We start from the raw sequence: 72089 nt of genomic DNA, 5'->3' as shown, positions 1-72089 counted from the left end.
ACGTTTCCAGCGGTTAGTATCATGGTTGCTAGGCAACCTGGGAAGCGCGACGGAGACTAGACAGTCCCATACAGACAAACTTGCCGTTTATTTTGCAAATCGAGCTCAACACTGCCCCTAGCGTCCTGGAGCACTTCCGTTGTGTTTTGGAGTTTGCAAGTGTTTTGGAGTTTGTACGTGTTTTGGAGTTTGCATGTGTTTTTTAGTTTGCAAGTGTTTTGGATTTTGCAAGTGTTTTGGAGTTTGTACGTGTTTTGGAGTTTGCATGTGTTTTTTAGTTTGCAAGTGTTTTGGATTTTGCAAGTGTTTTGGAGTTTGCAAGTGTTTTGGAGTTTGTACGTGCTTTGTCTCTAGGGGCCACCGTAAATTACACTGAACTGACTGACTGAGAAAGAGTTTTCCAGGCACACGATGGGGTTTTGAGTGCTCCAGTTTTTCTCTTTTCTACAAAGAGAACATTGCACAGTGAAAACATCTGTGTCTATTTTCTCAGTTCTGTGTGCACACACCGGTTGACTTTAAATTAAACACTATTTTAAAGAAAACCAATTCATCAATTTTCCAAGTACAGCAGGGGGTCACCAGCACGCTTCAAGCTGCACTCTTTACAACTTTAGAACTCTTTACAATTTGAGGACTTGGTGTAGTAGTTAGCATGCAAATAAGCTATTTTCCGTAAATCTGCCTGTGCAGACTAGAGATGGACCGATCCGATATTACGTATCGGTACCCAGCCAACATGTGTATATATATGGGCCCCACCTGGTTTTTGCTCGGGCTGGATGGGTACCATGTGGGCATGGGCTCAAACTGGGCTTTTTGTATGGGGCCTACTTGGGTTCTTCACATTAAACTTTAACATATTTGGCACAACCTCAGTCTATCACTTTTGCTACCCTTACGTACAGTCAGATGTTCTTTACCCTTCATTTTTGACCCTCTTAGTATTTAGCCTTGGCTAGCAAATGTACTCAAAGTCCACATTGAGACCTCAAGATGTTATGTGTTATCAGACACTACAACCCAGCTGTCAAGTGAGACTATAGGAACTTTGGTGTTTTTGAACATTCAATGTTACTCAAAACACTCTGCACACTATTCCAAATAACTGGTTTGAAACTGGTTACTTTTTAATTTTAGATTTCATTTTATGTACTTAATGTGAACTCTGCATGGTAGGCTGCATGGTGAGGCTCAGATAAGATAAAATAAGGACTTCATGATTCTTCTTAGGTAAATTCACTTGTCACAGCAGCAATAATAAGTGATTAAAATGGACACAAGAGTAGAAAAAAAGAAAAAATACGAATAAAAAACCTAAGATAAAAGTGAATTACACAGACAAAATCCAGATTTGGCATTTGCAAATTAAGGATTACTGGTAGTTCAAACAATTAAGACTATTTACTTGAGCAAACATGCAGTTGAGGATTTTTAGTAGATCAGACACACTCTACTGTATTAGAGAAAAGACAGTTAGCTACATGGAAGATGGATGTTTTGGTTAATCAGATCCAGTAAAGCTCCTGAAGTATATTACCGATCTGTTAAAATGTTACTCTTCAAACTTGTGCCCTCAAAGTATATAACCAGAAATAATTTATATTTTCTTTGAACTAGTGGAAAGGAGAGGGAATGGGGTCTTTCAAGCAGTCACACTTCAACTGTGAAACTCCCTTGTCCTTATGGTGTATTGACACTATTGAAACTTTTCAAAAGCAGTCTAATGTTAGAAGAGCTTTTAGGTAAACTGTTATTCTTCCTCTTATCATTATTATATTTTTATTAATTATATTTTTATTATGATGCTGATTTGGGTGACAATTTTTGATAAATATTATATATTACTTTTTAAAACATATTAACCATCCCTATGCTTAAAAAACTTTTAAAAATACAATTGTTCTTTTAAACTTGTGCATTGTTTGACTTTTAAAATATTTGTATCAGGTGTAAAACAACTTTTTAAATAAAGTTGTTTTTAATGTGAGCAGCTCCTATTGGCTCGTTTAAAAAGAGGGAGGAGCAGATTGCACCGCCTAGCGTCTAGTCTTTGCGGTCTTTCGTCTGTTGCGGCCTTTTCTCTCCCTGGTGTTTGAGATAGTGATGTGCGATACCAGTGATTTCCTTTTCGATCCGATACCAAGTAAAATTCAGGGTGGTATTGGCGATACCGATCCGATACCGATACTTTTTAACATTAAGTTTTTCTACATTGTATTTCAAATTTTAGCTTCAAATTGATTACAGAACATCAGACTACTTTTTTTTTACTGTTTAATAATGCAGAATTATTATATACATATAAAAAAACCTGAAGTTGTGTGCTATTTGAACACATAATTTAACATGTCATTTAACGTTTATCTTGTCTGGACATGTCAACAAAAACATTCAACATAATTTAACATGTCATTTAACGTTTATCTTGTCTGGACATGTCAATAAAGACATTCAACATAATTTAACATGTCATTTAACGTTTATCTTGTCTGGACATGTCAACAAAAATATTCAACACAATTTAACATGTCATTTAACGTTTATCTTGTCTGGACATGTCAACAAAAACATTCAACATAATTTAACATGTCATTTAACGTTTATCTTGTCTGGACATGTCAACAAAAATATTCAACACAATTTAACATGTCATTTAACGTTTATCTTGTCTGGACATGTCAATAAAGACATTCAACATAATTTAACATGTCATTTAACGTTTATCTTGTCTGGACATGTCAACAAAAACATTCAACATAATTTAACATGTCATTTAACGTTTAACTTGTCTGGACATGTCATCAAAAACATTTGACAGTAACACTTTCCCTTATTCACAGGTTTTTGTTTAGGAACAACAGCATATTTACAGTTTTCCCTCTAAGTCTGCTCCGTTTTTTGCTCACAACCTCTCCTGCTTTTGAAAAGATTCTCTCTGCAGGTACAGAAGAAGCAACAATTCCTAGGTATCTCACTACAAGTCTGCTTAGGGATGGGAAGGTTTGTTCATGTTCTTGCCACCAAACCAATGGATTCTTATCTCGGGGAATCAGTTTTTCCTCTGAGTACCGGCGTATTTCAATGAGTACATCACTGGAAGCTGACCGGTGATGTTGGCTTGACACAACCTGCATGTCAAAATCTGTCCATATCCCTCCTTTTGTTGCAGCTGGACCTGCGGGTGGAGGACTCGGGATAGACCCTGAAGTAGAAGGCCCTGAGGCAGAGCTAACAATAGGCGTTGAGCTTACAGTTAGAGTGGGAGCAGACTGTCCTGTCTGATAGACTTCTTGCATTTCAGTGTGGAGACGTTTCTTTAATACTTCAACATTGTCTTTGTCACGAAAACCAAGGTGTTTAAACCTAACATCCAGAAATGTACTTGCAGCTAGACAGTGAATGCTCTCAATACCCCTGAATCTGCGCTGGCATTGCTGTGCCAGCTGTGTGGCAAGGGAGCTGCCCTGATGTTCACAGGCTGCTACAGCCCTGTGAATGAGTGACACAAGTGGAATCACTTTGGAGACTGAAACATGTTTTTCAGATGAAACTTCCTGTGTTACTTCTTCAAACGGCCGTAGTACAACAACTGTTTCCTTGATCAGGGATAATTCTCCCGCATTTAAGCATAGTTGATTCTTCCCTAAAAGGCAGAGGGCTGTGGTCACGGCTTCATTTTGCTCACAGAGCCGCTCCAACATGTAAAAGACAGAGTTCCAGCGGGTATCTACTGACTGAATTAGCTTGTGCTCTGCCACTTTCAACTGTTGCTGAATATCCTTAAGCTTCTCAGTAGCCTTTGTGCTGTGGTGAAAAAAGGACACAATCGCACGGCATTTTTCCAGCACCTGCACCACTTCTGGGACAGCTTTTACACTGTCCTTTACAACTAAATTCAGTGTGTGCGCAAAACATGGAAAATGCCTCCATCCAGCTTTGTGCACTGCAGCAACCATATTTGCACCATTGTCTGTGACAACTGCAACCACCTTCTCAGTTATGCCCCATTCTTCTGTGATTTGCTTAAGTGCTGAGCTGATATTATCTGCTGTATGCTGCCCATGGAAAGAGTGGGTTTCCAGGACAAATTCTCTCATTTGCCAGTTTTCAATGAGATGGCATGTTACAGTCAAATATGCCTCTGTGGACACTGAGGTCCACATATCAGTGGTGAGAACAACACTGGAAGCATTTTGCAAAGATGCTCTTACTTTGTCTTTACATTCATCAAACAAATTTACAAGATGAGTCTCAGTCAGTGATTTTCTTCCTGGGAGTTTATATTTTGAGTCAAGAGCGCTCACAAATCCCTGGAAACCCTGGTCCTCCACTATGGACAGAGGCTGGAGGTCCTTCACAATCATCTCTACAAGGCATCTTGTGAGTGTTGCTGCTCTTGGGGAATCATCTACAAAGAAAAGAAAATACAAAGGGCAAAACAAAAGATGGGGTATACTGCACTGAATGTTTAATCTTTTTAGAGTCATGTATGCAGTCTGTTAAAATAGCCTAAGGGGAAAGGAATTGATACTTTACATATACTTGCTGTTTTACATAGAATGCTGTGTGAATGAAATTGTCAGTATAATACATAATTAAAGGAATAAATAAGTTTGTCAATACCTGCATTTTAAAATATTCAAATAACTCAGCCAAAAAAATTAAACTGAGTGAAAATAATAATAAAGCTAATAGATAATAATAGTATCTATAAAACGTTTCTCTTATCTATGAAATAATCTTCAACTGAATTTTTATGTTTTAAAGATTACAATGCCTGTTTTACTGCAAGTACTCTGTATATTTTAATGCGACCTAGCCTGTGTACCCAGCATTTTCCTCCTCTGTACCTGGATAGTGCCTGCCTGCAGCACTAAAGGACTCCGCGAGAGACGTCTGTCTCGCCCTAGCAGCACCTGTCCCTCTCCTCTCCTCCTCTTCGGTTCGCCTCAACATGACCTGATCATATTCTGTGTTATGATTAATTCTGAGGTGTTTTACGAGGTTAGTGGTGTTGCCACAACACCTCACTGTCTTGCCACATACATCACAAACCGCATCTTGGCTGTTTGTGGAGGTAAAATATGTCCACACATGACTTCGCTTGCGTTCGGCCATTGTTTTGAGTGCGCAAGTGCGCACGCCAAGGGGCTGCGAGACATTTATACAGCCGTATTTCGCACATGACTAAGAAAGGCGGAAGAGGAAGTAGTTCCTTCAAATGTAGATAATCCGAATGTTATAGTTTCTATCCACTGTGTTCCTGTTGATGATAAACTAGATATTTACCCTAAATTACTAAAATATCGATATTTTAATGGGAGAATCGATTCTAGAACATAAATGACTGGTATCGGAGGAATCGATATTTCAGGATCGATCCGCACATCACTAGTTTGAGAACGTGGAGGACAAAAGGATACCAAAGAATCGAAAACTATGACAAAGGTAAATACTTAAAGTTTGATACGTTTTCATCAATGGTTATTTTAGTAACTTTCTACAGTCGTCCTAAACGGTATAAGGGGGAGAAGCATAACATCTTTAGCTAGCAGGTAGAACTGGGTTAATTTACTGCATTGTCTTTGGCAAACATAATTTAAAGTTAATTACAAAACTCTTACTGCCTATATTCTATTCAATAAAGTTCATCTTATCTTATTCTGTTTTCATTGCACCATTCTCTCTATACAGTTTTTGAATTTACACACTATAACGTACACGGCAGTTTTTTTTTCTGTGCTTCTGCAACTGTTTCTTGGGTTTTCCTATAAGGTTTTTGTAATTAATTAAAAAAAAATTATATTATTTTTTTGGCTTTAGTGGATTCCTGCTCAGCTAACTCGGCCATTATGCACTACCCAGTAAACAAAATGGCTGTATCTTAAAGTATCTTAAATGTCTGAACATGAGCTAGTCATACCATGTTACGTAATATTCATGTGGTAATATTCATGGTTTTCTGATCTGAATACGGTAATGTTACCAGATATGCATTGTACTATAGGAAAACGGTGGTGGATCAGTGTGTAAAAAGCCCCCAAAAGAAACACACAGATTCTTTAGCTCAAACACTGTCTGATCGCTCTCTTAGATACTGTGCTGTTCCATCTAGTTATTGGTTACTGAGAAATGTTAGGTCATTAATTAATTAAGAGAGTGCAGCTGTTCAGATCAGATGGTGAAGTAGGAAAATGCAGAACATGTTATTATAGCTGAATGCTGTGTAAAATACTAGTAATAAATCTAACTCCCATTTATGGCTTTTACTACTGTGGGGCTAAATAAAAAATTACAGACATAATGAAATCTGCTACAATTACATAGCTTAAGTTTAAAACAATTAGAATATATTAAGCATTTTTTTGCTCTTTTTTTTTAAAATTCTTTTTGCTAATAATGGACTCAATTTTATTATCAACTTCAAAGACCTATTAAACTTTTAAACCATTAAATCCAGGAAATTAGATGCCCGTAAATGTACGAGACCCTCTTTATGGCTAGTATCCCCAAATATTTAATAATCCTTTCTAAAAGTACACAAATTTTGTCCTTTTCAATTAAGACCTACCATAGAACCAAGTTCGCCAGAGCTTATATTATATTTTTACATGCTGTGGAGCCATTTTTGGGAGCATTTCAAGTTGCTATACATCAATACAACCATTATAGCCCAGATTTTAATAATATGTATTCATTAAGTGCATAGTAATTACATAAATTGCAAAAAAGTGCAATAAACTACAAAAAAAATTGAAAATCGTTTTTGATTTTTTAACATATATTTGTAGTTAGAGAAATTTAAGAGTCTTATCCCTCAAAACTGTAAATACAAAAAAGTTGCACAAAATAGTTTCCTACCACAGGAAATTTATTTTGAGTGTCTTCATAGTTTTATTTTTGAAATACACCAATTTTTATACACTGCAGGAAAAACGAAAATAAATATTATACTGCAAATTTGCAAAAAAGCAGCATATGCATCAAAATAAACTATTTCCAGCAGTGCAATATGAGTCCTAAGCATCCCAGAAACGACACAGAAAGTCATAAAGTCAAAGATAACTTTTAAAAAGAGCAGTATAGGCCCTGAGGCCCTGATCGCAAAAAAGACTACATTTCCGCGAAAATGACGTCACTTCCGGTTTCGGGCAGGTAATGGCGGAAATGCAAAAGTTCGCGCTGACGTCTATTCCAACGTAGGAAGTGTTTTGAACAGCTGATCAGATCGGTAAAGCGTGTTTCTGGAATATTATGTTTTTGTTCCTGCAAGCGCTTTTTATGCAGTTTTTGCAAAGCTTTATGTGGAAGGAAACCGTGACCTAGGACAAGCTGATGGCATCAGATGTAAGTACAACTCCTCCGGTTTCATATGCAAAAAAAATTTTTGCGCTAGCTTACGTGGTTGCAGTGCTACTGGGATTTAAAAATAGTTACGCATAACAGAGCGTTCCCGCTCCGATCGGCTCTAAAGGGTTAAAGGGTTAAATAATAATAATAATGGATTGGATTTATATAGCGCTTTTCAAGGCACCCAAAGCACTTTACAATGCCACTATTCATTCACTCTCGCATTCACACACTGGTGGAGGCAAGCTACAGTTGTAGCCACAGCTGCCGTGGGGCAGACTGACAGAAGCCAGGCTGCCATATCGCGCCATCGGCCCCTCTGGCCAACACCAGTAGGCAAGTAGGGCAAAGTGTCTTGCCCAAGGACACAACGACCAGGACAGAGAGCCCAGGGATCGAACCGACGACCTTCCGGTTACAGATGCGATTCCCAACCCCCTGAGCCACGGTCGCCCATAGTGCATGTTTAATGCATTCTTGAGCAGGTAAAAATTCCACTAAATTAGTTTTTGCATATTTTTAAGTATAATCAAATTTTTATAGTTTGCGAGTACTTTTAATTTGGAGATTTTGCCACTTGATTTGAAGTTTGGATAGTGCTTTATAGTAATTTGTAAATGTTTTGAACTCATCTGGCTTCTTAATAATTTAATAAAAAATTAACAAGCCATGTAATAATTTGAAAACCACTAGGGACTACTTATAAAAAAGTAATTCCTTTTTTACTTAAAGGAATTTAGGATTTATGTCTGTCAAGTCATTTGTTCTGGCATAAGTCACCATTTTGATATATCTTCCTGTGACTTTAAAGTCTGTCAGCTAGTTAGATACATTTTTGCACTGCTAGTGTTTGCTGCTTGAATTAGTCAGTTTATCATATAAACACATGCAGTGCCTTTCAAACCTTTAATTACACTGTTCATTTTGTGCATTAGTAAGAGAATCTTTTATATTGAATTATCCTGGGAAAAAACAAAAATGTTTGTATTTTCTCATGCACTTTCTTTCATTTCCTTATCACGTTTAGATTCTTCAAGATCACAAGCACCATCTTTGACATGTAAGTAACTTTCATATTATTTGTATTCCTTATTATTATTATTATTTTTGAAAAGTGATGGTCTTTGGGGCATCCTTTTTTTTTTTTTACTGGTATTACAGTTTTTTCTGAATGCTTAAACCCTAACTGTGATTCCTGTAGCACAATCTCTAAAACTATTCAGACTTATAGCAAAACCACTCACTGAGTTTGCGAATGTGAAAACTTTTTTAGATAATTAGTTCACTTTGCAATCAGCCTAAGCACTATAATACAGGTAAGCTGTGTGTGCGGAGTACAATGGAGGGAGCAGAAAGAGTGAGAAGTAGAGGAGGCCGAGGAAGAGGACGTGGAGGTGAAGAAGTAGGATGAAGAGGACGACAAGGACAAGGAGGAGCAAGAGGAAGACGAGGAGGGGGGAGAGGAAGGGTTTTTTTGTGCTGCTGATACAACCAAATTTCCCCTTGTGGGACAATTAAAGGATTATTCTATTCTATTCTATTTTCATTGATGTCATGTCTACCCAGAAATCTCAAGTTCATCATTTTGCGCTTCCACAATTATTTGAATAAAAAATTAAAAGAGCAGGAATGTTAAAATGAATATTTATTAGATTTTCAAAACAGTTAATTATGGTACAGGGCTAGATTCTAATGAACAGTCTCTACTTTATAATAAAAAACAAACAGAATAATTATTTTATATACCTGTGTATATAAATTTACACAAAGGTCTTCATCTTAATATATACTTTATAATAAAAATAAAAGCATACACAATGGAAAATGGCAAAATTACCCTGAATTGGGCATAATGGACACCAACTAGAATTTGTAAACTGGCAAACTTTTCATTTATGTTGCTGTCACTTAAGCATTTAATAATGTGTGATTAATTAAAGATTATAAATACACAGAAAATATGAACTTCATTGTTTTTAATTTATAAAATATAACATTTTATATTTTTGAACAAACAAACAAGTAACAAACAAAGGAACAAATGAATACATTTTTTAAATTATTCACAGTGGGGTTTTTTTAATCTGCATAATTTGCTTCCCCTTAATTTGAACTTTTACCCTGACCGCTGCCTCCTCAAGTTCATTGTCAAATGGTGTCCAGAGCTCACTGTTGATGAAGAGGCTCTGCCCATCATCCAGAAGAACCTCAAGCTGGTTCGGCTCGTCACTCATGGCCACACCAACGATGAGGACCTCCTCTCTGTCCTCTACTTTTGTCTGTTGACAAAGCATAAGCACATATTTAGCCCTGCAAACATTCCCTTTTTTTTTTATCCAAAAAGAAAATCTATGGTCATCATGTGGTTTCAGTAAGTCACCAAGACATACACATTGTGTTTATACATTTATATGTATGTGTTACATTATGCATTATATGATGCATGATCAATCATGCAGGTAATTAAATCCCAAAGACGTCTTGGGATTATGTTCATCTGGACATCTATATATATGTGTGTGTGTGTGTGTATAAGATAATAAGATATATATATATATATATATATATATATATATATATATATGATTATTTCATATTTTGACCCAGACTGAAAGAATATGTAGTTACATTTCAAAACCTAGTTCTAAACATTTGTTGATAAGACAATGCTGTGAAATATTGGTACAAAGGTTTAGCTTCTTCATACCTGAACCTTCGTATAAGTAGTGCTGTGCAGCTGTGGCCCATATGCGGTGCGGTTCAGCTTCATGTGGGAGAGGTTAATCTGGTCTCCCACATTAAAGGTGTGAATTCAGACTGATATGGTATAACCATCCTGAAATCACAAATATGGCAGAAAAATATATATACTTACAGTTTTTTCTGATTGCTTAAGCACATTTTTTGTAACTATTGGCTAATTTTGCAAAACTCTTCACACAAATAAGAAAACCTGTCACCCAATAATCAAAACATTGTAGTTCTCTTGCAAAAGCAAACACAGCTAGATTAACTCTTCACACCTTCGTAAAAATGGTGTTTCCGTATCAAACAGTACACACAAGCCATCATCTACTAAGCACACAATGCGCCAACTGCACACTGATGGTATGAATACAAAACACTTCTGGCTTTTGCTTTCTCTGTGCACAAGGTAGGCTATGTCAGTTTGAGCTCATACTTCTGTCATAGATCCATAAGCATAGAGGGATCCAAACTTCAAGTACTGGTGTTTATTCAAACACATCAAAACAAACACAAGTGTTTATTTCCAAGTATAGGATTATTTGCAACCGCCATATTGACTATATGGGTTACTTGGTCTGCAGTGAACATGCTTCCTCTGCCCCCAGCATCTGGTCATCTAGCAATTCTGTAAAGTAACAATTTCAGTATTTTTACATCAATGGTATTGGCGTGTTTCTCATTGGCATATGGCAGTGCTACAAATCTTTGTGACTGTACTAACCGATTCTCATTTCAAGATGTCCTTATGGTACTTGCTACAGTGTAGCGGCTCGAGTTAGGCTGGACCCGTTGGCCAGCTACCCTCAGGGTCATTCCACGGTTGATTACATGGTCCACTATTGTAGCTCTGATGTCATCAGCAATTCTATTTCTTACTCTTCCTACCCTTCCTCTCCCCCCTCCTCGTCTTCCTCTTGCTCCTCCTTGTCGTCCTCTTCATCCTACTTCTTCACCTCCACGTCCTCTTCCTCGGCCTCCTCTACTTCTCACTCTTTCTGCTCCCTCCATTGTACTCCGCACACACAGCTTACCTGTATTATAGTGCTTAGGCTGATTGCAAAGTGAACTAATTATCTAAAAAAGTTTTCACATGTGAAAGTGTGCCAGACAGTTGGCAAATTAGTGTTAATGATAGCCATACATGTGTATACTTTTGCTAGGAGTGTGTTGGAAATTTGGTAATTGAGTGTTGTGCAGTGAATTGTGCCTACAGTTTTGCAAAGTGTGTGTTACAAAATTGCAAACTGAGTGCAAAGCAGTTTTTGTGCTTTTAGTTTTGCAAACTCAGTGAGTAGTTTTGCTATAAGTCTGAATAGTTTTAGAGATTGTGCTACAGGAATCACAGTTAGGGTTTATGCATTCAGAAAAAACTGTAATTAAATAATCCAAAATCCAGTAACTAGAAAAACAAAGCCCACAGCCTCATACACTCTGCTCATGTACCAGCAATGTTAAATTTGTCACATTTGTTTAACCAATTTCAATATAAAACTAAAATTGCATCATTACCTCCTTTAGCTGGAGATTTTGCAAGGGAACGTGCTGTTTTCCTGACACTATGTCCTTTATTGCAGAAAACTGAAAAGTAAATTGAAATAGGGCTGCTCAATTAATCGAATTTTAATCTCGATTACGATCTGGGCTTTCAACGATCATTAAAAAAGACTGAGCCGATTATTAGCCCCTCCCTCATGCTTTACTCTCGCGCTGCTCCGTGCGGCAAATCGAGAGCACATGTCACAACAATTAAGAGCAGCGGTCCCCAACCTTTTTTGCGCCACGGACCTGGCAGTTTATGCCCGACAATATTTTCATGGACCGGCCTTTAAGGTGTCGCGGATAAATACAACAAAATAAAACTAGTACCAGTACCGAAAAAAAAGATGATTTATTCATAACACATGTGAAAAGACCAAGGAAAACCGAGTAAACGATAAAAACGATAACAAAATAACGCTGAAAACCGATAAAACCCCTGAAAACACCTGAGCCTCAACTCTCGCGGCCCGGTACCAAACAACTCACGGACCGGTGCCGGTCCGAGGCCCGCGAGTTGGGGACCGTTGATTAAGAGGACCCGAGGGAAGCTCGGAAAGCTAAGCAGAAGTTATTTGGAGAGGAGAGTGACTGCCGTTGGTTGAAAAGAGAGGTAAAACAAACTTCAGTGGTGTGGAAACATTATGGGTTCGCGGAGTCAGACGTGGATCAAGCAGACATAGTGTGTAAACTTTGCTACGGTGTCGTAGCTGCACCACAGAGCAACACTGCAAAGTTCACTAAACATAGATGTTTACATTTTTCATTTATTTTTTATATTGCAAACATTTGCACTGTTATCAGTATTTGCACACTATTTTATATTATTTTTTGACAATCTTTAAAGTCATTATTCAATACATTGTTAAATAAATATCGTCAAATAATTGAGATCTCAATTTCAGTGAAAATAATCGTGATTATCATTTTTGCCATAATCGAGCAGCCCTAAATTGAAATAAAATATCAATAATAGTTAGTGTATTGATATGTGGTAGGTTTTTATTTCTTCAGTAAGATTTTTAGATTATATTATTGCTGTTATTAAGTATTCTTCATTGAACTTATCAGAAGCAGTTTATTAGGATGTTTTTCATGATTATGAAACAGCTTGAAGGAAATCTTTCTACAAACAATACATTTGTAACTTAGTTGGATTCTTAAGTGACAGCAACATAAATGAAAAGTTTGCCAGTTTACAAATTCTAGTTGGCATCCATTATGCCCAATTCAGGGTAATTTTGCCAGTTTCCATTGTATCTCCTTTTATTTTTATTATAAAGTATATATTAAGATGTCTGTGAAGGTTCTCAGTCATCCAGGTCATCGTAGTCAAAGGAGCTTGCAAAGAAAAGCGTCTGGACTTCTTCTTTAAAGAAGTCCAGACGCTTTTCTTTGCAAGCTCCTTTGACTATATATTAAGATGAAGACCTTTGTATAAATTTATATACACAGGTATATAAAATAATTATTATTCTGTTTGTTTTTTATTATCAAGTAGAGACTGTTCATTAGAATCTAGCCCTTACAATACAAATGTATGTAGACACAATGCAAATTGGCTGCATAAATACCAGAAACGGTCTTTGGAAAATATTTTTTAAAAATTGTGCTTAACAATCTTAACAGAATTTAGTCTCTGCTTGACAGCAAAAATTATTTTTAACTGTAAAAAAATACACGCAATAATGGGTTATTTGGAAACCTAAAGCCATGTAAATTCTGATGGAACCACAAATACTTACCTCCACCACCTCCCCTTGGACTGTGATGAGCCCGCCACTTGTGGAGCCCATCTTCAGAGCTGTCAGTGGAGCAGGAGGATGTAGAAGATGCTCTGCTTCGGTGAAACGATCCTCACTAACAGTTAGGTTTGCAGCCCTAAAAAATTGGGTTCGTGCAGTTATATTTATATTGTATGGTGGGGCCGTGCCCCTGAGTTCATACCCCCTCATTATGTAGCATCCCCCCCTGCTGGATTTTAGAGGAGAATTCCTCAAATATTGTGACCTTGGTCACAGTCTGGGTATCTGTGATGGCTGCCACAGTGTTCTTTTTGGTATTCAGGGGTGTAGCTGTCCCATCTTGGAAGTGCCAGCTAGTGACCCTCAGCTGGTCGCATGATCTTAACACTTTGAAGTGCAGTGGGGGTGGCCGGAAATACGGTGTGTCAGGGCGAGTATTTAGAAGCTTCATCAAAGCCATTCTGAAAAAAAGGCAACACAAAAAATATTAAGAAGTTAATACATTTCTGTTACAACCAAGGGTCATATAATATGGTAACACCTGTAGATTTTGTGCAGTCTCTTTGCTTTCTGATGTCAAACAAAAGTCAGAAATACCTTTCTGAGGTTCCCGCTTAAAAATGACAGGCCAAAAAACCCAGGCCTGTCTAAAAGTATTTTTCTGATATTAAATACAATGTTGGTTTTAAAATAAAGCTAACAGTTCTAAGATTTCATTGAATTAATGCAAATATTACAGCAAAGAGAGTTGGTCAAAGTAACTGAAGACTGAACTCATACTCATAGAACCAATGAGATGTTTTTTCTTACCAAATTTTTATTCATTTATTTTTTATATTTTCTAGCATATAATGTCCTTTGAAAATATGCTGGCAATACACTCCAGAAAATAAGGAATCATCACATGAATATTATCTGTGCAAAGATTGATGCTGCTGAAGTGAAACACAGTGAAACAACAGTTTTAGTTTAGACAAAGCTGGGTATTCATAATATGTGAATAGCTTCTTTGGCTCTAAATTTATGAACAAGAAATGATTTAACTTTATTTAAATGCCTAAAATATTTGTTGTTTGTTGGAGATTTCCCCCCCCCCCCCCCCACCTCCACACACACACACACACACACACGTAATGGACTTGCATAGTTCCTGTGGCTGTGGTTCTTTCTATTGGTCCCCTTTGTTAATCATTTGAGCCAATAGAATGACAGTAATCTAGTACGCTTTCATGTCAGTCACAACCTCTGTAACCGCACAGAAAATGGCCTTTTTTTGACGAGTAATGGCTCTGAGGCATTGTGGGAAATGAAGTTATTCAGAATATGGTTTCCATTAGGTTTTTGTTTAACTCTTTTAGCTTAATTCCTATTGGTTATTCAGTTTTTGTATAGCTTAATTGACAAAGTGCTAGAAAGTGTTGTTGCCAGGTAGGGCTGCCACAAACGATTATTTTGATAGTCGACTAGTCACCGATTATTTTTGCGATTAGTCGACTAATCAGATCATCATCCATTGGACGTAAAACGTACAGCTTATTGCACCAGCAGCATCTGCTCTTATATAACCATCATTAGCTTACAGCTTTAAGTGTTTCAGGTCTGTGCTAACTAAAAATAAAGACAAGATGATAGTTTATTAAATTTTAATGAAATCTGCAGATTGTTTTGGTGAAGTTTAATAAACTCCTTGCTATCTAAAATATAACAGGACACCGGAGTAAATTCTCGAGCATCTCACACTTCTGATAATCAGCTGTCTGCTTGACGTTTATTCAGCTGTGTAACAACAATAACTTTAATCTCAGCCAAACCGATTTACTCAGGAACAAATAAAATACTAAAAAAAGCCAAACAATAACATTTTTAAGTTATCTAAGTGACTCATATGTTTAACCTGAGTAGCGAAAGACGGCGGTGGGTTTGAAAACGATTTGGAGTCCGGTGTTCTCACGGCTCTAGTGAGCCTAGCCCCCGGCTAACTATCGAGCTAGTGGGTAACAGACGTCTCCGAAAACATCTGATCGCTTTTGAAAATATGTGGTGTCTTGATAAACTGAGCAGATATTTGAGGTTTACACAGCTACATTCTCGTAAGAAAATATGTTAAACGTTTATTTTGTGACCCAGAAAGAATAATAAGAGTAATATTAAAACTAACTAGCTGCCGCCATTGTTGTAAACTGAGCTGGGCTGCGCTATGAATTCTGGGACACTGCTTCTTCTTCGGGGTTTAACGGCAGCCGGCATCCTTGTACATGCAGTGCTGCCATCTTCTGTTTCAGTCCGTTATTACACTCTTAAATCCTACTAGTTATTCCTGCGTCTTTTGTGATTTTACAAAGCTTCAAACGATGCGTCGACTATTAAATCAGTCGTCGACGATTTTGATAGTCGACGTAATTGTGACTAGTCGACTAATCGTGGCAGCCCTATTGCCAGGGCAGAGTGCCAGCCTTAAGCAAAGTTAGAGACTCACAGCTCAAACTTAACATCTTAAAGTTTATAAAACTGTTATAGATCTTGAAGATTTGTCAAATTCGTTAAGATCTTAATATTTCATATAAAAAATTAGGACTGAAATTATTTTTCATTAATACATTTAGATCTTTTTTTCAATTAAACACCCATGAGACAATAAGTTCATCAACTATGACACCCACTAATATATTACTGTCAATAGTAAATGTGAATTTATTGATAATGAATTTCTCTGCAATAGAAACGTAACATAGGAAAAAGAAAGAAAAGTCAGATTAAGTTTTGGTACTTTGACAGTCTTTATATTGACAGCAAGTTAAATGGCTAGATCTTGTGTCTTGCCCTATATTGTATTATACATATTATAAGGGTAGTAAAAAAAACACCCTCAAAATTCAATCCGGTTGTTCAGTCTTACTTCACTAGCCGTGTCTGGACCTAAACTCCATATATCAAATGATCACTATGGCATTACTGAGAGTTGAAAAACTGTCTAAAGTCTTTCATCTTTAATAAAATGATCAGCGTTCTGCTCTACCAGGTGTAACAATTGAGTTTAACATCCAGGCATCCATGAAAACAATTTATGACATTTCATTCATTCATTTCATTTATTTATTCATTTTCAGGCACAACAAATACCTATATTGAACATAAAATACACAAAACAAAAATTGCCTGAAAAAGGAGTGGGACGAAGAAAACTTATTAAATCCCACCCCTATACTCACTCATCAACAAAAAAAACAATAAACTTCCCGCAGCTACGCCCATCATTGCATACAGACCCATCAACAGCTCCGGGCACATACAAGCATCTAAGCGGCAGCTCGCAACCAACAATTAGAGCCTTCATAACTGAATACAGAATATATAAATTATAAATTGCATTACCACAGGTAACAGGTAGTAATAACTACAAGTAACAAACACACATATATATCTACACACACAAGTACATATATGTACATACATACGCACACTTTATTTTTTATTTATTTATTTATTTTTTTTATTTTGGAATCCATACCAGCAATGGTAAGAGGACAGACATTACAGAGCACACTAAAACCCATCATTGAGTATACTGTGACCAGACCAACTGTTTGTAGAGAAATTTAAATCTATGAATATTTTTGCATTGTTTCAATTGTAAACTCAGACTGTTCCAGATTTTCACACCACATACAGACACACAAAAGCCTTTACGGGTTGTTCGAGTTCTGGGTAATTTGAATTCTCCAAAGCCTCTCACATTATAAACCTTTTCTCGAATTTCAAATCTAGTTTGTAAATTTGCCTGTAAAAGTTTAGTAAAAGCTTTATACAAAATTATGGATGTATTGTAATTAACCAGATCCTGGAATTTAAGTAACTTTGCCTGAAGAAAGAATTTGTGAGTATGATCTAGATAACCAGCCTTGTGAATAATACGCAGTGCTCGTTTCTGTACTGTGACTAATGGATTAGTTGTATTTTTATATGTATTTCCCCACACTTCCACACAATATGTAAGATATGGAAGAACCAGGGTACAGTACAGAGTACGAAGTGCATCTTTATCAAGGAATTGTTTCACTTTGTTCAAAACTGCGAGGCTTCTAGAAATTTTGGTTTTTATGTGTCTGACATGGGGTTTCCATGAAATTTTGTTATCAATTATAACTCCCAAAAATTTGTTTTCACTCACATTATCAATTGGTACACCTTCAATGATAATTGGTAATTCTATATTATATTTTAAATTACCGAAAAACATTGCTTTAGTTTTATTTATATTTAATGATAATTTATTTATGTCCATCCATTTTTTTTATTAATTTTAGCTCCCTGTTTACGGTCATTACAAGATCAGTATAATCATCGCTACTGAAAAATATGTTGGTGTCATCTGCGAACAGTATGAGTTTAAGTACTTGAGAAACATCAAAAATATCATTTATGTATACATTGAAAAGTTTTGGTCCCAACACTGACCCTTGGGGAACACCACATGTAATACCAAGTTTCTCTGAATGGTAATGCCCTATGCTAACATATTGTTCCCGACCCGTTAGGTAACTTTTTAACCAGTTACCAGCTTTCCCTCGAATACCATATCTTTCCAATTTATCCAGTAAAATTGAGTGATTGATTGTGTCGAAGGCCTTTTTGAGATCAACAAAAATACCAACTGCATATTTATTTTTATCCAGTGTATCAGTAATTTCTTCTACTGCCTCAATTATCGCCATTGAAGTGGTTCTTTGCGTTCTGAAACCATACTGACCAACAGTATGGTCAGTATTACTTTCTTTTTAAAGTAATCGAATGGAAAAAAAAAAGAAAAGAAAAAAAGAAGACATTTAACGGAGTTAGAAGTCGGACACTTACGTTTTATGAAGTTTTTGAGAACAGTAAGAGCCGTCTGTGTCCCTCGAAGTATCTTGGAAAGATTCAGAAAGATCAAATAAGGTTCCCGGCGGTCTTTAAGTTACAACTTGTGACGTAATCTGTTGTCACCCGCCCTGATTGGCTAACTACGATTGTGTTTCGTGATTGGACTGCCTTGTGCTGATTTTATGTTATCACTGTTTTCGGGGTTTTTTGTTTGTTAACTCGTCTAATTTTAATTATGGAATTATCATTACTATTTTATAAGTCTCAAACGTAAAATTTGAGATTAATAAAATGTGTTATAGGGCTTTGGAATTGACGTCACGCCGCAATGCATTGTGGGAGCATGCCACCATTTTATCAGGCCACGAATCAAAACAAACACACTCGTTTGGACGGAAGATACAAACCGTACTTAAAAGCAGCTCAAAACAAAAAGAACTTTATAGACTCAGATTGTGTCGGATGAGAAGAGACGGTACTTGCAAAAAATAGCGTGCATTGGAAATGTGGACCCGTATGTAAAAACGGCAGTGGAGCAGAAACCCCGAAGCCTGATATATTTCCGTACCTGTGGAGTCAGCGCATACACAGCGAACCATTTCGCAATTATAAATGTCTGGAGGCGCACATCCGATTAACCAATGGTTGGTTACAAGATTTGGCTATTATTAGACTCCACGTCGTGAATACGTCATCATTCAATCAAAGGTAAGTCAGCTTGAGTACTGCCAGTAAAATGCGTTAGATTTCCCTCCGAACATTCATATTAGTGCAGCATAAATTCATTCATGAGGGGAAATTACAGTGAGAACATGTTGAGGCTCTGTTAGATGGATAACATAGTGAGTTCAGTGCACTGATATGACTGATATGTAAGCCCAGCATTAGAGTGCCTCTGTGCTGGGCAGACACTGTGCGATTTTTGGCCCATTTTGAGCCGTTTTTTCAGTCGTGCGGGCGTTTTGGTGATCGGCCCGATTTTGGCCTGCATCGTGCATCGTGTAGTATACGTGGGGTAACGGGAAGCGATTAACACCTCACGACCAGCTCCCGATTATCAATCGCTTGGTCCTACCTCGGGACCGTTGTGAGGGTGTCACCGCAGCTTCTCACACTTCGCACGCGCAAACACAAATGTCAGCGAAAAAGATGGAGCAGCACGGCTGTGCAGCGTGTGATCTGGACACAAGCGATGGAGGCACAACTTGTAGAACTTTGGAAAGCTCACCCGAGCCTTTTCGATGTGGCCTCACAAAATTATCACGACCACAACAACCGTGAAAATAGTTGGATAGACATTGCTGCTCAATCACAGCTGCCTGACGTTTTTCATTAGCAATTTAGCAAAGTTGATGGCAGTGGTGTGCGTGTCTGTGTGAGTGAAAGACAGAGAGGGGGAGCGAGCGACAGAATTTCTGTTATAACCTTCATTTTATGGATGCACAGTGTGAGCACTCAGGTCGCATCAGAGCATCGGGCGGTATAGTGTGAGACCCTGCATCGTGACCTACGATCTTCTAACCCCTGCGAGTCAACCGTACAGTTTGACCAGGAGCTGAATCGCGCGACTGACAAAATCGCACAGTGTGAGCCTTGCTCTTTCTATCAGAAATGAAGCTGCAGGTTGTCTCTTCACACCTACACCGAGACAGAGCAACAGTGAGACAAACCCAAACAGCACTGAGATTCATATTCAGGCCTGACCCTTTAATGTTCTTTTCTAACCTGCAATAAATAATATGTTATATGCTTGTTTGATAAGTATTTTTTTTTTAAAAATATTTGTTATTGCTTTTTTTCAGGGGTTGGAACCAGGACCAGCTATTAAATGGTCATCACCAGACCAAGGCTCAATCGAGTCATGGAAGGAGGAATCAGGTGAGATAGTAAGCTGCTGTTATATACAATATTAGTGTACAACAGTCAGGTAACATGCTCCAAGCACAATAGAAAGTGCAATGTTTAAATATAATTAATATAATTATATATACATCCTACAGCAGCTATTCACAAAAGTAAAGACAAATAAACATAAACAGTAAAACTTGTAAACAGACCAAAAACTGTCAGACGTTGACAATCCAGTTAAAAGTGATTTAAGTGATGAATAAAGTGCTCTAACTTTAAGTGCTCAGGTGCAAAACTATTGTGTGCGGGGTAGTTTTTAAGTGTATATATTGTTGTTGTTGTTGTTGTTGTTGTTGTTATTATTATTATTATTATTATTATTATTATTGATATTATTATTATTATTGTCATTATTACACAGATGACTTTCACAGTGCCTCATTTTACCCTCATATTATTATGTGAGGCATTTAACAGAAATAAACTGTACAACGACTTGGCTGGTGACCCACTTCACATCTCCTTGCTAAACACTGGAGAATCATGCAAAGACTTTGGTGTAATAGATTGACCTCTAACAGCAACCATGGGCATCAGTGATGAGAAAACCTGTGTTGAGACAGCATTGGTGAGTGTGCTTTGTTACCAGCAGCCCAAATTAGCCACAACATCTGTAAACATTTACCAAGATCCTCTTCTTTACCTGCCACTGCTACTCTACACTGTGAGTACAGGCTGGACCCCATAGAGTGTGTGCATGTCTGCAGTGAGGATGAAAGCACAGACGACATGGCAAATAAGATTGAGACAGCAACAGGAGAACAGGCAGCCGACCAGGAGTGGCATCAGTTCCAGAGGCCAAGATTACATCTTCATGTTTAAGAGGTTTGTTATATGAGGGGTGAAACTGTGCAGAGAGAATCCTCAAAGGAACGAGACAGACTGCAGACGTGAGCACAGGGACAGACATGGAGTTTAACGCAGCTGGAGAAAACTGCAAATTGAAAAACTTTAACTATAGGCCTCATGGCCTCGTTGTCCACCCTGACGCTCCCTGGCTTGGTTCCTCACGAGATGGGTTGATCTTTGATCCATCTGCACAGCCACCGTTTGGACTGCTTGAGATAAAGTGTCTTTATGTGAGGAATTATGTTCACTTCAGATACCTTCAACTAAGAATGGCACCCTGTCTCTCTGTAAAAGTCACTCGTAACGACTATGTTGACACAAAGTTAACAGCAGCATCAGAGAGAGCGTGGACTGGTATTACTTTCATGTTCACACTCTGATGCACTTCTCTCTTAAAAATTATTTGATTTCTATTGTGTGGTCTTAAAAAAGTATAGGTGATTTAAAGATGCCAAGTTAAATGTTCAGTATGTTGGTCACACCAAACACATGCACTCTCCAGTTTCTTCTTCTCATCTAATGCAATCTTAATGGTAAATCAACAGGGTGCTTGGTTGCATAATTAGCTGTGCATATGTTGAAATAAATGTAGGTTTTCTTTATTCTTGGCAGGAAAAACATATATCCAAGTGTAAATCAGTGCAATTCATAAATGTGATTATATAACCATTACTAAAATAGCCAAAGCATAGTTCCAATGTTTACATTTGAGGGGCTACAATCACTAAAATCTGAATTTCATTAAAACCATTTTTTACATTTACTTGTTAAAAATTGTTGTTTGTTATCAATAATTAGAGCTCTAATCATTTACATCATATATAATCTACCTGAACCAATATAAAACTATTTACTATAAAAATAGTGCAGTTACAAGCACTGGTCTGAGAGGTGCAGCTTTCAAAACATTTTGTTGAATTCAATCAGTGGAATAAATACAAGACTACAGCTGCTGCAGAGGTCTCGTAGCTTTAGTATATGAGGTGCCCTATCTACCAGATGAGCAATCTAAATGCCAAGTGAACTGTGCAACTTCACTGACAGTGAAATCTTTAGCCAAAGTTTTAACCAGGGGTTTGTTTTGATAATACTTAGGAAGCAGACTTGTGCACTGCCAGCACCGTTCAGAGGGATAATGGTGTCAAATATTTTGATCGCCTTGATGCTTCTAATTGCTCTCTCCACATGTATTATTAGACGTGAAATCTTCTAAGTGAATAGTGTGGGGTAATAAATCTTATCATTCGATTCAGGGTAGTGTGGGATTTGTACTGATGAAAACATTTTATCCCTGTATTCAGACATGAATGTCAGAACACTGAAAATACACTTGGAATCATGGTTCCAATCATCTCAGGAGAAATGCATATCCCAATTGCATTGAGTAAGGTGCACCAATTTTATGATGATTTTTTTTTTTTAAGAAAATAAATGTGTTGACATGGTTTTTCTGCCAATTTTTCACAAGTAGTTTTGAGATAACGTCATCTTGTTCTGTTTATTTATTTATTTATTTTCAGTTTTGTGTCATAACTGTCATAAATGTTCACTAAGATATGACATTTTTAACTAGATATATTTTTTGCTATGATATAGTATTTGTGATTGTTATATTTCTGCTGAGTCACGCTGTTTTCTAAAGTTGTTACTTTTCTGCTAAATTATAGTATTTCTGCTACAATGTTATAGTATTGTATACCAAGTTATACTGTGTTAAGGTTCAAAATATTGGGGATGGAGACAAGAGAAAAAACCACAATAACAACACTGGTCCGGCCGGGTTGAGTCAAACGATGATTTTAATGAACACACGCGTGGGAGATGGACACTGATGCAGACAGCCTCAAAATCTCAAAATGGTGGAGCATTGCTCAAACTTTTATAGCCTCTGGTGCCTCCACCTTATCATACAAAGCCTAAACATTCACATGCTCTCTCTCACACAGCGCCTAAGCTACGACCTTGGCTCCCTGTTTATCTGCTCCTGCTGAAATGGGGCAGAAAACTCCAGCACACTCTGTTCTCTTCTACTCAGACAAATTAGATTTCTTATAACTCAGCAGTATAATGCATCATAAAACAATATCATTCATTCACAACAAGTCAGCAGTTTAATGTAATGCAAATCAGTTTAACTAATGTAATAGTTATCAGCTTCTTCTAATTCAGGAGAATAATGCAAACTAAAACTACATAATAATTCACAATCTTTAATTAGGGGTATAACATGGCATAAAATAATATTATAATCTAACAATTCCCCCTGATGAGGTCATTAGAATAATGACCTCACAAACACCCTTCAATTCAGTGTGGCCGGGTTCATCTCTTCTCACTCCTGAGGTCCTTTGTCCCCCTGAGGGGCGAACCATATGTGGGATGACCTCTGTGTTTGCGCAATTCAGATGCAAGAAAAACTATGATTCCAACAGTAGCAGGTCCAGATGACACTCTCCTTGTCTCCCACTGCTTTCAGCCTTTATTCTATTGCTGCAGCTACCAGTGTCGTCCAGTTGGGTGATCCTCTGCTCTTCATTCTTCAACCTTAGGGGTTAGACAACCCTTCAGTCGTAACACAGATCAGGGGATTATTCTGCCCCGATTTCAAACAACGATCTGTGTATTCTCCAGAAAAAGGAACAGGAAGGTGTCCCCTTTTTGCCCAAAAGCCTCTCGAACTTCGTTGGTCTGGTGTTCCCGGATTTCCGCCAACCCCTTCATGGTTATTGCTGTGTTTATGGGATCCATCCTTTTGTGGTGACTAGCTGGAGCCCAAACGCCATGACCCTTGGACCCAGTTGATGTCTCGGCAGTCACTGTGTCTGACTCTGCTACGGAGGATCCTCGCATCTCTGTGACCTCGTCTGGTGTCTGTTCCTTTCTCTGTAAGAGACAGAAAACCAAAACACCCCTCTTCCTAACCCTAATAATCTAATGTTGTTATCTACTGACCTTCTAGTGATTCAGAATTGGTCTAAAACATTCAGAATGTCCCAGGGACTTATTCTAATCATATCTTGTGTGTGTGTAAGCGTGTTTGCATTTAGCCCTCTGCACTCAAGGCATTTCCTACACTTTATCAGTCCGGACAGTCACGCCGAACGAAGCTTCTGACCTTCAAAAGGCCGAGTGCCAACTCGTTATAAGCACATTTGCAAGGTGTGTCTGAAAATTATTGAAACCCCTCTTTTTAACAAAAGACAAAAAAATTAACAAATCTTCTAAGCGCTATTCAGTTCATTTCAATGAGTAATGATTAAACATGAAAGTGATAGTTTATGCTTTTTCACTGATTCTCTAAAAGGTCCGTCTTCTCGGACCGCTATTAGCTTAAGCTTTACCATTCCTAAGGTATTAAAGACACAAATGAAGTTATAAAATGTTCAAATAATCCTTGTTTGATGTTAAAGCTCAACCTTCCCCCCCTTTTTTGACACATTCCAATGTGTCAAATCAACGGAGCTAGAACATTCAAAAAAAAAGTTAGGCAGCTACAAAGTTTCCCAGACTCTTAAGGTGATCCGCGTGTAACATTCTGACTCAGGTATTTAATATTTTAATAAATCTCGTTTAATTAACTGCCACTATTTAAACTAACTTTAAAGACATAATTTAAGAAAAGATCACAAAGAATAACATGATATCAGTGTTTTGTAAGCGCGTGCGGCCCTCCATGCTCGAAGCCTTTCCCCTCAATAGATCAGTCAGACATTCGCGCTGACTGTAGCTTTTAACCCTTATTAACTTGAGCACAACTCTACAATGAGCAACAAGTTGCAATATGTATAAAAATGATCATGGTTACACCTGCAATGAAAAATTATATCATTATCCTAACACCTGTAAATAGAAGATTCATCAGAAGTTATAACAATCACAGGAACACAGATGTTAGTATAAGGTCAAAAGCTTCAATAAATGATCATCGATGCAATGCTTGTTGCATGATTCTCATACAATAATAATGCTGACATTGAAAATAACAGTATAACACCCCCTTTTGTCCCGCTTCACTTGACACCTAAACGTTTATAAATGCCTCTTTTATTCTTAATTTTATTTCCCCCTTTTCTCCCCTTACTGACCACAGCAGGGGGATCTTAGTTTTGAATCAGCCATGAATCCAGCTCACCTGATTCATCAGTGAGCTCCACCATCACTGGCGTCTGACAGGGTGGTGCTGCACACTCTTCCTTTAATATCACTATTTTCAACCTGTTAATTAGAGTGTTTAAACCTGAAGTCGACTACGTCCACAACAAGTCAATACAGCTGTAAATGTGGCCAATTATCAATCTATTACCAATCAATAACAACAGATAACTTCTATTTTATGCATGCTTTTAATCAACCACTCACCCAGAGGATCTCCAATCCCAGGAAATTCCTTCTCCTCCTTTAATGAGTCTGTCCTCCTTCCATGCCCTGGTAACTGGTCCATCCAGAGCCATATGATCTCAAATATACATACAACAAGCCAAACCACACCTTGGTCACACCAACCCTCCTCCGCCCCGAAGATGTCCAATGCCATCCTAGTATGGACTGTCAAAAGTGGCTTTAACGCTGACTGTCCTGACAATCCATTTTATAACGTTTCCTGGTCAGATTTGCCAATCTCTGCACCAGGGTTTTAAACGTTTCGCCATTTTCATTAGGTTTTATTTTTTATTTAGTTTCGACTCCAGATTTTCAATTTTTTGCCAGTTGTAATTAGTTTTTACCAATTCTTTGCTAGTTTAGTCTAGTTTTTATTTTCTGAAAATCCTTAGTTTCAGTTTAATTTTATTTGTGTTTTACAAAAATTAAGTGTAACAAAATCCCAGTTCCATCATATCAATCATGCTCTTCTGGTTATCCTTGGGTATTGAGACTATTAACTCTTGCCGCACCGAGTGGTCCTAATTTTGGTTAAAGTTAATTGATAACCTTTTGAAGGCGATTGTTTCACACCTTTATTTAGATGTCCCAGTCCTGTTATCTCGGGATGCATCACGCTGCCTTATCTGGGGTTAGCTGTTTTCTTGGGATGCGAGTTAAGTGGGTGAGCTCTAAAAAGAGGGGGAGTGTGCTCCCCCTGATGAGGTCTTCTAGGTAAGCTAGGTTAACCTTCTTGTGTGAGCTTTTCAAGTGCACTTTAAGGTTTGTGGGATTTTTTGTTTTATAAATGTCCCTCAAGACCCCCTGATGACCCGGTAATTCATTTTTTGCGCACTGTAGTACACATTTAGTTTTTGCTTGTAGCTCTCCTACTCTACTTGCCACTCCTCTAAGTCCTGATGTTTCTTAGAGAGGACAACAGTACCTTTAAAATTATGTCACATGTGTGGGGGTGTGGCCTTGCCAATTGTTTTTCCCACCTTTTCAAAATGGCTGGCGTGCCCACCAGCACATTTTATGGAAGAAAGAAAGGTAAGCTTGATATTTACAATTAAAATGTTTTGTTAAACTCAGATTTTTATTTTATTCAAAAAATAAACATCTAGTAAATAATTTCAGGGGTCTTTAAGAATTAGGCTCATTTACTTTCACAGGGAACATGACTAATTTATTAATGTGTGCTCTACACATTGGGACTTTATATTTATATTTATTTCACTTTTTCCTAATACCCAACTTTTGACAAAGGCGGAGAGAATTCTTAACAGAATTATTAAGGGAGATTCAAACATAGATTTTTTCAAAATATGAGAGGGTCAGGACCCACTAAAAGCCACAGAGAAGATTATCGAGATGCAGTGGCAGATGTAATAGAGAAAGACACAGGGCCACCTGAAATCTGTCGTCCTATCTGGTGCAAAACCAACATGTAGTAGAATCTGGAATTTTGATTTTGAGTTAAAAATAAAATATGGGTAAAATGCAGAAATGTTTTCCAGTAAAGTAAAAAATAAGAGTCGCAATTATAGTTGAATCCATAACACCTAATTGTTTCTACAAGATCACGTCGTTGCTGAAAGTTATCAGTGATCTCAATGTGTGAAAGGAACTCACAGTATCTGGAGTTTAAGCTCCTCTTGGCTGAGAAACCTGGGACAAACATGTGAACAAGACCTGAATAATACCAGTAATGAAGACTTCTCTCCAAAGATCAATAAAGGGAAGCCCCAATCTGATGAGAGTCTAGCAAAATATAGTTCACTCCACTTGCCTGAAATGGTTAGCAGTCCAAGGCATTTCAGTTGTAGAATGATTGGGTGCAACAATGAAACAGATGTGAGATGAGGGAAGTGCCAAATGTTCCTTTGTGTCTCCAAATAAAATCAGTACTTCCTCAGATTTCCTAAATAAATTGACTTTTGTGAAGTAGAAAGTTCAGTGCCATCACTTATTCCTGAACCAATAGTTTACAGCTAGTGAAGTGTCAGTGACTTCTGGGTTGGTCCCTGATCTTCATCTTATGAGATTGTTATTTTAATAACACTTGATTTATTTAAAAGAAAAAAGAAAAAAAAAAGAAAAAACGAAAACATTTCTCCCTGTTTTTTCTTCTCTGGGTCTCAGGAGGACATTATGTCCCTCTCCACTACAAGACTCTTGTTATGTCTACGAAACATACTTAATATGATCAACATTTTGCTGCTTGTTATTTCACCATGTTATTGAATCAAATACTTCATCCTTATGTGGTTTACGACATTATATTTATCTAAATCTCCACTTTGTCTCTAAATGTTTGAAGAATTTTTCGAGTTCGGGGTCAAATTTTGAGAATTTGACCATAAGTGAAAGTTATGGCGTTATCACCCCCTTTGGGGATTACCTTTTTCCCGTTTTGATGATATTCCTCCCCATTCTTTATTTTTTGCAAGTACCCCTCTTCGGTGGCGAGAAACTGTTGGTGTGATCAAGCGGGTGCTGTAAAAACAAAAGCTCAGGACAGAACAGTCACCAGTCATGTACTTCATTCAAAATTAACAAATATCAAGCTTCATATTGATCCTCTGAGTGTAATGGTACATTTTAATTTGCACTTCTAAAAACAATATTTTCTTTATTTTACTCTTGTTCTTGTGCAGCACCACCCCTCAGCACATGCCCCTGTTATTTTATCTTACTTTTAAATTGTTGACTACTTCAAGAGAGCGCCCAAAAGACGGGGACCAGTGTTTATCATTACATATCTCCATTTCGAGTGTGGCTGTCTATCATTCCCCTATTATTCATAGACCTCGGTGGAGGGTTTTTTGTTTGTTTGTTTTTTTCTAAAATTAATTGACTCTCTATAGTGACCCACTATGGTTAATAATAACATGCTCAGTCATGAGTGGGATCAAACCTTTTCTTCACTTTAGCATTTAATATTCCCAACAATATAATGTGATACCTTAATTAAAACACAGCTACTAAAACACAATTTCCTTAATGCAAACATCAGTAGCTCAAAATTAGCAACCAAAGGGTTCAGTCTGCAGTTCACACTGCTGTGAAGCTACAGCTCTTTAGTCTCTGTCATCCTTCTGTTCTTGCAGACAAAACAAAGCAAAACAAAACATCCACCCTTCTTTTACAGGCTGGGTGAATTGTCTGTGGACATTCAATAATCCTAAAGTCAGCACCGTTTTTGTCTCAGTATCAAGTCAGTTAAACTTTTAGTCGTCAGTCCATGACTTTTAGTCGTCAGTCATATGCATACATCCACACACATTCATACCAGAAGTTGCTGATAATGGAGTCTCACGCGCAGCCTATTCAAGGCTCCATCACCAGCAAGATGACGTCATCATTTTAAAGGAAACAGCTCCTTGTTTGTTTTTCCTTCTTTGGACTGGATTGACTCTCTGCAATCCTTTTAGGCTTCAGGATCAGTGTCCCATATAAGTGAATTTTCTCCCAAGCTCATTATAATCATGGAGAAAAAATACTTTGCGACTGTTTTCAATAAGAATATTTTATAGCGCTTTAAAGTTCAATCTCTCAGGCCTGGATTAAAGAGCTGATTTGTTAAATCAGGAACTCACAAAATACCAAAATATCACCACCGGTGGATCACACCTCTCAGATGTTCTTATCTCAGTGCACTGTAACAAAAGCAAAAACAAACGTAAACAATAAAACACTCATATAATAACAGATACTGGGGCCCATTGCAAACATGTCCAAAGTTCAAACCATCTTTCTCTCTCTTAGAGAAAGAGAACAATCCAAACCTCACTGATAGAATCAACCTAGTGTCAAACAAAACCCAAAAATCAACCAAAACTTCACACACTGTATTGTGTAGGCCTACAGGCACCGTAACTCCTTTTTTTTCACTGACAAAGACATGTTGGATTGACTTGATTCAATAGTAGACACTGGTTACACACAAATGTTTTGCTTTGGCGGAAACTTAAACAACTGAGTCAAATCAACACAACCTTTTGATATTCTCTCCGAAATAAAACTCACATCATTCACTCATCATTTTCACTCTGTACCACTGCTCCTTATCAGGGTGTGTGAAGCACAGTACACAATTCAGTGGAGGCCTCAAGCCATAAACAGACATCACGCACAGACATTGTTTTCACAACCAAACTACTTTAAACCTTGTCCCCTAAATCTACACAGATGCCCTCTGTGTGGCATGAAATGCATTTAACCCATAAACAATCAATGGCTTCTTATTGTTGTACCCGACTCCATATTCGGATGTTTGTGTGCAGCATTTGTTAGTAAAGCATTCTTCGTTGCATCAGCGTGTGTGTGTGTATCACTCTTTATTGCACAAGCTTGTAGATGTGTGTGTGTGTGTGGATCACTTCTCAGTGAATTGAATTAGCATTTTGATTTTTTGCGGGTGTGTGTGTCATTTCTCACTCAATCAACGAGTGCATATGTTCGTATGTGTTTCTCTTCATTCTGAGTCAATGCATGTAGATGTGTGTGTTTGTGTGGGTGTCTGTGTTCATCACTTTCCTGTTCTGGTGTTCTGGGTAAACCACGGCCTGAAGCGTGCCCTGGGGTCCTGCCCTCCTCCTTTTCAGTCCGTTTGCATCTGTTGGTGCTGCTGCTCAAAGTTCTGTCCATACTGGTTCTGGCCCCAATTAGGGCAGTGCTTTTCTCCAGTATCCTGCATCTTCTCCTTATTCCACTCCTCCTTAGCTTGACCCTTTTGCTTCTGTAGCTCCTTCAGGGTTTTGATACGCAGCTCAATCGTCTGGATGTCAGTGTCAAGCTCCAGTCTACGCTGCTGCTCCAGCTCTTCCTCTGTTTCTCCCAGCCAAGTCAAGATTTTGTTCAGGTCAAAGTTCAGCTGCTGTCACTGCTGCTCGTTCTGCTTTGTTGTCATCTCCTTGCTGAGGTCCTGAGCCTGCAGAAGCTCCCAGTGCTCCATCACTCCTGAAGTCTGGGGGTCTGAGCTGCTGGGATCTGCCAGTCCAGACACCGTATCCTCTTCCTCCTCACCGTGTCAATACCTCCACGACACTCGCCCCTCAGTCGCAGATATCACATGTATGAGGAGTCCGTTTCTATGCCTGTACAATTGCAGCTGCTGTCCATTTGTTGCAGGCAGAAACGGCTGACATCCAGAGGGTGTAAATGAGAGTCTGCAGCAGCAACTTCACCAGTGGAAGACCTCAGTGTTTGTTCTGTTACCTTAACAAAGGCCTCAAGGACGTTTCTGGGATGCTCATCTGGCCCCGGCAAGCTCCGGCCTGACTTCACGTCCAGCGTCTGGGACTGCAAGTCTGATGGGTTCCATTATCAGCCAGCTCCTCTTGAGCCATGCTCAGTTTCTGCTCTGATGTCTTGAGTTCTTACTGAGGGGCAGAAACCTCACAATCTTTTCCGTCCACTTCAGATTGAAGTACATCGATGTTTTCCTTGCTTTGCTCCACGTCCTTTTGCGGCTCTGCTGTTCGGCTCTTCTCAGAGGTCAGCTCCTGGCCGAGCCCCGACACCTGTGCCTTCAGCTTATTTTCTCCTGGTGTTTTGTCCATTCTGAGGTGCCTCCTGACCTCAGTTACTCCTCCTGTCTCTGGCACGCCCTTCTTGCTGCCCGATGGTCATTGTTGGTCCGTCACTGTCCTGCACAGTTTTAATGCAGAGTGGTTAAGGTCAGCATGGTTTTGCTCGGCCTCACTTTTCATCTGGGCTTAATGGGCGTCTCGTCACAGCTCTGTCAGCTGAAGCTGTCTTTTTCCATATGGCAAGAGTGTGAAGAGTGTGTGAGAGGGGTGTGTCCGATCAGGCACAATGCTGGTGGCTTTGCGAGTGCCTCGTTTTCCAAATCCAGATGTTTATTTGTCACGTACACAGCAACAGAGAGAACAGTCTGTTGTTGGGATGGCTGAGGTCTTTCACGATCTTCCTGGTCTTGGTCCAGCACCGCCTGCTGTAGATTGAGTGCAGGTCAGGGTGCTCGGAGCGAATGGTGCGCTCAGCTGATTGCACAACCCTCTGTAGAGCTTGTCTGTCCGGCATGGTGCTGTTCCCGAACCAGACAGTGATATAGCTGCTCAGGATGTTCTCAATAATTCCTTTATATAAGGTGGTCAGAATCGGTTGTGGGAGGCGGGCCTTTCTCAGTCTTCTCAGAAAGAAAAGACGCTGACAGAAATCTCCCCGTGTAGTGAAACGGGCCTTGGATTACCGCTCTCCGTCTCCGCTGCATGAGATCATTTTCCTGCAGCACTGTTGACATTTTCAAGTTGTTGTTGTGGGTCCAGCTGCTTTAGCATTTGGTCAGGGTCACATCAAAGATGGTGGAGGAGAGAGCAAAGATGGTAGAGGGGAGAGCAGGAGTCCAGGGTCAGCTTCGGCTTCCCGGGCCGACAAAGCAGCCTGTAATCAAGCATAAAGAGAAAAAACAAAACAAAAACAAACGAACAGGAAAATGATGTTGTATTGGCTGTGTTATTCAGAGGGGGAGAAACAACGGGACCAGGCCCTGTGTCAGCCATCTCTCCCCCTTTTTTTGTTTTTTCTCTCCATATAATCCACTCATGGCCCACTAAGCTGACAGGACAACACAGGTACATGTTAAAATTCTTAAGATCATGTTTAAAGCACAAAAATGGAATTTTCTTTCATTCAGTAATCACTTGTATTAATCAATCAGAAGAAAACATGTCACAATTTGACTTTTATTAACCACTAAATTTGTCGTGTTATCACTGGTTGTGATTTTTTTTTTTTTTTTTTTGAAGTTAAGTTGTTGTCCTGCAACCCAGAGGGTTTATTTGTTAGTAGTGGATAAACTTTATTATTTAACGGCGGGTGTATGTTAAGTTTCACTGCTTTACTTGCTGGAAAATCTTCACGTGTTCATGGGTGTAAGCTGTTTCTTCATTGCGTGTATGTGCGTTTGTAGATGGGTTCATTTAACGTTTTTTTCTCAAACGAGGCATTCCTCTTGCATGTGCCTCTCTCTCACATTTCTCTGCTTGTGTGTGTTTTTATTTCACCTTTTTGTTGTGATGCTCCAGGCGCCTTCCCAACCTCCACAAGTCTGTTGGCCGCAATTTTATGTGTAAAAACTTCTCTTAACTTCTCCTTTAATTCTCTGCTAGCTGCTGTCTTTTCCACAGCTGCTGATTTTTGCTGAGTTTGGTTTCCATTACTATAATTTTGCTTCGGCCGCTGTGCTTGTGGGGGCAGTTGGTCCAGCCCCGTAGCCACCTGTATCAACACACTGAGAGATTTATTTAATATCATTTTCATCACTGTTAAATAGACTAGCAGGCAAGACGCCCACCTTTGCACTGCAGACTACATGCCAGTCTCCCAACACACTCCTCTCTGAGTTTCCGCTTTAAAATCCAACATCATTCACACCCTAGTCATTCAACACCTTATTTGTAGTATCATAATCAGCAAAATCAGCGTTTTACTTACAGGCATGTATCATTGTTTGCAAATCAAAATTATAAAACTCAAAAACACGCTAAACAGCAACAAAAGTCCTCTGTGCGCGTCACCGCTCATTTGCATGTTCACACACCGTCTAAAAATAGCTCGCAGCGCTGCAGCTGCACATCACACACAGGGTCACACAAAGCTCAGACAAAACTCTTTTATTTTATATTACAAAGACGTCTTATATTCACAATCACTGACAGGCCTGACAGATTCAGCACCTAACAAATTTCGACAAATTTAAAATAACGGGTCTCACCGAAGAAAGTCCAACTTTTTTGTAGTCAATCAAACAGTATCTGTTACTTCTGGGAACAGTTTCTGACCTAACTTCTAAAGAGCGCCTATACAATTTCGACAAATTTAAAATAACGGGTCTCACCGAAGAAAGTCTCACTTTTTTGTAATCAATCAAACAGTATCTGTTACTTCTGGGAACAGTTTCTGACCTAACTTCTAAATCCCTAACTCAATTTAACTTTGTCCAAACAAGCACATGACACCGTTTTAAACGATGAGGAGACTCGGTAACTCCTAGCTTATTTCAGGATGCCCTGTACCCCACAGATAAGCCAAACTGAACTAACCCTGTTCGCCGACAGGTCAAGACCGCGCGTCCACGGCCAGGAGGGGGCGTAACCCCCGGGCTATGTGCTTCTTAGCAGACTTCTGGGCTGCCGTCCTATAATAATTTTCACCTAACCGATTTTGAGAAATTTTACCATAACGGGTCTCACCGAAGAAAGATAACTTTTTTACGACCAATTAAACAGTCTCTGTTACTTCTGGGAACAGTTTCTGACCTAATTTGTAAAACTATTAACCAGTCTCTGTTACTTCTGGGAACAGTTTCTGTCCTAATTTCCCTACCAAACTACCTGAGCCTTCAGCTCAATATCCAGGGACTCAAACCCAACATTATTACGTTCATATTTACTTCAACTTCATTAAATACTCTTAAGCAACTTTAACTGCATAACACACGGTGATTCTCATCAAAATCAAAACAGACACTCTACCAGTAATTTCAGTGAGTAGACTTTAATTTAGTCATATCCAATTTGGCACACTTTGGAAATAATTCAACAGGTAGTGCCTTACCTTTAGATAAGCCGGCTTTTGTCCACTCACATCAGACCACTGGCTCGTGCCTGTCCGTTCGACAACCTCGGACCGTCCAAACTTTTAAATTCCACCCCAATACCACAGGACGAGCCCCCAAGCTGTTAAGGTTCAAAATATTGGGGATGGAGACAAGAGAAAAAACCACAATAACAACACTGGTCCGGCCGGGTTGAGTCAAACGATGATTTTAATGAACACACGCGTGGGAGATGGACACTGATGCAGACAGCCTCAAAATCTCAAAATGGTGGAGCATTGCTCAAACTTTTATAGCCTCTGGTGCCTCCACCTTATCATACAAAGCCTAAACATTCACATGCTCTCTCTCACACAGCGCCTGAGCTACGACCTTGGCTCCCTGTTTATCTGCTCCTGCTGAAATGGGGCAGAAAACTCCAGCACACTCTGTTCTCTTCTACTCAGACAAATTAGATTTCTTATAACTCAGCAGTATAATGCATCATAAAACAATATCATTCATTCACAACAAGTCAGCAGTTTAATGTAATGCAAATCAGTTTAACTAATGTAATAGTTATCAGCTTCTTCTAATTCAGGAGAATAATGCAAACTAAAACTACATAATAATTCACAATCTTTAATTAGGGGTATAACATGGCATAAAATAATATTATAATCTAACAACTGTTAAACCAATTCTTCCAAATTGTTATGTTTGTGCTAAATATTAACATTTCAGCTGAATTACAATACTTCTGCTATTTTATACTATTTCTTAGTAAGTTACAATATTTCGGCCAAGTGTCATTTCAGCTAAGTTTTTAAATTTTTGCAAATTGATTAAAAGTTCAACTACTTTTCAAATATTTATTTCAGCTTCTTCAGCTGTTTTCAGCAGACAGCTTCAGCTTTACAGCATCCACACTGCATTTTCGCAGGAAATGCAAATTTTTCTAGTTGTGTGGATGCCCTCAAGGGCCACAAGATGCCACAAGAAGGATGATGAAATTCCTCATATTACCTGTGGAGTACAACATGCTTGGACGACATCGGGAAAAAAAGTTCAGAGATTTGCGTCTTTTTAATGTTGTGTATGGTAAGTTAGTTTCACTTGAGACATTTGAACTTTAGAAAACTAAACTTTTTTAATAAAGTGTTTGAAAGTGTAACTGAGATTGGTTATCATGCAATTTGTATATATTTTTTGAGGCAATAAAGTGAAATAAACATTGTTCTTTGCAAATCATCACCAAATGAAGTAAGCTAAGATTAACAGCAGCACGTTTAAGCTTGATAAGCTGTTGTTAGAATTTATTTAATATTACTTTCTACTCGAGGATCTTTTTCTACTAGCTGACGGCTGGTAACTGTGCAGGGGCGGATCTAGCAAAGTTTAGCCAGGGGGGGGCGATAGGGCATTAACAGGGAAAAGGGGGCACAAAGACATACTTTTCTTTCTTATTCTCATTTAAAATGTTTAGCTTTTAATAAATAATTATCCGAATCTTACACCCAAAGTTTTAATTTGATGTAAAATGAATAGAAGTCAATTACTGTATATAGTGACTATTAAGTCTAATATATATACCCTAGTAAGCTATAGTACTTTTTCCTTTGGGAAGGTACCATCTGTGCAGTCTGCAATTTTGTTGAAGAAAGATGTTGAATCTATTTAATATATCTTGAAAAATAATTGATTTCTGTGCATTTTTTTTCACACTGCATCAAATTAAGGTTGATTACGTCGATTAAGCATCATGAGGTGGAGCGTGAGGGGTGGTTCCCTATTTTTTATTTATTTATTTTTGTTGTTGCTGGGAGTTGGAACCCTATTAGTTAGGTTGCTTAATATTTACGCTAAGTACTCTTTAAAATACCAGAATAGGGAGGATGGTGTAGGTTTAAGTTTATTAGATTGATCAGTATTGCTGAACTATGAAATTTTTTTTTTTTGCATACAGGTATAACAGAATAGCTTTAGTGTAGTTGTTGTTTTAAACTTGAGTATGAACTTATACAAAATGCAGCAAGATATTTTTAAAAAACTGTTTTGTTGATTAAAAAACACTATATCGGATTCATATCGGTATCGGCAGATATCCAAATTTATGATATCGGAATCGGTATCGGACATAAAAAAGTGGTATCGTGCCATCTCTAGTGCAGACTAATCCAAGTGTTGGTCTGTCTTGAGACACTGTTTACCCTAAAAAATATATATATGAAAAGGGGGGAATGACATCATCACTGAAATACTTTTCTTTTTATTTCTCTCTCATATATTTCATATATACATACAGTTACAGTCAAGCCCGCAATTATTCATACCCCTGGCAAATTTTGATTTAAAGTTACTGTTATTCAACCAGAAAGTTATTTTTGGACTAGAAATGACATAGGTGTCTCCCAAAAGATAATAAGATGATGTACAAGAAGCATCATTGTGGAAAAAAAAACATTTCTCAGCTTTTATTTACATTTGAGCAAAAGTGTGCAAGCTGTTCTAAAGTATCCTAATTACCCTGATTAATTGGGAACAGCTGGTTTAATCAAATCAACAGGTGAAAAAAAGCAGCTCTCTGCAGTTGGTTTGTGGACAGTCATGGCTAAGACAAAGGAGCTCAGTGAGGGCCTGCAGCTGTGCATTGTGGCTGCTCATAAGTCAGGAAAAGGCTACAAGGCCATGCTGTATCTAAGCCACTTCAAGTTCCAGTGGCTACAGTGCAAAGTATTATTAAAACATATAAGATGTTCTGAACTGTGGAAAATCTCAGAGGATGTGGTCAGAAGCCAAAAGTGACACCTGTGCTGGCCAGAGGGCTAGTGAGAGAGGTGGAAAAGAATCCACGGATCATCACCAAGGCCATCCTGGTGAATCTGGGCTCTGCTGGTGGCAATGTCTCAAAGCAGACAGTCACTGCACACTGCTGGGTTCCACAGATGCAGACCAAGGAGGACGCCACTTCTCCAGATTAGGCACACAAAAGCTTGCTTGGCCTTTGGAAATGCTCATCTGGGCAAAGAAGACGACTTCTGGTCTTCTATTATGGTCAGATAAAACAAAAATGAATTGTTTGGTCACAATGATGTTTCCTTCATTTGGCGTAAAAAAGGAGAAGCCTTCAACCCAAAGAAAACCATCCCTACTGTCAAACATGGTGGCGGGAACCTAATGCTTTGGGGGGTGTTTTTCAGCCAATGGACCAGAGAACCTAATCACAGTAAATGGCAACATGAATAAAGAACAATGCATGATGATTCCCAACAACATCAGACAGTCTGCAGAGAAAATTGGCCTTGGTCAAACGTGGACATTTCAGCACGAAAATGACCCAAAACACACAGCAAAAGTGGTGAAGAAATGGTTAGCAGACAACAACATTAACGTTCTGCAGTGGCCCAGCCAGAGTCCTGACTTGAATTGAGAATCTGTGGAGGGAGCTAAAGATCAAGGTGATGGCAAGAAGACCCTCCAACCTGAAAGATTTGAAGCTCATTGCTAAAGATGAATTGGCAAAAATACCTGTGGAGACATGCAAAAAGCTGGTCTGCAATTATAAAAAGCATTTGATTGCTGTAATAGCCAATAAAGGCTTTTCTATTGATCATTGAGAAGGGTATGAATAATTCTGGACATAAAAGCTGGAAAATGTTTTTATTTTTCCAGCTTTTTTTTTTTATGATGCCTGTTGTACATTGTCTTATTATGTTTTGGGAGACACCTGTCTCATTTCCGGTCAAAAAAACCTTGCTGTTTTTATATAAAAGTAACTGTAGGTCAAAATGCGCCAGAGGTATGAATAATTAGGGGCTTGACTGTATATACTGTGGAAGAATTTATTTCACTTATGTATCATTCACATTATTTTATTGTATAATGCCTTGGTGCCAATGGATTTTAGCAAGTCTCAAACTCATGCAGTTAGACAGATGGTGGGGGTCTGGTAAGGAAGTTGAGGGAAGCAGACCACTCCACAGGGAGAATCTTTGTCTCTTTGAGACTCTGGGAGGTAGCAAGGGAGTGTGAACCTTAAGGTGTGAAACAGCTGTGTACTGCCTTTTGTTCCTATAGGAGGTATTTAACTGAGAGCCATGCTAGGCTCAGGAGAGACTCTGCTGATCTTCGCGATGATGCATTCTCTCACCAAGCTTGGTTTACGTTTTTGTGTTTCGATTAAAGAATGTTAGCTATCGCTCACCGCTTGTCTGCAGGCTTTATTAAATGGAAAACTTCCACAACAATACTTACATATACGTCAAATATTTCTCATAGACCTGAAGAGTGTCAGATTAATGTTACAATATGGAATGTGGACTTGTGATCTAAATGTCAGATTGGTGTATCCACAGTTAAGAGTCTTAACTTTTCCACCAGGTCATTCCTGCTGATCTTCAATAAAACGCTCTCCATCACTTCTACAGCTCCGCTTATCTCATACTTCTGCACCATGAGATCCACCATTGCATGCCGCTCTGCCTTCGTAAGCTTGTTTTCTTGGATGGGCTTGATGTTTTTCCACAGCTCAGACTTGAGGTGCCACTTAAAGGTGTCAAAGTCCCCATCATCTAAATCATTCAGGATCTCGAGAAGCTCAGTTGAAACTTTCAGCTAAAAATCAGAGTTTAGTGTTAGTTATTTTCCATGTTACTTAAATTTAGGCAATATTATGTTAATGTAACTTTGTAACAGTTCAGAAGGGACTTCATCCCATCATCCACAAAAAGATGTTATTTGTAATTGATCTGTGTTGGCCTTTTCCTAATCTCCAGTATCTAGACTCTAGATACTGGAGTCTAGATACTGGACTCCAGTATCTAGACTGGAGTCCAGTATCTAGACGAGTGACATGCTTCCTCCTTGCTCTAGATTCTAGAGCAAGGCGGAAGCATGTCACTCGTCCTGGCTGTTCATTGCCGCAGGAGTCCAGCTCCTTGACTCGTTCTTGCCACTGATTAGCTTTCCCACTGTTCTGCAGTTTTGACCTGATTACTGGGTCTAATTCATGACCACTTTTGCAATAAAAATATTATTCCATCTATTATTTCCATCCACAGTAATTATTACTTTGAAGCATGGAAATATTCTTAGGTCAACAGATATGACACTGCAAACACAGAAACAACAGTAACGGGGGAGCCAGGGTAAAAAATCAAATCAACACACAGAAGAGCAGCAATAGTGGGCAGGCTAACAGAGCTTAAAACTCACCTTTGGTGCGACATTCACCTCTGGAGAACCTGAAATAAAAAAGGAAAAGACAATACAAACAAAAATTTACAAGTCCTGAAATATATTTTTGCTGCTATAAAACAGAAAAGAGTCAAAATGGAATCTTACAGACTTTTTTGTTTGTGTTTTTGCTTTTTAAGTTTTGAATTGTGCAAATTTCTTGTAACAGGCAGTGGACCAAGGACAGTTTCAGATCACACTTTCTGATGTGGTTCGTATGATTGGTATGTGTGGTCAGTGTTTGGAAGGTTACTTTTAAAATGTATTCCACTACAGATTACATAATACATGCCCCAAATGTATTTTGTAATGTATTCCATTACGTTACTCAATGAGAGTAACGTATTCTGAATACCTCAGATTACTTAATATATGATCGTGCTTTTACAACTACATGGATGTCCTATTATGTACTATTGGTTCAGACTTGAATTTCAAACACTGTACCTCATAAAATGTTATTTGACATAATCAAGGTCCACTGATCACTGAACACTGGCATGTTAATGATTATGAAACTAACCTCGCAGTCAGTTATAGTCAAATATAAAACTGTTTTCAGTGTGATGATCATAACAGATCACTACTGTCCACAGTTTTTTTTTTAGATATTGATAATAAAAACTGCAATGTAGTCACTGTGTCCATCCTTTTATATTTAGAATTGATTGTAAATTGACTCATGGTAAATAAATATAAAAAATAGCAAACTATGATATAACTGGGATTTCAATGTTTTTAAAAAAGTTTAAAATAATGTAAATTAATCTGCTCTGCTATAGGATTTTATAAGTGTCAGTCAGCTGGTTCAGGTGTAGCAGGAGGAGAGTAGTCAGAGGGAAACCTGCAAACGAGCAGGTTTAGGTCACAGAGACTGTTACCGTGGTAACTGACTCACAGTTGACTCTCTTTATGGAGCACACCCAAAACTCTGGACATAACCGATCCTGTGAGTTTTATTTTGTATTATCTCAGCTGCAGACTCATATTTATTTAAGGATGAGAGAGTAGTGTGTGCAGCTGTTTCCTGTAGGCTGGGTGACAGGCACCTGCAGGCCTGGTGGGTGTGGCCCTGCTAGGGCACTGGCCACACCTGAAGACCATGCCACACACCTGCCGCTGATCAGGCTCATCGGGGGAGCTATTTAAGAGTGTGATGGAGCTCCCACCGGTGTGGGATGATTGTGAGAGACTCCATGTCAGTGTCTTGAGAGCAAAGTCTAAGTTAGTGTATGCCCACAGTCTATTGTTTCCCCCCCAGGAGGAGCGTAGGAAGCCTGAGAGCAGCAATCACTGGGAGTGCAGACACACGGGAGCGGAGAACGTGAGGCAATTGGGAAGAAGACACGGCACGGGAATCAGGGAAGAGCACAGGGTTTTTTTTGTGTGAACTGTTTACATCACTGTAAATAAACTCACTGCTCATCATTAAGAATCCTGCATCTGGGTCCTCATTCCCCACTTCCCACGGTCTGCCACACAGACTTTGACACATGCAGCTTTGATATGATGTTAACAACTGCAGTGTATGTGTCGTGTCTTAAGATCAGACAAAAGTGCTTATAGAATGATAACATCGTTGGAAAATCGTTTACTGCAAAAAAGAAAAAAAAAGTATAAATCAATGAATAATAAATAAAACTTCTTATATTTATTGTTCGTCTTTTGCACTGAATTAAACTGGAACCTCATGATCTCATTTTTATGCATACTGCACTGTATATGGGAGAGATCACAAAGTTTACTTTGACTTTGAATAAAGTTGCATCTAAAAAACAAAACGACTTTAGATGCAACGGAAGAACTTTCAACCCTCGTACTCTCCCAGCAGGGGTCTTAGAAATCCTCGAGGAACGGTGATGTTACTGATTGGTCAGTAAGCATTGATTTTATATCTGCTGACTTCTTATTTGAAACCAAACCTGCTCCAGAGCTGGTTAGTGTCAGGGTCCTGGGACTGGGCGACCCAGGATCCCTGAGCAGTCATGTATTATATTATTATTATTATTATTATTATTGTTGTGTATTTTGGTGTTGCTCCCCCTTCCCTGTGCTTGTGTATATGTGTGTGTGGGTGGCTGAGCACTTGTTTATAGGCGGCGTCAGGCCTGGAGGGTGTGGCCCTGCAAGGGGACTGGCCACACCCGAAGCCACACACCTGCTGCTGATCAGGCCTCGTCGGGGGAGCTACTTAAGAGAGTCTTGGAGCTCCCACCGACGCGGGATCATTGCTTGGGACTCCACGTTAGTTACCCAGTTTAGGTTTTGGTCGTGTAGTGTATGCCTGCCATTGTTCAGTGTCCTGACTGCTGCCGCTATTGTTTCCCGCAGGAGGAGCGTGGAAGGCTTAAGGAGCAGCGAGCACCGGGAGTGCAGACACGGGAGCAGAGAGCACTTGGAGGACACGACACGGGAGTCTGGGGAGAAACACGGGGATTTATTGTTGTTTGATATCACCCTCTGTAAATAAACACTGTCTATACGTAGAGCACCGCGCCTGGGTCCTCCTTCCCCACTCCTTCCACGGTGTGCCATGCCGCACCGTGACAGAATGATCCCGCCACTTATGGACCCAGCGGTCTCCGAGGAGAGGCTCAGGAGGGAAATTATGGACAAAGTGTACCGCATGTGTGAATTATGGTGGGAGAAGCCTGCGGAAGGTTTGCGTCACGCCGTGGAGAGGCGGCTGCAGGAGATGCTTTTTGAATTCCCCTGGCTGGTGGACTCCCTTAATGCGGTGGTCCTGGACTTCCTACTTTCCACCCTCCACCTCCACTCTCCTCCTCAGGCTGCCCACCAGCTCGGACAGCTGGTGGATTCACTGCCTGAGACGCCGGCCCCGACGCCGACACGGAAACTACGTTCGCGCCGCCAGCGTTCCTCACCGCAGCTAAATCCACAGACATCTCAACAGCCGGCTGTGGTGAGTCATATGGACAATTCATTGTCACTCACCTCGACTGGGGCTATGTTTATACGGTCAGCTGCCCAGCCGGTAGCCAAAGCGCAGCCCGCGGCCCAGCTGGTCGCTGTACCTCAGCCTATCGCCCGGCTAGTGATCCAGCCGTCACCTGCTGAATTATCCCCCGCGACATCTACCTCACCGCTTACCGTTTCATCCTGTTCACCATCCACATCACACGCTCAGCCATCTTCTCCACCAGCAACAGCCTCCATTCCACTGCCCACTCCAGCGGCCTTGTCCGGAGAGAGCGACCTCACCCGCGTCCAACGCCTGATGGACTGGGTAACTCACACCACCAACACAAGGGCAAGAGTGGTGGGGTTAAACGCCATCGAGGCAATCCTGGAGGGAAACCCCTACCTCGGCCAGCTCAAGGGAGTTTCCGCCTGCCTTTGCACCCTGCATAAAGCCCGGGGGGTAGTGCAAGCTCGGGAAACCTCAGACTTCGTCCAGCTGCAGCAGGAGCTCAGCATGCCCGAGCAGGAGCTCAGCGAGCCGGAGGAGCCCGCACCGTCAGCTGAGGCGCTCAGCGAGCCGGAGGAGCTCAGCATGCCCGAGCAGGAGCTCAGCGAGCCGGAGGAGCCCGCATCGCCAGCTGTGGAGCTCAGCATGCCCGAGCAGGAGCTCAGCGAGCCGGAGGAGCCCGCACCGCCAGCTGAGGAGCTCAGCGAGCCGGAGGAGCTCAGCATGCCCGAGCAGGAGCTCAGCGAGCCGGAGGAGCCCGCACCGCCAGCTGAGGAGCTCAGCGAGCCGGAGGAGCCCGCACCGTCAGCTGAGGCGCTCAGCGAGCCGGAGGAGCTCAGCATGCCCGAGCAGGAGCTCAGCGAGCCGGAGGAGCCCGCACCGCCAGCTGAGGAGCTCAGTGAGCCGGAGGAGCTCGGCATGCCTGAGCAGGAGCTCAGCGAGCCGGAGGAGCCCGCTCTGCCAGCTGAGGAGCTCAGCGAGCCGGAGGAGGAGCTCTCGCTGCCGGCCGAGGAGGAGCTCTCGCTGCCGGCCGAGGAGGAGCTCTCGCTGCCGGCCGAGGAGGAGCTCGCTCGGCCGGAGGTCAGCGGACCGGAGGGACCTCCACGTCTAGCGCGGCCTCCTCGCCGTCCACGTCCGGTGCGTCCATGTCAGCGATTGGCGCGTCATGGACCTGTTGCCACGCCTCGCTGTTGCTCACCGGAGCAGCGACGTTGCCACCGGACCCGTGGCAGGCCACCGGAACCGTTCCACCGCCACCGGACCCGTGGCAGGCCGCCGGAGGAGCAGCGCCGCCGCCACCGGACCCGTGGCAGGCCACCAGAACCGTTCCGCCGCCACCGGACCCGTGGCAGGCCACCAGAACCGTTCCACCGCCACCGGACCCGTGGCAGGCCGCCGGAGGAGCAGCGCCGCCGCCACCGGACCCGTGGCAGGCCACCAGAACCGTTCCGCCGCCACCGGACCCGTGGCAGGCCCCCTGAACTGTTTTGCTGCTGCCGCCGGGGCCGTCCGCCGGAGCTGCTACGTCGCCGCCGTTGGGCTCGAGGTAGGCCCCCTGAACTCTCTTGTTGTGTTGATGGGCCGCCTGTGACTGTTTGTGGCGTCTTTTCGTTTTCTTTTTGCACCGCTGCGGGATGCGCGGTCTGACTCTGAGACTGTGGACTGGGTCGGTTTGTTGTTTTGTTGTTTTTGCTTGTTTTGGTTCTGGCCCTCCGTCCTGGTTCCCCCAGCCGCCCGCCCTGGGTTGGTTGTGCTGTTTTTTGTTTTGGTTTTGGGGTCGTCGGGAGCCGACCCTTAGGGGGGGGTACTGTCAGGGTCCTGGGACTGGGCGACCCAGGATCCCTGAGCAGTCATGTATTATATTATTATTATTATTATTATTATTGTTGTGTATTTTGGTGTTGCTCCCCCTTCCCTGTGCTTGTGTATATGTGTGTGTGGGTGGCTGAGCACTTGTTTATAGGCGGCGTCAGGCCTGGAGGGTGTGGCCCTGCAAGGGGACTGGCCACACCCGAAGCCACACACCTGCTGCTGATCAGGCCTCGTCGGGGGAGCTACTTAAGAGAGTCTTGGAGCTCCCACCGACGCGGGATCATTGCTTGGGACTCCACGTTAGTTACCCAGTTTAGGTTTTGGTCGTGTAGTGTATGCCTGCCATTGTTCAGTGTCCTGACTGCTGCCGCTATTGTTTCCCGCAGGAGGAGCGTGGAAGGCTTAAGGAGCAGCGAGCACCGGGAGTGCAGACACGGGAGCAGAGAGCACTTGGAGGACACGACACGGGAGTCTGGGGAGAAACACGGGGATTTATTGTTGTTTGATATCACCCTCTGTAAATAAACACTGTCTATACGTAGAGCACCGCGCCTGGGTCCTCCTTCCCCACTCCTTCCACGGTGTGCCATGCCGCACCGTGACAGTTAGGCTCACAAAATGAGTTAACATGGATATTTACTAGTGATGTGACGTTCTGTATCGAGGCTTCGAAGCTTGTGTCGAGTAATTGAGGGAGCGTTCCCGCAATGCGCGTATCGAGGCTTGCTTCATTTATGGGAGGAGCTGAAAATGATGACGTCCAATGCCTCGCTGCCCGGCTGTACCACATGACTGGTTCATGAAGTGGTTCGAACTTTGCCGCAAGATATGACAGCGATATAAACCCCTCAGACTTCATTCAAAAATGTGGGTGTTTGATGGAGAGTTGCGGTTAGTGAGAGTTTGGAGACAGTTTGGAGGTTTATGAGAGTGAGGAGAGAAAGTCAGGAGAGAATGGAGCCAGCTAAGAAGAGGAGGATGTCCTCCCCTGTGTGGGAACATTTTGATCTTATTCCTCCCAACAAGGTATGTAAATTTCTACAGAAGATGTATTTTCATAATACTGATGGTGCAATACAATTTATGTTAAGCTGTCTTGACTTTTGTACAAGGTGAAGTGTTTGCTATGTGCCAGGGAGCTGGGATATAACAACAACACCTCATCCATGCTTAGGCACTACAGAGCTTTGCATGAGAATAAGGGGAACATCGATTGTGGAGCAAGACCAGGTGAGCCATCAAATCCCATGATAATATAGCATGCAGTAATGTTACTAAATAATATAACAATATTATACAGCTGTAATAAGTTACGTGTGTGATATTTATATTTGTGCTTTGTCTTTATTGTCTTTCCTCAGGAGAACAATCTCAAATAGATGAAGACCTGGTTAGCATGGTGATTGAGGACTCCCAGCCATTTAGCATTGTGGAGGACAAAGGATTCAAAAGATTTGTTAAGTCATTAAATCCTAGCTATGTTCTCCCCACTAAAAAGGTCATAAAAATTTTTTACAGAATAAAATGTGAACAGGCAGGACTGAGGCTCAGTGTGTAGCTGTCCATACCTAGCTGTCCATACCAAAAGCACAACCACTGTCCACACCCCAACCACACCTCACCTCACAGTAAATGATCATTTCCATTTTAAGCATTTCCAAATAATCATTTTCCATACTGCCAGTATAAATATACACAGTATACTGCCATCACTACAATATACATGTTTTACACACTCCTTTTGTTGTTGACATTTACAGGCTGTGTGCAAAAGGCCACACTCTTCAAATTCATGCCAACTAATATTTTTACGTCCAGTAGGTGTCCTACTAGAGCAAATGAAGCTTCAAGAAGCTTTGCGCTGGGGTGAACCAATTGGATGAAAAGCTTCAGTGCTTCATGAAGCTTCATCTGCCCATCACTAATATTTACCCTGATAAATTGCAAACTACTTCCATAGTACGGACAACCCCGAAGTTACCTGGATGAGGCAACATCCTGCTTTGCGGTACACTCTTCTGGTGAAGCGTCTGACAACTGCTACAGGAGACAGGTGGAGAAGGAGGCACAGCTGAAAGTGATTGAGACAGGTGAAGACAATTAGGGTGGGTCTGACAAGAAGAGTGAACAAACATTAGTAGGGGTGAGGGGAGGAAGACAGGACAAAAGACACACTGTGAAAAAGAGACAGATATTAAAGCATGTTGGTGTGGTCATTAGCACTGTTGTCTCACAGCCTGAATTTGTTTCCACTTGGCCGAGGCCTTTCGGTGTGAAGTTTGCATGTTTGCCCCATGTTTGTGTGGGTTCTCTCCGGGGACTCCAGCTTCTCCCAACGTCCAAAAGCGTAGTTAGTGAGGTTAGGTTAATTGGCGATTCTTGATTAAATGCAGAGTTGGCGAATAAACACATAGTGTAGTAAATAAGAAAAGCTCAGAGCATCAATGGATCTCTTAGTTACAGTGAAAACTAAAGGAGCTTTATCAAAAATTAAAGTTTTAAGCCTATTCTTAAAAGTAGGGAGTCCAAACTGGGAACTGGTTCCACAGGACAGCAGATCTGTGATAACTGTGATGAACACTGTACACTCATATGTTTTGAAACTCATCATGTATAATTAATTAGACACCTGTGTCAAATTAAACCCTTTTAGGTAATGGTTTAATTATTGCTACATTAATACGTAATCTAAAACAAAAATCTGCCTCCTGGTTACAGCTCTGAATTGTCATGTCTTGGGGGTTTAATAAATTTGGCAAAATTCCTATCAATGAGAGCTTCTCTACTCCAAGTGTAATGGATGCTGTCTCTCCTGATATCACCAGGCTTTCCCTAGAAAGTTTCCCAGATCATTTTCTGGACACCACTAAGACAGCCATGGATTCAATATGTTACGGGTACCAGAGGAAACTACATTTCAATATTGTTTTGGCAACATTAACACTGATTTAGTATTAATTTTAGTTCAATTGGTGTAGCTGAGTGACCATCCTGCCACTCCAATCGCCCTGTCATTTCCATTTTTCATGAAGAGCTACAGAGAATACGAGGAATCTTCTTTTTATTTCTATAGTATTGGACACTATGAGAGAAAATGATGTTGCTGCAGGATGAAGCCTTTACCTGCCATATCAATGTCATGCTCCCAGACTTCTTCATTGGTTTGATCTTGAACTGTTACAGTGACTTCTTCTGTGTTTACATTAAAACGGATCTCAAATGTTGCATAGTAGTTTGGTCCAAACTCCATGTCAAATTCAGCTTTCTGAAAACAAGAATCGAGGTCAATGCCTTTATCCATGGCACGTTTATTACAGTTTTTCTCAAATGTTAAAACACAAAAGCCAATCCTGTAACCCAAATGACCAGTAGTCTAAACACATTTACTAAATGTAGCCACCATATTCCAGTACCATAAACACATGTCACATGAAGACACAATTCACAAAACACAACCCTCTGTACTCATAAATCTAAACACATTTTTCCTTGCTAAAACACATGTTGCAAAACAACTCTGCTCATATCCTCAAATGAAAGCCCATGTGATGCAAAATGCTTGCCACAGTCACCAATCTTTGAACACAGGGAACACACCTGGTGTCATTCACTACACACAATGACTCAAAATTGAAGACACTTGTTGCTAATGCTGTACCCACATGTAAAAGCAAGTTCAGAGTGCACAGTATGCTGAAGGTTCCAAACAAACACAAGGGATGAAGGCAGAGTCAGGGGAAGAGGAATTTGATGCAGAGGAGGGAGAAGAGCTGGCCCTGGAAGAAGAGGAGCAGGCCAATGAGGAAGAGGAATTCAAACTAGAAAAATTTGCATTTCCTGCGAAAATGCAGTGTGGATGCTTTAAAGCTGAAGCTGTCTGCAAAAACTAGCTGAAAAAGCTGAAAAGTTGCAGAAATTGTAAAAACTTTGCAGAAGCAAAGGAACTTTGCTAAAATGGAATAACTTAGCAGAAAATAAATTTAAAAAACAAGAAGGAACAGCCAACAGATACACACAAACTCAAATATGTATACACAAATGCACAGAGAGAGAGACACACGGAGGGTCTATGCCAGTCAACCAGTCTGAATATATTCTATTTTTTTTCCAACAATGAGATGCTGCCCTAAAGAGGGTCTCTCTCTCTCTCATGCACACACACACACACACACACACAAAGGGAGAGAGAAGCATGTTTTCAGTCAAGCAGCCTGGGAGCTGCTAAATTTGAATCCACAGAGGCTGTGTACTTTTTCCCGCCAAAACAGGTGCACACACGCAGCACAGAGACAGGATTTTTGTAGTCTATTTCTCATAGTGAGGATTCCCCTCAAACAAATGACCATAATTTCCTAACTGTATTGGCCAGAACGGTCATTCTTACAACGTTTTGTTCAGAAGAGATGGGGGAATCGTCAAGTGTTGAAAATTTATCATTAAAATATGAATTTTTAGAGATATATGATATCGATGACTTGTTGGCTTAGAAGCCACGAAGGCCCCGATATGCAAATTTGAATGCCTCAGCCCACATATATGATTGGCTGGGAAGCCGTGCAGGCCCTGATATGTAAATTTGAATGCCTTAGTCCTCACAGAGGATTGGCTGCCTGGGGACCTGGCAGAAATATATAGAAATACTATGATTAAGCATAAATACTACATTTAGCAGAAATACTACATTAAGCACAAATCCTATAATAAGCAGAAATACTATATTAAGCAATATAAATATCCTATAAAAATCCTATAAAAACCAAAAATACTGTACTATGATTTGGTAGAAACACTATAATTAATCAGAAATACTATATTTAGCACAAATCTTATAAAACAGCAGAAATGCTATGATTTAGCGCAATAGTAATAACTTAAACAGAAAAATTGGAAAAGCAAAATGGACAGCTGAAAAAATGCGGAACATCCTAAGGGTCCCTCAAATATACTTGTTGAATGAAAAAAATCGGCAAAAAATATATATAACAGCCACACAATCACAAATATGGACACATATGGAAACACACATGCACAGAGAGACACACACACAAGATCCAAATCAGTCAACCAGTCTAAATATATTGAATTTGAATCTTACAATGAGATCATCCCATAAAAAGGCTCTCTCTCTCTCTCTGTCTCACACACACACTCACTCACTCACTCACTCACTCACACACACACACACACACACACACACACACACACACACACACACACACACACACGGAGAGAGAAGCAAGTTTCTAGCTCAGTCAAGCAGCCTGGGAGCTGCTGAATTTGAATCCACCAATCAGAGAGGCTGTGTACTTTTTCCCGCCAAAACAGGTGCACGCAGCACAGAGAGACACAGGATTATTGCACAGTCTATTTCTCATAGTGATGACTCCCCTCAAACAAATGACCATAATTTCCTAACCGTGGGGGCTAGAACGGTCATTCTTACACCGTTTTGTTCAGAAGAGATGGGGGAATCTTAAAGTGTTAACAATTTATCATTAAAATATGAATTATTAAAGATATTTGACTGGTAATGCACCATAACTGAGTAGAGCAAAGCAAAAAATGCCTTGACCTGCCCTCAAACAACGCTTTGTAACTCTAAATCTATTTGGAGCATCGATATCATTCTTTCACCATAAGAGACAGCAGGATTTGGTGAACAGTCATGGAAATTTTCAGGTCTCTGTGGAAATCCAACAAAAAGTTATGACGAGAGAAAAAAGTGGTTCATTTCCAGAGTTTGAAATCTGAAGAAATCTGAGCGAAGGACGAATTTGCTACCCTCAAACAAGTCTAACTCATTTCAGAACGGTAATAGGTGAGAAAGAAATTCTTGAATTGTGAGTGTTAGGAGTGTCTGAAGATATACTGGGACAAGCCTCATGTCTTAACTTTGTTTTGTTAAGGAGATATGACGATTCGAATATGCCTCTCATTACAGAAATCAAGCGGTGATTTTGAACAAACTCTCCATTGACTTTCTATGGAGAGTTTTCCGACTTTGTGTTGGTCTGAGGAGATTTGCAAACATTCTATAAGTCCCACAACAATGATGGTGACATTTCCTGAAAGCCAGCAAAAATACCTAAGTTTTGATGTATAATTTGTGGAAGTTGAGTGAAAATTGAGCAAGTAGCAAGAAGTTGTTCGGACATGAAGAGAAGACTGCAAAACCTTCAGTGGCACACTGGAAGCCAAGAGCATAGCAACCATAACAACGCATGTATTTTGTGAAAAATCACAATTTTGCAACTGAAAACTTTAAGAGGCATAAAAGTAAAACGGTAAAAGATTTGAAAAAGCTGATTTATACCTGAATAGCCCAATAATTTGAGAACATTTTAAAGTTTGAATGGTTGCTCTATGTGAAAATATGAGGAAGTAGTTAAGTTTCAAAAACAAGCAAATTTTAGCAGAATTGCAGAAGTTTCCCATTCATTTCAAATTAAAGGAAAAAAGCTTAATATTTTAAAAAGTATAATAGTGAAAAATACCAAAAGACATAGCCGTCATTAGCAGAAATAGCAGAATAGTTTAAAATTTGAACGGTGAAAATAGCACAAAAATTGTGGAAGTAGATCCACGGCGAAAAGTGTACGGAAACATCAAGAAGGAACTCAATAGTGTGGATGCTTAAAGCATCCACACAATGAGAGGAGGAAGAGGAGCGACCAATGAGGAAGAGGAGAAGGCCAACATGGGAGAGGAGAAGGTCCAGGAGGGAGAGCAAGACAACCTCGCACCATCATTACGGACGAGATGCGAGCAACAGCTCAGCGACATGATGCTGCACAGTGATTGTGGTGTGTGTGTGGTGTGAATAACGTAAATAAAAAAACTTCAAACCCTGTTCATGTTTTCAAGATTACTGTTGTGTGCAATAGATTCTGTTTTAGCATTGAATTGTGTTACAGTAGTGTACGTACATGCAGGATTTTCTATAGATTTATACTACTCATATGAAACTCACAAATCTAAATGCCTAATCCTCTGCAGAGATCTACGACGATCCGTTACTGTATAGTTTCTAAAATATGCATTGGCAGTTATGAAACAAAGAACCTTCTCACAAATTGAGCATTGTGTTTTCAATTGTTTTGCTGTAGTGTGTAATGCTGTGTATAGTGTTTACAGTTTTGACAGCTTCGAGCTGCTCTCTTGGTGTGGGAGTTTGAGTTTTGCAGTGGGAAGGTGTGGTTGTGTTTATGTAGCTTTAGAGAAGGGTGTTGTGTTTGGACATTGGGGGACCTGGTGGTAACGTTTGTGACATGTGTTTTAGCATTTGAGAAAAACTGTAAGCTTTAGCAAGGTTACCATTCACAGTGGATCACCAGGGGCCTCTATTTCAGTCATGGTTCCTACTCAGTATATGCGTGTCCATTTTGAACAGGTGACAGTTCTACATGATCCCTTACTCTGTTTGTGGGTTAATTAACTGATAGGCCAGTAAAATGTCTTCTAGTACTTGCATCAAATTTAGCTTAACACTAGAAAATGACTTTCATTCAGCATATCAGTCTACAGCAAAACTGTTTTGGAGTTTAAGGATGTCAGATTTTTTTCAAACAAAGGAGTTTGACTCTTCTTGATGGTTGATATATTTTGTCATGTTTAGCAGCTCAACCTACAAAGCTTTATGTTTTATTGCTAAAGAGAGAATTCAGTGTTCTCTTATTTCTCTTTCTGTATCAGATGAGTATGAAAAACAAAGCTATTAAAATGCCTCCCATCTCTGTTTATATTTGAATTCAACATCCTCCAGGAAGAACTGGTATCCTGTTCTCTACAGTAGTACAGGTAGCACTAGTCATTTTTCTTGTACAATATTTACCTTGGGTTGGATTTTCCTGGCTGTTGGACAGAGAACAGTGTAAGTCTCATTTTTGATGAGTTTACAGTTGGAAGGCACCGGGATGTAAACAGAGTGTGGATGCTGTGCTTTCACCTTAAGGAGACACCAGAACATTTTATTTAGAGGCTTAATTTTCAGTAGAGGCCAAGTGACACATCAGAAATCAGATCACTTTCAACCTCACAAGAATAAAAGAACAAAAATAAAATATTTTTAATGTTTAAATGATTCCATTTGAAAGTTTCTGAGCTCTAATACACAACCATAACCTTTGAAAATAAACAGCTCTGTGAGTGTGCTCAGCGATATAACTGGAAAGAATTGTCTCTTTCTTTATTTACTGACCTACGGATGCTCAGATTCCCCAAATTATTTCCTCACCATTTTGTAATGTTTTTTTGTTTTTTTTTAATTTCATGTTAAACTATGGGGGAAGGTGGAGACACCAGGTTGCATCCTCTGTCAGAAGAGAGGAACCTTGGAGCACATTCTAAGCTGCTGTCCAAAAGCCCTGTGCAAAGGGAGATCCCAGCAGAGGGCCATCAAATTGGCCACCAACGCAGCAGAAGCGGCATCGAGGTGGTTGTGGATCAAAAGAAGAGAGGCGTGGCATGTAGGGTAGAGCTACCTGGACACAAGCTGGGGCTTGATCAACCCTAGCTGGGTCACCTGGGAGAAGGGGCCTGATTGTTGAAAGACCCGGAACCACTTATGAACCCAGGTTACATCACTGATGTTACCGATGTAATACAAAACTGAAAATTAAACAATTTTCAGTTTTGTATTTCATTACAATTTTACATCTCATAAGTGTGTATACATACAAAGTACATTTTAGTGATTAGTATAAATACTAAATAGAGTTTAGTACAAAATTTTGAAATGCACAAACATCTCAACCATTCCGTTGAGTATGGCGTTATTTTGTGCCTCTATTCTGAGCGCATGTAAATAATTTTTGCAAATACAAATGTTACATTTTGAGAAGAAAATTATTTTGAGCAAAGGAAAGTTTAATTTGAGTGAACAAAATTCTTTGCTGCGTACAAGAAATGTATTTCAGTGTTTGCTATCAAACATATACACACACAGCCCCTTTCGGTCAGTTTTTGCTCTTGCTCAGATCTCTGCTCTGTGTGCTCACAGTCATCTGCAGACTTGCTCTCAGTGTGTCGCTCCCGCTCTCAACATCTCTGCTCCCTGCACGCACAACTCTTTCTGTACATTGTTATAAATATGCCACAAAACCAACCAATCACAGACTTGGATGCAAAAATTGATTGGCTGTTTTGGTTGTAGCTAAATCCATTTTTGGTTAGTATGATTAATTATTTTTTTTTAAATATATAATTTTTAGGACCATTGTTGGTTTAATTCTCCACTGGATTTAGCTACACTTTGGACAGTGTTCCTGGAATGCAGTAGCTAGCGAGCTGATTGGAGACCAAAACAGCAAATCAGAATTGTTGCATCCAAGTCTGTGACTGCACGAGAGGGACTGTTATTGTATGTGTTATGGACAGTGTTGGTCAAGTTACTTGAAAAAGTAATCAGTAACTAATTACTGATTACTTCCCCAAAAAAGTAATCCCGTTACTTTACTGATTAATTATTTTCAAAAGTAATTAATTACTTAGTTACTTAGTTACTTTTTAAAAACACGATTTACAACCTGAAGAGGTGATAAAGCGATAGATCTTTCAGCCCAATTCTACTTTTTCTACATAATCCATCATACAAAATGTAATCAAATGGAAAAGTCTCTTTTTTTTTTAAACTTGTTTTATCAGTTTTAATCTTTTAACTTTATGCATCAAGCAAAAATTTAATTATATGCAACATTCTCTGACTTGAATAAATTAGTTTAACATTTAAACCTATTTTCTGCACATTCCAGCACATAAAATAAAATATTTTTTGTGTTTACACTCAGTCTTTCAAATAGATGCAAGTAAAACACAGCAGAACATAAATAAAGTCAAAGACTCAGCGGTCATAGCAGGACTATGGTAGGCGGAGGTTTACCCTGGTGCAGGTGTGCCACGGTCAGTTGAAGAATCCGCGACTTTCTCTGTGAGTTTCCCATTACGTCGTTGCGCACTCGGTGCTTGCTTGGAAGTTTAGGGGGGTTTTTTTCGCTGTAAAAAGAAGTTTTCTTCCCACGCACGATGGACACTAATGTTTTTGTCACTTTTTATGGAATCAAACTCAAAGTAAGGTCAGTACTTCCACGCTTTAAACGCTGCACGCTCATACTCTCTCCCACAATCGATATGTGATCCATTGTTGATCTGCACACAGCTGTTGTCACTAACGGCGCCCTCGCTTACGTCACTGTCGTGAGACATTCTCGCAAAAAAAAATCACGGTTTTAGTAACGCAGTAACGCAGCGTTACTACGGGAAAGTAACGGTAATGTAATTACCGTTTTTGCAATAGTAATCCCTTACTTTACTCGTTAATTGAAAAAAGTAATCAGATTACAGTACTGCCCATCTCTGGTTATGGATAATAGCAAACACTGAAATACATTTCTTGCACGCAGCAATAATTTCCTCCTCAAAATTCTAAATTTGTACTTGCAAAAATAATTTGTGTGTGCTCATAAGAGGTACAAAAATAATGCCATAGTCAGGGGCTTCCATTCAATTCAAATATTTGCTTGAAGAACGCTCTCCTAGTGGATGCCAATTGTAACATCACAATCTCAAGGTATACTGGAGTAGCTCCCAAAATCATCATGTATGAAAAAGAGTCTGAAGACAAATGAAATGTGAACATGTGAACAGCATAAAACAAAGTGCAGCTGAACACAGAAAGATGCGTGATACTCGTCATCTCCAGCTGGTGTTTGGGGTTTTGCTCAGCCATCTAACATAATGAAAGCTTAGCTGTGTTCAACTTCCTTCATACACCTCAGGGAAAAAAAGAAAGTAAATGGACTGATTTTTATATCTCACTTTTAACTTGACACACAAAGCACTTTATACACCTAACCTCATTCATACCCATTAATAAAAGCACTTTTGTTTTGACATTATATTTTGCTTGCACTAAAAGTATTGAAAGCGATGAAGATATAGCATTTGATCCAACTTTACCTCGTGCAGAGGGACGTTGCATGGCAGGAGAAAAACATCAAGGTTTTGTGTCTGTGCTCCCATCGGTGTTGCTCTGACAAACAGTAAAACTTGGCCCTTAACTGGATTCTTTATGGTCAAAAACCTCTTTATGAAATCCCAGATAAGCCCAAAGGCAGAGAGGTGGGAGACTTCTACAATCACATGAGTATCTGTGATCTTCAGTGGCTGTAGGACGCTAAATCCATCATCGGAGAAGTTGATGACAGACAGCAAGTCATCAGAGAGCACAGCTGTGAAAACAGAGACAGTTTTTGTCACTTGTTCAAATCTAATTCTGAGGAAATGGCTAAGCACAACTGTCTATAATTTGAACAATAATTGGCTTTATGTGTTGCTAGGTTAGATTTTTTTCTCAGTTGGATAATTTTATTCTACAAAAAATACAAACCCAGATCTCCAGTACGGAGCCCCGCAAGCGACACTGGAGGGAAAAAAAAATGAAGATGAACTCGCAAAGGTTTTGCCCTTGCGGGGTTCCATACTCTAGAGCTACAAAACATCTCAAATGTTTAGACATTTTACTGTTTCATGAAAAAGATTGGCTCATTTTCAATTTGATGGCAACGGCACATGTCAAAAGGTTTGGAAAAGTACGTGGTTCTTAAAAAGAAACAGCTGGAGCACCATGTAGTTAACCAGGTTAACTGACAACAGGTCAGTATTAAAAGAGCTTCTTAAAGAGACCGAGTTTTTAAATTGTGGATCAATTTCAGAATAAGCACTGCTGTAATAGTGTTTTGTTGTTTTTCTGTTCCCAAGTCTGCAACCATGACCTTTGAAAATAAAAGCTCTTCAGAGTGGAACTTTGCAGTCAGTACAGTAATTTGTTCACCTTCATCTGTTTCACAATGTGGGAAGTGGAGTTGACGAATTGCATCCTCACAGCCCTTTATCTCAAACAGCGGCCCTGCTGCCATCTTTCCAGTTGATTGGAGGATACTCTGATCCCACTGGATAATCCTGTACAGAACTTCCACCTCCTGAGTCATGTCAAACACCAGTCCAGTCAGAGAACACTGGAAGAGACCCAAACCAGGACACTTGAATCTGTGGGAAAAAAGAAATGAAGAAAGAAGAGAGAAATAGATGCATGGAAGTAAAATACTGTAGCACACAGTCAGTAGATGTTCTATCTACTGTTGCTGCACTGGCTATTTGAATAAATCAGTGCAACTTTAGAGGTTTAGACATTTCTAGATATTAGTGCTGGGCAGCATTTACATTTTTTAAAGAGTGATTAATCTCATGATTCTTTGTGATTAACTGCATTGTCAAAGCAACATTCAATAATGAATTCAAAAGTAGTATATTATGAACTTATTATACCGTATTTTCTGGAATATAATGTGCACTTGAAATGCTTAAATTTTCACAAAACTCAACAGTGCAGCTTGTAATCCGGTGCGCCTTATGTATGAATTCTGGTTGTGCTTACTGACCTCGAATCGATTTTATGTGGTACACAGCGCTCAAAAATCTGTCAAAAAATGTTTTAATTAAGACTTTGGTAAGCTACGAAGCTGCACTGCTTGATGGATTGTCGGCGCATTACAGCTACTGTAGTCAGGAGCCTTGCGGAGCAATCTGGGTCCAAAAATCCATCCGCTTCACGTCCCAAAGTCAAATCAACACTGCGGCGTCACTGAGAGTTAAAAACTGTCCAAATTCTTTCATCCTTAATAAAATGATCAGTGTTGCTGCTTTACTGTCCTGAAGCAGTGCAGCTGTGCACCATTGTTGCACAGCTGTCTCAAGCCCAGGAATATCAGCTTGTCACAGTGTAATCATGCCTTCAATATTTGAGATATGATGCTCAAGAACACACTAACTGGCCTCACACTAACACAGGTTAGCAGAAGATCTGGCATAGACTCATTGAGAGCACTGGTCTTATATGCAGGCAAGCCATTTGCCAACAGGTGCAGATGGTGATTGGAATGAGCCTAATCAGCCTGCAGTTTGTAGATAACCACTTCGCTATGGCGAATGTTAGCTTGTCCTGCTGTCTTGCTATACTGCTCCCACATGCTGCATCTAACATAGTCTTTCGAAAACTCCCGCAACTGCTTGTTTGGGTGGGTGGTTTTCTGGCATCAATAGTGTGTAAAGCATTAAAGTGATATTTCAGGTTTGAAGCACTCCGGTGATAAGAAAACTCAAAATTGCAGTGTTTACAAATGCTGTCTACAACACTGCTGTCTGGAACAGTTTTAGAATAAAAAAGGTCAGTGTAAAAGAGCTGTATCTTTTTTCTGGCTACTACTCCTTTCACCACCTTTTACTTCTCATTAATTGAGCATTTTAAAAATAAATTTTATACTCTAAAGGTGTTTTACACAGCATCTCATGGGACTGGTCATGAATCCCTCATTAAAAAAAGCAGAGAACCACCAGCAGATAACTGTGGGGTCCGGAGAGACTACTTCACCATTTGGACACAAGCTGAGACCTGATGAGCTCCAGCAGTGTCATATAGCATGAAAGTAGTATTTCTAAGTATTGTACTTAATTTGGAAGACTATTACTTGTAGCTGTCAAAATAATGTGATAGAAATTTTTATGCAGAATGATTACCTGTAGGAAATGTTTCCAGATTCAGTTTCCACTTCAGGTTCAAAGATGGATGTAAGCTGGAACATAAAATCCCAATAAAATACACTGACGTTTTGGTGGTAATGTACCAAAACATGGAAAATTTCAAAGTGTGTGCGGTCTTGGATTCAGAACAATAAAAATTCTGAAACCAAGATTTGAAGATTCACTCTGTTGCAGCAGATATTTAAGCAATTTGATTTAAGGTACCTGCTGAGTCCTGAAATCTTTTTGGACCATCAGCCCAGAGTAGTTTCGATTTTTTCTCCTCACAATGGCCTTTAAGTTACCTAATATAAGAATATGAAGAACCTATTATCATATATTCACTAGAATTCGCTCACTAAAGTTAAAGCATATTTGGGATCTAAATTGGATCAATATTTTGATACCAGGTTCATTGTTTGATCACAATTGTTTCAGGGTCAGAATAATTTTCTGTATAGTCATATAGCTGTGCCAGTGCCTGAGGGGATGCTGAAGTGGACTGTAGCAGAGAAATGTGATTTATTCATTTACCTGTATAGTTCTTGATCGTGCACCCTTCTCATGAATATTTCAGAGTTGCAAGTATGGAGATTGTAGTGTGATATGGACTTTAGGGTGTTTTTGTTCTCCTCATGGTAATTAATCACGACACTTTCCTATGTGTAATTTGGCCCAATTTCTTGTAGTGTAGACTTTTAATAGTCTTTACCAGTTTATTATGACCTCCATGTGATGTTTATATTAGGTGCATAACTAGTGGCTAGCTTAATTACTTTGTGGAGGCGCGTGAACACCATGTCTATCCTGCTATTGACCTGTGTGGCCACTAGATGGCTCTATTGGATTATATTTGAATAGAGCAAGCCCATAATGCAGGTATGTCAAACTCATTTCACACCATGGGCAGCATACAAGCGACTTTGACATTAATTGGGCCAGACCAGTGAAACGACATGAGAAGCGTGTAAAATTCTAGAAAGAGTTCTGGTAATTAGTGATGGTAAATTCGATTCTTTTTACTGAATCGAGTTTGAATGAGTCACTCACCAAAGTGAATCGGGTTTTTTTGAGTCATTTGAGTCACTGAGTCAGTTGACCAGAGAGTGCAAAAAATGTACATTTTCACACAAACTTAATTTGTTTCTCTTTTCATGTAAATCCTACTCCTAAGATGAGTGATTGAAAAAGAAGAACTATTTTTATAGAGCAAAAAAGAAAAAAAAGATTTCTAAAGGGAACATTTATTTTATTTATTTTAATTTTATTTTATTAGTATTTTCCTCAAATGTGTCAAATATATATTTTCTCATCTAAATGTCCACTGAGCTGTGAGCCAGGGGGTCAGTAATGCTCCTTAACACTGGTTGCCAAACAACAAGAAGAAGCTGTGAGCCAGGAGGGAGGGGGTGAGTGAGTCCTGAGTGATTCGCTTACACTACGATTCAGCACAGGAAAGGAGGGGGTGAGTAACTCAAATGTGCTGTTAGCATGTTAGCAGAGCTAACTGCTACTGTGAACCGACGAGCTATTGTCTTGATGTGAGCTTCTACTCAGGGTTTTTTCTTCCAGTTCAGGGCAGAAATGTTTTTGTTAAGTAACTGGCTGTAGTTTTTTCCACACAATTTTAATTATAAGCTAGATATATTTGTACTAATGAAATTAGTTTGCTAACAGCAACAGGGATGAGTCAGTGAGTCAGTTGGGCTTGTGAATCATGATTCACTTGTCAGTAAAGTGATTCTCGAGTATCGAACGATTCGTTCATGATTCGCACATCACTAGTGGTAATTCATTGCCAGATTAAACAATATAAGTTTTCATTATTTCAAAGAAAGAAAAAATACACAGCAAACAGTAAAGAAATCGGGAACTTTCTCTCATTTTGTTTTGTTTTTTTATCGATGACTTTATTACTTTGGTGTAGTATGAATGAGGGAGCTTCTGTATTAGTAGGAAAAGTTGTAAAACAAGGCCCTACAAATAAGTTGGATTTTGATTTGAAAAGACAAAACACCGCGTCACAGACCCAGGACCATGACACTTAGAGCCTTTTGTGGGCTAATTTTGGATCCTTGGCCTTATGTTGGACAACTCTGCCTTAATGTCTATAAAGCTGGAGCAATTTGCTTCAGACAAACTGTTTGGAATAACACTGATTTACGAACTGTTAACAGTTGTTTAACTAACTTAGGATGTTACTGTCATGGTCCTGAGTCTGTCGACTCAGTGTTTTGTGTTTCTTTATGCTTTTGTTTATTCTGAGTATGTATTCTGTTATGATTTGCAATTTGTTAGGGTTTTGTTCTGTGTCTGTGACTGTGACAGACTGTGTTCCGTCTGTCTATGGTGTCACACTGTCTGCTTGTGAATCTGTCTGTTTAGTTCAGTGTCGTGTCTGGTTCTCTGTGTCTGAGTTTCCTGTTTTATTCTGAAGGTCCCCATCTCATGTGAGTGTGTTCAATTTATGTTTCCCCTGTGTGTTGCCCTCCTGTCTCTCATCCCCTGATTACCGGTGTGTGTATTTAAGCCCTGTGTGTTGTCCTGCCTGTTGTTGGTTCGTCTATGTTCCATGGTGTTCAGTTCCTCCGTCTGCGGCGCTCTGCCCTGCACCCTGTTTCTTATGCTCTCAGGTTTGTCATTTAGTTTTCCCAGTTTAGGTTTCTCCAGTCGTTTGTCATTCCTCACTGCCACTTCTGTAAATAAACGTCACTCTCATCACCAGTCAACTGCCTGCATTTTGGGTCCTTTTCCTCCTTCACCACAGGGCTCACCCCGGCAGCCGTGACGGTTATATTCATATGTACTTGTCATGCTCCTGAATCAGGCAACCCATTGTTTATGTTTTTTTTTTGTTTTTGTTTTTTTTTTTAAGAATTAATATTCTGTAATATTCTTTAGTTGAGTATTCCTTATGGTTCTGTGTCCCGGCTTTCGCTGTGTCCACGTCCCATGTGCAGTCTGTTGTGTCTCGTGCAGGTTTAGTTCTGTCCCCGTGTTTATTCTTCTGTTTCCCCGTCATGTCTTTGTTTTGTTCAGCCAGTCCACATCTCAATCTGTATCTCTGTTTTTGTTTTTTTGTATAGTCCTTTGTCGTGTGTTCAGTGTATTCAATTTTGCTTCCCCTTTGTCTCGTTGTCAGATTAGTCGCAGCTGTGTTCCCCCCTGTTCCATAGCCTCTAGTTAATTCCACTTGTGTATTTTAGTCCTTCCCCTCTTTCTTGGTGTGTCCCCCACAGTAGCTGTGTTCTTGTCTAGTTCTAGGTTCTCCAGTCATGTAATGTCAAGTCTCGTTGAGTTGTTAATTGAGTGTTACTAAAGGACAAGATCAGAGAGGCTAAGGACAATTACAGGAGGAAGCTGGAGTGGAAACTCCAGCAGAACAGCATGAGAGAGGTGTGGAGGGGCATGAAGACCATCACTGGATTCAGGCCAACCAACAGCAGGGGAGCTGAGGGAGGTGAGAATAGAGCCGAAGAGTTGAATCTGTTTTTCAATAGATTCGACACCACAGTGTCTGCTCACACCCCCACAACCTCACCTGTAGTCAGCCTGGAATCCAGAGCCACACCACTGTGCCAGCCTCTCTCTTCACATGTTGCCTCCTGTGAGATTCCTGACACCCCTCCCCCACCCATCACCTTCACTCAATACCAGGTTGAGATGCAAATGAGGAGACTTCACTCAGGCAAGTCTGCTGGACCAGACGGAGTGAGTCCCCTTGTCCTCAAGACCTGTGCCCCCCAGCTGTGTGGAGTCTTTCATAAACTGTTTATGCTGAGTCTGAGTCTGCAGAGGGAAGACATCATGCCTCGTCCCTGTATCAAAGACGCCTCGTCCCAGTGGCCCCCAGGATTACAGGCCCGTGGCACTGACCTCCCACATCATGAAGACCCTGGAAAGGCTCATCCTGGACCAGCTGCGACCCATAGTAAGACCACATCTGGATCCCCTTCAGTTCGCTTATCAGCCTCGTCTCGGAACAGAGGACGCCATCATCTACCTGCTCAATCGTGTCTACACCCATCTGGACCAGCCGGCGAGCACTGTGAGGGTCATGTTTTTTGACTTTTCCAGTGCTTTCAACACCATCAGGCCGACCCTCCTGGGTGATAAGTTAGCAGCGATGCAGGTGGATGCTTCTCTGGTGTCCTGGATTGTTGATTACCTGACAGGAAGACCACAATATGTACGTCTCCCACAGTGTGTGTCTGACAAGGTGATTAGCAACACAGGGGACTGTCCTCTCCCCCTTCCTCTTCACCCTCTACACCACAGACTTCAGCCACTGCACAGAGACCTGCCATCTTCAGAAGTTTTCTGATGACTCTGCGGTGGTTGGATGCATCAGCAGTGATGATGAGACAGAGTACCGGGCTGTGGTCGACTCCTTTGTCACGTGGTGTGAGCAGAATCATCTGCAGCTCAACGTGGCAAAGACCAAGGAACTGATCGTGGACTTCAGGAAGACCAGGAAACACTTGACCCCTGTTTCAATCCAGGGGGTCAGTGTTGACATTGTGGAGGACTATAAATACCTTGGAGTACACATTGACAATAAACTGGACTGGGCTAAAAACACCACAGCACTTTACAGGAAGGGCCAGAGTCGTCTCTATTTTTTGAGGCGACTGAGGTCCTTCAACATCTGCCAGAAAATGCTGAGGATTTTCTATGAGTCTGTGGTGGCCAGTGCGATCCTCTATGCTGTTGCATGCTGGGGGAGCAGGCTGAGGGTCGCAGATGCCAACAGACTTAATAAACTAATCCGTAAGGCCAGCAATGTTGTGGGGATGGAGCTGGACTCCCTCAAGGTGGTGTCGGAGAGGTGGATGCTGTCCAAGATAAAGACAATGTTGGATAACACCTCCCATCCACTCCATGACATGCTGGTCAGTCACAGGAGCTCGTTCAGTGAGAGACTGAGATTACCGAAAAGCACCACTGAACGACACAGGAAATCTTTCCTGCCTGTGGCCATCTCCCTGTACAACGCATCCACTTAACACACTGTTTGCTGCTACAACTACACATGTTTCTTTTCCAACTATTTATTTATAAGTGACTTATGTATGTATGTATGTATGTATATATATGTATATATTGTGTACTATTCTTAGTTAGCGTATTGTCTGTCTTGTCTTAATGTTGGTTTAAAATGGAGCACTGTAACAAAAAATAATTTCCCCCAGGGATCAATAAAGTATTCTGATTCTGATTCTGATTCTGATTTGTCGAGTTCAAGATCATTAGCCTTAGTTTGTCTTTGTTTCTTTCATTAAGTATTGGTGTATTTTATTCTTAGTTTGTCCTATTTTAGTAGAATCCTCTGTTCGGATCCAACCCCTGCCTGCCACACAGCTCACCATGACAGTATATTATATTTCATAAAAACTCACATTCCTATGTATGCTATTGTTATGGTACTGTACAAATGCTGGAATATTAATTAATTAGATTGCATTGCCGTCTACATGCATTATAGCTAAGGTGTGTAGGTGTGTGTGTCCTCTTACCTCTCCTCTCCTCTCTGGGGGAATACTGGAGCGCTGTGTGACTAAGCTAAGCCTTTCTGTATGGCTGTCATCAAGAAGACACACACAAAAGGTCCATTAAGATTAGAGATGCCCTGTAGTGCTGCTATGTTTTTTGCGACAATAAACATCATGGCTGACATCAAACATTAATCACTGCCATCCAATCCTAACCAGAAAACTTGTTTGACAGTACAAGAAGAAACAACAGAAATACAGACAAACAGGAGTAAAAACATCAGTATAGTGACAGCTCATGTTTTTACTACTTTCATGCTCTCATGGTTATTTAATATGTTATGTTACTTATTATTTTATGTTAATGCTATAGCTTTGGAAACATCGCACTTAGAGCATATTTGTAGCTTTCATATTATTTGGATTGATCATTTTTAAACATAATGAATCTGCTTGTGTGTATCTCACTGCTGACAGACACCATCCTGCTGTTGAAGTTTGCTGGTGACACAGCAGTGGTGGTTCATCACATTAGTGGTTTTATAGATGAAATGCGAGATTTTAAACTTGGACTAACAACAGTCTGGAGAAAAACATTTTGTTCTTATTTCATTTCACATTGGTTTAAATTACCTTGTGCCAATTGATCCATATAGTGAATCTCTGGTTTGGCCCCCCCTGGTAAAAATAAACACAATAAATAATCTTTACAACAAAGTAAAACAGCTGACATCCGTGATCATTACAAAGTACTAACACAGACTAGAATACTTTTTACATCATACATGCTTCCCTGATCTCATATATTATTAGAAAACACTGCATTGCACTTCCATTGGTCCCCAGTTATACAGAAATCCATTAGTTAAACTGCAAGTATGTCTTAAAGACAAATAACTGAATTTAATTTAATTTCCTTCTCGTAAATGTTATCTAAATTCAGAATATAAAATATGATTTTTCATACTTGGGCCAAAAATACAATCTTAAAGATTCCTCACAGTGTTAATAACGTAATGCCATCCAGAGCAAGCATATCATTAGACACCATGTTGAGTATGAGGTGTCCTTCAGTGTGCATATTAAACAAATATGTAGGACTGCTTCCTGTCATTTCATTAATATTTAATATTACTATAATTAGAAACATCTCATCTCAGGGTGAGGCTATGAAACTACTTCTAGCCTGGACTGCTGTAATTCCTTATTATCAGGATGCACTAAAAACTTAGTGAAAAACCAATTATTATTGCCAATTATTTTGTGAATTATTACAGCAATAAAATAACAAATTTAAAATCTAATATGAGCAAAGGCGATCCCACCTTATCACGTCGTCTTATACAGGATGTTATCATGAATAATAAACTATGCCAATTTAAGTTTGAGGCAGTGAACGTGCAGATGGTAGAGCGCTTATTGACATCACTTCCTGACGATACATCCTCCGGTTCTGATAACATAGACAGTAAACTGCTCAAAGTTGCAGCCAAGTTTGTGTCCCTTCCTATATGTCACATATTTAATAAATCTCTGGCATGCAGCTTATTTCCATTGCAGTGGAAAGAATCGAAAATAATTCCGATTCCTAAAAACAAGAATGACATTTTTAATGGTGTCAACAGCAGACCTATCAGTCTGCTACCCATTTTAAGTAAAATTATGGAGAGGATTGTCTACGAACAAATTCAACATTATCTAATAGAAAATCAGTTACTCACTCAGTTTCAACATGCCTACAAACCTGGTTATTCCACCAGTTCAGCTCTCATTCACATGACAGATATCTGGTACAAATACCTAGATAAAGGGAATTTGGCCGGGGTGGTATTTCTGGATTTTAGTGCTGCATTTGATTTAATAAATCATGATCTACTGATAGATAAACTAAAATGTTATGGATTTTCACCAGCTGCTTTGTGCTGGATGGAAAGTTATCTGTCTGGAAGAAGGCAAAAGGTTTATTATAATGGTTATTTCTCGGAGGGCCGCGAAATGAACTGTGGTCTACCCCAAGGCAGCTGCCTCGGTCCACTTCTCTACTCAGTTTTTACAAATGATTTGCCGTATGTTCTGGATAAATCTCATCTTGTAATGTACGCTGATGATTCCACCATGTTTTATTCAGCCAGTAGCCACTCTGAATTGACAAGCGTATTACAACTAGATTTGCTGAACGTGTTTGATTGGATAAGTAAAAACAACATGATTATAAACGTGACTAAATCCAAATCCATGTTAATAGGAAGTAGAGCACGCTTAATCAACAGTCCACAACTAAATCTTTCCATAGCTGGATCGGCATTAGAACAGGTCACCCAGATTAAATTACTTGGTGTTACCATAAACCACCACCTTTCATGGTCTCAGCACATCAATTCTGTTATTAAGAAAATGGGACAGGGCATAGCTATAGCTAGGAAATGCTCCTTTTATATTACTTCTTCAGTTATGAAAGATGTCATTAACGCATTAGTATTATCTCATCTAGAGTACTGCTCAATCATCTGGTCTGCAGCTAATAAGACAGATCTGAATAGACTTCAGTTAGTCCAAAATAGGGCGGCCAGATTAGTGTTAAGGTGTTCATACTATACAAGTATTGACAAAATGCATGATAAACTTTCTTGGCTTTCTGTACAAGCTAAATTATACTATGGCTTACTTGTATTTTTAAAGAAAACAATACTGTTAAACACACCACACTTTTTTTGCGCTCAGTTGCAGTATCCAGATGAAATTCATAATCATGCCACACGATTCTCAACCAACCACAATTTAGTAATTCCTCGTGTTAAAAGTAACTTTTTGAAAAACTCTGTTATATTCAGAGCATCGTTTCAGTGGAATAAGTTGCCTGAGGCAATAAGAGAATTGGCTTCAATTCATAATTTTAAAAATCACCTAAAAGCCTATTTAGGCAGTTTTTAATGTATTTGTAAAAAATTGTAGAGGGTAATATCACTTGTAATGGAAATTGTGTATTTTGTTTGAGTGTTTTGTTTTGGTTTTCTGCTTTTATATAATTTTTAATATTCACATGTTTACATTTCAGTACTGTAAAACTTTACTGTAGATCTAATTGTTGTAACATTTTATTTGGAGATATTTGATGGCTTGGGCCCCAGGAAGACTAGCAACCACTGTTGTGGAAGCTAATGGGGTTCCTTATAAATAAACAAATAAACAAATAAACACACAAAAGGTCCATTAAGATTAGAGATGCCCTGTAGTGCTGCTATGTTTTTTGCGACAATAAACATCATGGCTGACATCAAACATTAATCACTGCCATCCAATCCTAACCAGAAAACTTGTTTGACAGTACAAGAAGAAACAACAGAAATACAGACAAACAGGAGTAAAAACATCAGTATAGTGACAGCTCATGTTTTTACTACTTTCATGCTCTCATGGTTATTTAATATGTTATGTTACTTATTATTTTATGTTAATGCTATAGCTTTGGAAACATCGCACTTAGAGCATATTTGTAGCTTTCATATTATTTGGATTGATCATTTTTAAACATAATGAATCTGCTTGTGTGTATCTCACTGCTGACAGACACCATCCTGCTGCTGAAGTTTGCTGGTGACACAGCAGTGGTGGTTCATCACATTAGTGGTTTTATAGATGAAATGCGAGATTTTAAACTTGGACTAACAACAGTCTGGAGAAAAACATTTTGTTCTTATTTCATTTCACATTGGTTTAAATTACCTTGTGCCAATTGATCCATATAGTGAAACTCTGGATTGCCACCACCCCCTGGTAAAAATAAACACAATAAATAATCTTTACAACAAAGTAAAACAGCTGACATCCGTGATCATTACAAAGTACTAACACAGACTAGAATACTTTTTACATCATACATGCTTCCCTGATCTCATATATTATTAGAAAACACTGCATTGCACTTCCATTGGTCCCCAGTTATACAGAAATCCATTAGTTAAACTGCAAGTATGTCTTAAAGACAAATAACTGAATTTAATTTAATTTCCTTCTCGTAAATGTTATCTAAATTCAGAATATAAAATATGATTTTTCATACTTGGGCCAAAAATACAATCTTAAAGATTCCTCACAGTGTTAATAACGTAATGCCATCCAGAGCAAGCATATCATTAGACACCATGTTGAGTATGAGGTGTCCTTCAGTGTGCATATTAAACAAATATGTAGGACTGCTTCCTGTCATTTCATTAATATTTAATATTACTATAATTAGAAACATCTCATCTCAGGGTGAGGCTATGAAACTACTTCTAGCCTGGACTGCTGTAATTCCTTATTATCAGGATGCACTAAAAACTTAGTGAAAAACCTTCAGTTGATCCAAAATGCAGCCGAAAGAGTACTGACAGGGACTAACAGGACAGAGCATATTTCTCCCATATTCTTAGTAGCTTCCTGTTAAATCCCAAGTATAAAGTCAAATATTGCAACAGGACAACGCACCGTTCATATGCCATCACAATCATATTAATGCTTCCCTCCTCCATCCAGCAACACCTGGAACACCTGATTGGAAGTTCCTCCTTACTGGAGTCCTACAGACACTCAGCCTCTTCACTACAGAAACACCTCCAACAACATCCATTCTTTACACTCTGACTGCTGTGTTTGTGGAAACACTCCAACACACACCGCTTCACATATGAACATGGAAATGTGTGTGAAAAAGAGCTGAGCTGACATTAAACATGATGAAGGATTTATTCACAGACACTGAGTCAAAACAACATTTAGACACACATTATCTTTTTTTTTCTTTTTAGATTGTCGGTACAACCTGAGGGACGCTGAAATCAAAGGTACGAGAGAGAAATAAAACTCTTATTTAAATGCATATTTTTGTAAAATTAACTGAAAATTTAAATAATTGAATAGAACCTAAGGGAAATGAAAAAAAAAAATAAGACAAAAATGTCAGCTTTGGTGGACCAAATAAAACTAAAAAATTCATATCACTGACAAGAGTCTATCCTCTAAAATACAATAGTTATATAATAACTAATATAAAAATAAATAATCATTACAGGAACACCTTCTCCTAATTTATTCAGAGAAAAAAACACTGGGTCAGACACAACATTAAGAAACAGAATACATCACCCAGTTTCGCGAATGGTTAAATCCTCATAGTATCCAGATGAGGCTCCCCTCACTCTATGTCTATCTGGATGTACAGGTTGGTTCCTGTGAATAATGATGGAGCAGAGATGTGAGTGCTGAGCTGTGACATGGAGAAGAGTCATGCACAGTTAGAGATGGTCATCTCACCTTTGAGCTTGCTCTCTTCCCACACACTGACCCATGCTGTTGACTTCACATCCACATCAGCTCACACACACTTTCTACCTTCATCTGCAGAGGAAACACAAATCATTCATGTGCACATCAACTGAAATCCTCATTTCCATCATGTGTGCTGTACAAATATCAGCTGCTTCTTTTCTGCTTCATTTCACTGTCAGCTGAATGCAGTCAGACAGCAGTGTGAGCCAGAGGAAGCTGAAACGCTGCAGTGAGAAGAACAAAGTAACGACAGTTTGCTTTTCAAACAAAGAGAAAAACATGAATAAAACCTTCAAATTGTCTATGTATGTTAATCAGTAGTTTAAACAAGACATGTCATCTAATTGGTGGCAGGAGAGTGGACAGAACAGCTGGACAGGTTTTTACCATGAACTATGGAGAAACATTACATTATAGACAATACGACAGCACAAGGAGGTGAGAATAATGAGGAAGAGAGCAAGGAACCAGTGATGTCACATGTGTAACACTAGAATGGTGGCAGAGGAGCTCCAAAGTGTTAACAATCATAGGGAAAATCCGACTACGCTATCCTGGGAATTTCACCGAATATTTAGTTAGAAACTATAATAATTATCAAGAAGGATCTCAGGTCCACTATACTTCAGACAGAGATGTGGTTCAGTATAAAACAACAGTTTATTGACAGCTATTAAAAATATCAGATATAAAGAAGCAATGATTCAGTTGTACGTGTACTGCAAATTCACAGCTGTATCTTACCAGAGGGTGAATGGGATGCCAGATCAGGACATGTACAGAAAAATCACCAACTCATTGTAACACAAAAGCAAATCTACATATCAAACATTCAGAACCCAAATGTACGAACACAAAACAAATTAATAATTTTATAATACTATTCTAAATTATTCTACATACCACTGCTCTAAGTTGATAATTCAGTACAATATGATGCTTCCATATATTCCACATAGGGCTCAAAGGCTTTTCTAAAAACCTGAACAAGTGTGTTGCAGGCAGATCTAGTGAGAAGGCAAAAACAAGGCAAAAAATGACAAAGCAGCACTTCTGTAAACGCAAGCAGTAGCGGTTCTGCTGCAACAGCTTTGAAACCACCCACTCAGGCCCAGACTTCCTGTAATGCATCGTAGAATTAGCATTTACAGTAAAAAGATGACTGTGAAAGAACTTATGCTGAGATGGCGACAAATCAAAGATACATACCGATCAAACTGAGTCGCCCAATGTGCAAGCTACGTGGCCAATAGGAGGCTTCTGCAGCTACAACCCTTAAACACACCTGTTTACTGGGGATGGGAAGCTCGAAACAAATGTTTTGGCACTGAGTCGAGCTTGTGAAGCTCAGATGTTTAAAGACACTGCTCCGAAGCTTGGTTCAAAATACCAGGTCACATGACCACGACTGAACGAGGTTTTCGTGCCCCAGTTTAAACAGGTGGTGTACCTGCTGCTTCCAGACACTGCACTACAGTCATTTGCAATTACTGAATTTGTGTTTTTGATATTGTCGCTTTTAATTATTACAAATGTGGATTTAAAAAACAGTTTTCAGCTCTGACTCCATTTGCTCTGTAGTTTTTTTTTTTCACTTTTAAGAGAAAATGTCATTTCCTTCACTGCAACCTGTTACTCGCATAGTGCGCAGTCATAAAGAATATTTTACTGTTAAAAGAAATGTTAGAAAAACACATGAATACAGCTGATCTACTTCTGAACAGTTTTCATGGCAAACGAGTTTTTTGTTTCGTGTCTTTTATTCCCACTGACCCTTCAGCTGAGAATATCTCATAGACAACACAAGCAGCTTCACTATGACCCAAACTCCAGACTCACAGTAAACAAACATCACACAGTGTTACAGGACACACAGCATCCACAGCAGTGGGAAGGTTCAAAGGTCCTTCACTAGAGGAAGATTTTAATATGTTCTGATCAAATTGACTGTTACGATTGATCAGAATGGGATAAACGTTGCCTTTTAGTAAAGAAGGAATTAAGTCTTTTTTTTCATTTAACTATATATATATATATATATATATATATATATTTAATTTATTAAAAATACATACATATATATTAAAACCTAACACTGTGCCAGCTTCTAGCTTTTCTTGCCAGTGTGTAGAACAAAGTTGATGACACAGACATCTAGAAAACTTAAAAATCAACCAAACCAAGTTTGAGGGCTGTGAGGAAGAAACAAACCGACTGAGCTAAAAAAAAAAAAAAAGCATCTGTAAACCTGTGTGGTTATTACAGTGAACACAGCAGTCTGTTCTCTGTATGTTTGACTTTATCAATGGATTTATTGTGACTATCATGAATGTTCACAGAGGGAGGATGTTGCTGAAGCACACTGATCACTACAGTCACAGCTTGTTGTCTTTAGCAGTCCCAATATTTTTCTGGCCATGTTTTAGAATTTCTCTCATAATTACTGACAGTCTGATGTAATAAGTAGTTTTGTTTGGAGCTTTTGCCTGTCTGCATCATTGTTTCACAGAACAGCGTCTTCAAGTTGTACTGAAGGCCCTGTTCCAAATTGGCCAGCATGTATCACTGTGGAGATGGTTTCAGTGTCACGGCTGCCTTGGCAGACGTATGGAGTGGAGAGAAATAGGACCCAAGTGCAGACATTGATAACAAACTTAACTGTGAACACGCTTTTATTTGCAGCGGGGACAGGAAACAAACAAAAGCAGAGCATGAATAAAACCTAAACTAAATAAAACTTAAAGTGGGAGCACCTACAAATATAATACAAAAGAACAAAAACCTGAACCTAGAAACCTGGAACTGAAACATAAAAACCTGAGACAGGGAACACAGAACATAATGAACATGGGAAATGTCACGGGTGATACACATACAAACCAGCAAACAAACAGAGGAAGACACAGGGCTTAAATACACTGAGGGATAACGAGGGAATGAGACACAGGAGGAGAGCACAGCTGGGAGTAATCAAACATGAGACCAAGGGGAAGTAAACTTAAAACATTAACAAAGACAATAAACACATGACTGACAGAGGAAACATGGATCAATGGAAGAGCACAGAAACTAAGAGACTATAAATTCTAAATAATAATGAAAGCAAAGACTATTAATAATTCAAAACACAAAACACTGGGTCACCAACCCAGGACCGTGACATTAGGATTGTTTTGAGGCCTCAACACGATTCCAGCACAAATGTTTCAGTGTTTCACGAAACCTCACTTTCCCCATCACTATTGTTTACTACCAACTAGTGATGGGATTTCCGGCTCTTTTTAGAGAACCGGCTCTTTCGGCTCCGAACCGACTCTTCGGGTTGTTTTGTTGCTTTAATTAATTTATTATTAACAATAATATAAAATTATGCACAAAAGGAATTACTAATGTAAAAAAAAAGTGGTTTTATTTATATATGTTTATATATAAATATTTACGGTGGCCCCTAGAGACAAAGCATGTACAAACTCCAAAACACATTTCTAGCGTTAACTGAACTTCCAAAACAGAGCTACTTATATTGTATTGTTTGTGTATTTGTCAATGGAAAATTGTATTTAGTAGTCAGTATAATCTTTTAGTGATATAAGTTTGCATATGGTAGAATACTGCATGTAGTTATTTGTATTAGGAAATATTCAACCATGTATACCTAGAGGCATATAATTAATTGTGTGTGATCTCTAACAGGCTGCAGGCTTGGGGTGCATCCCAGGAATGCACCCCCACGTCTGGGAGCATGAGAGCTCATACCTTGTTTTATTGTTTTACGGCAGGATTAACATAGCTATGTCTGTTTTAGTTTAAGTGCTTCTTTA

General features: G+C 39.7%; 2 protein-coding genes across 2 annotated transcripts; one reads left to right on the top strand and one right to left on the bottom strand.

Annotated features, from left to right (window-relative positions):
• Positions 1 to 38256: 38256 nt before the first annotated feature.
• On the bottom strand, positions 38257 to 57724 carry LOC146607913 (uncharacterized). Its single transcript, XM_085348417.1, has 9 exons — positions 57695 to 57724; positions 57467 to 57522; positions 55725 to 55939; positions 54851 to 55122; positions 51729 to 51842; positions 47021 to 47162; positions 45879 to 45968; positions 39136 to 39164; positions 38257 to 38535 (listed from the first exon to the last, which is right to left on the bottom strand). The coding sequence occupies exons 1-9, from the start codon at positions 57722 to 57724 to the stop codon at positions 38257 to 38259; spliced, it is 1227 nt and encodes a 408-aa protein (XP_085204543.1).
• Positions 42395 to 43635, top strand: LOC146607914 (uncharacterized). The gene is made up of 2 exons (XM_085348419.1): positions 42395 to 43233; positions 43581 to 43635. The coding sequence occupies exons 1-2, from the start codon at positions 42395 to 42397 to the stop codon at positions 43633 to 43635; spliced, it is 894 nt and encodes a 297-aa protein (XP_085204545.1).
• Positions 57725 to 72089: the final 14365 nt, after the last annotated feature.

The sequence above is a fragment of the Diplotaxodon limnothrissa genome, linkage group LG23 (genome assembly GCF_057381915.1).
Source record: "Diplotaxodon limnothrissa isolate DT_005_m linkage group LG23, D_limnothrissa_male_GT1.1, whole genome shotgun sequence".
NCBI classification, from domain to species: domain Eukaryota; kingdom Metazoa; phylum Chordata; class Actinopteri; order Cichliformes; family Cichlidae; genus Diplotaxodon; species Diplotaxodon limnothrissa.
Note: the sequence above shows the minus strand (reverse complement) of the source record. Positions and strands in the feature narration are given on the sequence as shown.

Bases quoted from the DNA above. Each gene is read 5' to 3' on its own strand.
- LOC146607914 (XM_085348419.1), top strand. From the start codon at position 42,395: ATGGACTGGGTAACTCACACCACCAACACAAGGGCAAGAGTGGTGGGG. The intron at 43,234-43,580 runs TCAGCGATTGGC...TGTTTTGCTGCT, and splicing joins CCACGTCCGGTGCGTCCATG to GCCGCCGGGGCCGTCCGCCG.
- LOC146607913 (XM_085348417.1), bottom strand. From the start codon at position 57,724: ATGGTCCAAAAAGATTTCAGGACTCAGCAG. The intron at 55,940-57,466 runs GTAATCATTCTG...TTTTTCCCACAG, and splicing joins TCTGGAAACATTTCCTACAG to ATTCAAGTGTCCTGGTTTGG. The intron at 55,123-55,724 runs GTGAACAAATTA...CTGTTTTCACAG, and splicing joins ACATTGTGAAACAGATGAAG to CTGTGCTCTCTGATGACTTG.